Here is a 51166-nt window from a genome sequence, read left to right as displayed (position 1 = left end):
CTGCCAGAATTTTGCATGTACCTACATATTTATACATACATATCTGAGACAGAGATTGAAAAGACGGTAAGGAAGAGACAGAGAGACGGACACAAGAGACAGAGGTAAAATGACACGAGGTGATTCTTTTCCTCTCTTTGGCCCAGAGCTCAAGCACCTACTGGGTCCCCAATAGGCAAGTAGGCACCACTGCTGGGTGTGACCTGCAGTCTCTTAACCAGTCCTTTGATTTCCAGTATCTGCCCTCCCTGCTGCATGACTCCCCCATGTTCATCTCTGGCTACTCAGCACAGGTAAGGAAAGAGACTGCAGGGTGTAAAGAGAGAAGATGTGCTCCCCACTCTGGAGCAGGGATCCTGCCTTTATCCCTGAGCAGCAGGGGAAGGATCTAAAATCATCACAGAATCAAGTAGTAGGTGTGATGTGGCTTTTGTTTATGGCAAAACTGACACATGCATGTCACTCCAAGGTGTAGTGTGTGTGGTTGTGTTTTGATGTTTTCATTACCAGCAGTGTTTCTGTGGGGCAGTGTCCATGGCATGGGGCTCACGTGCATTCTTCACTGACCCCTTAGTGGCCATGCACAGTGGTCATGCTCTGCATTGAGAGGGTCACTCAGGTCACCCCACTGGGCAGGTGTCCCATACTGATGATGGGACATCAGTGCCTGCAGCATGTCCATTGCGGTGCAGTCCTCACTTAGCCCTTAAGTTTGCTCTCTGACATTCAGATCCCGTCTGGAAAAAGAGGGTAACTACTCCCACATGCAGTGCTATCCTGAGGAGTAATGGGACAATGCAAATGGAATACCCAGGAAATCGCCTGGCCCATGATAGGTGTTCAGAAGAGAGAAGGATTTTTATTCTCTTTCCCCAAGCCAGTTCCAGTGTGATGGAGACACCCACTTTGCTGCTGTCTGGGGCAGGGCGAGTAGAAGCCTAAGATCAGCGGCCCCTGCTCACCCTCACACACTGGAGCACACGGCCTGATCCATCCAGGGCTGGGGCCCAGACCCTTCCTCACAAGCCCTGGCCCAGTCAAGGTCCCATTTGGTCCAGTTGGTTCCTGCTTGTTTCCTCTGGTTCTCAGTGAGGCGGAGAACCTTTCCTCTGTTCTCAGGGAGAACCAGAGTGGGCAGCCAGGCCTCCACATGCAGCTCCAGACACTGTCCTGTTGGTGGCTGTGAACCAAGGTAAGCAGAGCCCTCAGCAAGTTCATGGTCCCTGAGTAGACATCACTGTCCTGCTCCCTGCTTGATTGATACAGTGAGGGTCCCTCTTCAGTGTGTGTGTCTTATCTTTTTTTTTTAATAATAAATTTTATTTTTATATTCCCCATACAATTGCAACCCCCCCATTTTGACCCCAACCCCTCCCATCCCGCACCCCACCCACCAAAAAGTGTCTCTGGTTCATAGTTTTTTGTTGATTTTGATTTTCACTTTCTTATAGTTATTCATTTTCCTGGTCCCTTATTTAAGTTTTCTAGATTCCTGCTATGAGTGAGACCATCCATCACTTGTAATCAGGGAAATGCAAATCAAAACTACCATGAGATACCATCTTACACCAGTGAGAATGGCACATATTAAAAAAACTAGCAACAACAAATGTTGGCGAGGGTGTGGAGAAAAAGGAACTCTTCTGCACTGTTGGTGGGAGTGCAAACTGGTCCAACCACTATGGAGAGCTGTGTGGAGATTTCTGGACCTACTAAACATAGAGCTTCCACAGGATCCAGCAATTCCACTCCTAGGTATTTACCCAAAGGACACAGAAACATCCATTCCAAAGAGCACCTGCACCCCTATGTTTATAGCAGCACTATTTACAATAGCTAAGCTTTGGAAACAGCCCAAATGCCCAAAAATAGATGACTGGATCAAGAAGATGTGGTACATATACACCATGGAATATTATTCAGCATTCAAAAAAATTAAACACATGCAATTTGCAGCAACATGGGTGGCGCTGGAAGGGATCATGCTCAGCGAAATAAGCCAGAAAGAAAAAGAAAAATATCGGACGGTGTGTGTCTAATCTTAACTGTAACCTCACTGCAAAAGGAAGGGTGACTCTGGAATCCACCATCAGAGAAGTTATAGATCTTGTTGACCTTTATATCTTTGTCCTGATTGTTTTCCCATCTATGAAATGAAGGGTATAATTACCATATATATCATATAATCTTTAGATTTATTTTTATACTGTAATTGTATTTATTCTATCTACTGGGGAAGTGAGATGTTTGCAGAGAGTTTAATGGTGGATTCTGTCCATAGAGATATATTCTGATTTGGCCTTTTTTGCTGATTATTGATGTATCTTTACACATGTTGATAATGTATATTTTGTTCCTCATTGTTCAAAAATACTATTTATACTATTGCTTTATTAGGGTGATGCCTAGGATTTAGGTAGAAAGCACAGATGAAACCATAGGATAGGATCTGGCATGCTGTAGGTTACAGGCAAAGATTCAAGGTTATCATTAGAGTTTGTTTAAGATCCCGGATGGACTTTTGTTGACAGGGAATAGAAATATCTCTCATCAGTTACATCCTGCCAATTTCTCTCTAGATTGTGAGAAATCACCAGGTATTCTTTTCCAGTTAGAGAGTTTCAAGTGTCTTTAAGAGGAAGTTATGGATTCTCTCCTGCTGCCCATCTCATGACTTTGCCATGCGTGCCAGGTACTGTCATGTGACCTGCAATGATAGAAAGATGGAAACTCCTTGAAGGCAGAGGCTGCATTTCCTACTTCCTGTTATGGACTCAGTGCTTTGTGGGGAGCCTGGGCCAAGGCAGTTGTTCAAGACATGTTTGTGGATTACAGAAAAATGTCCTCTGGTTCCTTGGGAGGAAAACTTTATAAGGTATCATGAGGTCTTATGTACCCTCAGAGCCCGCTGTGACAGACTGGGATTCACGCATCCACAGGTGTGGGCAGTAAATAGATCATGGTTGAAAAATTAAGCCTTCAGGTAAAAAGGATATTGCAATGTTGGTGCAGTTAATACTAGACTTCCTACCTTTCCTTCTCTCCTTCATCGCCAGCAGAGACATGAACAGCATGAGGTGGGAGAACCAGAGCAGCATGTCCGAGTTCATCCTCCTGGGGCTCCCCATCCGTCCAGAGCAGCAGGGCCTGTTCTTCGCCCTGTTCCTGGGCATGTACCTGACCACGGTACTGGGGAACCTGCTCATCATCCTGCTCATCAGGCTGGACTCGCGCCTCCACACCCTCATGTACTTCTTCCTCAGCCACTTGGCCCTCACTGACATCTCCTTCTCATCTGTCACTGTCCCTAAGATGCTCACGAGCATGCACACTCAGAAACTGTCCATCTCCTATAGGGAATGTATTTCCCAGATGTATTTCTTATTGTTCTTTGCCAGTCTTGACAGTTTCCTTCTAGCAGTGATGGCCTTTGACAGGTACGTGGCCATCTGTCAGCCCCTCCACTACACCACCATCATGAGGCAGGAGCTGTGTGTCTCCTTAGTAGCGGGATCCTGGTTTGTTTGCCTCATCCACTCTCTGTTGCACACTCTGCTCTTGATCCAAGTCTCCTTCTGTGGTGACAGTAACATCCCCAACTTCTTCTGTGACCTCCCTGCACTCCTAAAGATGAGCTGCTCAGACGTGTCCCTCAATGAGTTGGTCATCTTCACTGAGGCAGGATTGCTCTTTACCCTGCCTTTGGGTGGCATCCTGGGCTCCTATGTCCGTATAGGGACCACTGTCCTGAGGGTCCCCTCCACTAAAAGTCTCTTTAAGGCCTTCTCTACCTGTGGCTCCCACCTCCACGTCGTGTCTTTATACTATGGGACCTCTGCAGGAGTTTACTTCTCCTCATCCACTTCCAAAGACAGAGACACGATCGCCTCCGTAATGTACACCGTCGTCACCCCCATGCTGAACCCCTTCATCTACAGCCTGAGGAATAGAGATATAAAACAGACCTTAGAGACGTTTGTCAATAAGATTAAGTTCTTCAAGTGACGAGCTATAAACCATCTGATTTTAGTCACGAACACCATGAGATGTGAGAGGGTAGATAACTTATGTGATAAATATTGTGAGAGGGTAGATAACTCCATATAACTTGGAAAGAACATGCATTCTGCTGTCAGAGATGTTAATGCATCAACTAGGTCAGATTTGGTGTCTTGTTTTGTTCAATATTCATTATCCTCATTACATTTTTCTCCTTTTTTTCTTTTTTTTAACAGAATAAAAATCCAGAAATTTATGAATACTTAAATGATGGCAAAGTAACCACAACCATACATTGAAATAAGGAGAGTCAGTTAATTCTGCTGTTGGGAAAACTGGACAGCCACATGTAAAAGAATGAATTTGGATTGCTTTTTAAGTCCATACACAAAAATAAACACAACATGGATTAATGATTTAGATAAAAAACCTGCAACAGTAAAATGCATAGAAGAAAATATTGGCTATATGTCTCATGACATCAATGATAAATATGTTTTTGGAGACTCAACCCTTATGGAAAGGGAAATACAAGCAAAAAATAATTTAAATCGAGGAGCTACCTCAGATAAAAAGCTTTTACACAGTAAAAGAAAATGTAAGATTAAAAAGCTATCCTAAGAGACAGGAGTAAATATTTATATATTACACAAACTATAAGGGGTAAACATCCAAGATACACAAAAATCTTAGTCAATTTAACAACAAAAAACCCCAAAGAGCCCAATCAGGATTCTACACAGTTATCAAAAATGATAAAAGTCAATAGATACATGGAAAAATATTCACCATTGTTTTTAATAATGGAGCTGCAGGTCAAAATCACAATCACAAAATGAGATATCATTTCACACCCATGAGAATGGCACATATTAAAAGACTCCCAACAACAAATCCTGGAAGGAATGCAAAAAATGAGGAACAGTTTGTTGTTAGGGATATAAACTGGTGCAGCCATTTGGAAAGTGCTCTGGGCTCATCCTAAAAAAAAGTAAAAATGTGGGCCTCCCCGGTGGCGCAGCGGTTGAGCGCTGGGTTGCGAAGCTGCCCGCAGCCTCTGCGGCGCTGGTTCAATCCCCGGCTGCTCCCCGGCCAAGGGAGGAGGGTCCCACATGGCGCGCAGACCTCTCCTGCCGCCCGCTGCTACCCTCAGCAGTGTACTTCGTCCTTCTGCCTGCTCTGCTCCCCGCTCTGGCTCTGGTGAATTCTCTCACCCTCCCACGCTTCTGACTGTACCCAGTGCTTGTATAAATAAATAAATAAATCTTAAAAAAAGAAAGTATATTGCCAGTTGTTGTGGATAATTCTAGACTTCCTTCCTCGCCTTTCCTTCATCCCCGGCAGAGACATGAAGAGTTTGAGGTGGGAGAACCAGAGCAGCATGTCCGAGTTCCTCCTCCTGGGGCTCCCCATCCGTCCAGAGCAGCAGGGTCTGTTCTTTGCCCTGTTCCTGGGCATGTACCTGACCACGGTGCTGGGGAACCTGCTCATCATCCTGCTCATCAGGCTGGACTCGTGCCTCCACACCCCCATGTACTTATTCCACAGCCACTTGGCCTTTGCTGATATCTCCTTCTCATCTGTCACTGTCCCAAAGATGCTCACAAACATACACACTCAGCAACTATCCATCTCCTATAGTGGGTGTATTTCCCAGGTGTATTTCTTTGTGTTCTTTGCTGGTCTTGACAGTTTCCTTCTTGCAGTGATGGCCTTTGACAGGTACATGGCCATCTGTCAGCCCCTCCACTACACCACCATCATGAGGCAGGAGCTGTGTGTCTCCTTAGTAGCGGGATCCTGGTTTGTTTGCCTCATCCACTCTCTGTTGCACACTCTGCTCTTGATCCAAGTGTCCTTCTGTGCTGACAATACCATCCCCCACTTCTTCTGTGACCTCTCTGCACTCCTGAAGATGAGCTGCTCAGACGTGTCCCTCAATGAGTTGGTCATCTTAACTGAGGGAGGATTGCTGTTCACCTTGTGTGTGGGTGGCATCCTGGGCTCCTATGTCCGTATAGGGACCACTGTCCTGAGTGTCCCCTCCACTAAAAGTCTCTTTAAAGCTTTCTCTACCTGTGGCTCCCACCTTCTCGTTGTATCTTTATACTATGGGACAGCTGCAGGACTTTACTTCTCCTCATCGTCCACCTCCAGAGACAAAGACATGATCGCCTCTATGATGTACATGGTCGTCACCCCCATGCTGAACCCGTTCATCTACAGCCTGAGGAATAGAGATATAAAACAGGCCTTAGAGGCATTTGTCAATAAGGTGAACTTCTTCAAGTGATGACCTGTAAATCATCTGATTTTAGTCACAAACACCATAAGCTGTATCTCCTAAAATTATGTGAGAAGGTTGATAACTCCATGTAACTTGAAAAGAACATGCATTCTGCTGTCAGAGATGTTAATGCATCATCTAGGTCAGATCTGGTAACTTGGTTTGTTAAATATTCTTTATCCTCATTACTTTGTTGTGCTTTTTTTTCAACTCTTACAAGTTACGTGCAAAATCTTATAAAAATATTTCACAGTTACAAATGTGTGTTGGCTTCTACTTTGAGATATGTCACTGTTCATGCATGTATTTTTTCTGTTATGTTATGAAGACACAGATCTAGCTTCATGATCTGCTGCTAGTGGACTGATGTTACGTGATGGGGGCTGAACAAGCTTGCCTCATCTTCAAGTTGATGGTTCACAGCTCTTCCCACCTCTACAAAGACATGGTGGTAGATTGAAGTCAGCTCTATTGGGAATACCTACACTATGGAATGGGAACATCTGTGATGGGGCTCTTTTTAAGTTAAAAGATACTGTAATTGTCGATGTATATTTTTGCTCCTCCACAGATACCCATATTCCACCACCATCCACCAAACCACCTATGCCAGTGCCCTCGCCCCTCACCGCACTCACTGCTCACACCCCTTGCTTTCTCCCCTAACAAATAATGTTTTTTCCCTAGTTCAAGATCATGTTTTTTGCTATATTTTGCCAGTATATGCTTTTGGTTATTTATATTCCACAGATAAGTAAAACCACCCATACCTGCCTTTCATTTTAGAACCGTCCACCAGGATTGTATTGAATATTATATATATATGTAATATATATATATATATATATTTCTTTGGGTAGCATGTAAATTAATGTAAATTTTTCCAATCCATATATATATATATATATATGTATATGTATATATATTTGGATGGGGAACAACCAGGTATAGACCTGAGGAACAAGGGTGAAAGAATTCTTGAGAGACAATGTGGAGGACAGAGCAGGCAGATTTATTGAAGCACACTGCTAAAGGTAGGAACAGGTAAGGCAGGAGATGTCTGCTATGCCCATTCCATAATTCTCTTAATAATGTCTTATAGTTCTCATTGTATGGATCCTTCATCTCCTTTGTAAAGTTACTGCTAGGTATTCTGTTCTTTCTGTGTACTTGTGAATGGGATTATTTTCTTCGTTTTTTTTCTCTTCTAACCTATTGTTTGCATATAGACAGCAACAGACTTTTCAAATTATAAATCAACGAATTGTCATTCATTCATATCAGTACTGTAGCAACATGAGTAATAATATATTTACATCTCCTTTCTTGGAATATACAGTAAGAACTGACATATATGGTGCTCTCACGTGGTAAGAACTGACATTTATGATGCTCTTACGTGTATTTGCAGGAATGTTCTAATATAACTTTAATAAAAACTTCATACTGATGGTACTCTGATTATCTGCACTTTAAAGTGAAACAAGGTTGAAACAACTTGTGAAACAAGATTGTAGAAGGTACATGTTCAGAGCCACCAAAAATGGCAGGCAGAGCCCAGCATCCAGTGCTGTCCCACCAGGGCATTGGCCACATGGGTGTTAGAAGTTGGGAGTTAGAAGATCCTGCTTCCCAACTAGGTCTCTGGGCAACCCAGAGTGTCCCTGTACCCGAGACACCTCCCAGGTGTTTCCCCAGTTTAGTCTCTTTGGCCTCTGCACAGGCTCCTCCCCAGGGTCTGATAGGAACTGCAGCAATTAACTGCAGACAGTTTATCACCAGTGTATAGGGAATATTTCTTTGTCCTCTCATGGTTTGTAAAATGGCATCCTCCTGCTATTATTTTGAAGTTCAAGGGCAGACACAAAAAGTCAGGAGGTCATAGGCTCAGGGAGATTTGCTTCGTATTTTTTGCCTGGTGTCCACCACAGCAGCTGAGAACACAGACACTAATTAGAAGGTCATAGACTTAGCAAGAATGGCAGGTCAGAGTGTGCTGTAAATTCTAAGAGGAAAAAAAATGTTTCTTCCTATGGATTCCTTATGGGTCTTTGCTTGTAATGTAGATAAAAATATGTCTCCTGCAAGAATTTTGCATGTACCTACATATTTACACATACATATCTGAGACAGAGATTGAAAAGACGGTAAGGAAGAGACAGAGAGACGGACACAAGAGACAGAGGTAAAATGACACGAGGTGATTCTTTGCCTCTCTTTGGCCCAGAGCTCAAGCACCTACTGGGTTCCCAATAGGCAAGTGGGCACCACTGCTGGGTGTGACCTGCAGTCTCTTAACCAGTCCTTTGGTTTCCAGTATCTGCCCTCCCTGCTGCATGACTCCCCCATGTTCATCTCTGGCTACTCAGCACAGGTAAGGAAAGAGACTGCAGGGTGTAAAGAGAGATGTGCTCCCCACTCTGGAGCAGGGATCCTGCCTTTATCCCTGAGCAGCAGGGGAAGGATCTAAAATCGTTACAGAATCAAGTAGTAGGTGTGATGTGGCTTTTGTTTATGGCAAAACTGACATATGCATGTCACTCCAAGGTGTAGTGTGTGTGGTTGTGTTTTGATGTTTTCATTATCAGCAGTGTTTCTGTGGGGCAGTGTCCATGGCATGGGGCTCACGCGCATTCTTCACTGACCCCTTAGTGGCCATGCACAGTGGTCATGCTCTGCATTGAGAGGGTCACTCAGGTCACCCCACTGGGCAGGTGTCACATACTGATGGATGGGACCACAGTGCCTGCAGCATGTCCATTGGGGTGCAGTCCTCATCTAGCCCTTAAGTTTGCTCTCTGTCATTCAGATCCCATCTGGAAAAAGAGGGTAACTACTCCCACATACAGTGCTTTTCTGAGGAGTAATGGGACAATGCAAATGGACTACCCAGGACGTCACCTGGCTCGTGATTGTTGCTCAGAAGAGAGGAGGATTTTTATTCTGTTTCCCCAAACCAGTGCCAGTGTGATGGAGACCCCCACTTTGCTGCTGTCTGGGGCAGGGCAAGTAGAAGCCTAAGAATGGAGGCCCCTGCACACCCCTTACACACTGCAGCACACGGCCTGATCCATCCAGAGTTGGGGACCCAGAACCTTCCTCACAAGCCCTGCCCCAATCAAGGTCCCATTTGGTCCAGTTAGTTCCTGCTTGTTTCCTCTGTTTCTCAGTGAGGCTGAGAACCTTTCCTATGTTCTCAGGGAGAACCAGAGTGGGCAGCCAGGCCTCCACATGCGGCGCCAGACACTGTCCTGTTGGTGGCCGTGAACCATGAGAGCCCTCAGCAAGTTCATGGTCCCTGAGTAGGTCTCGCTGTCCTGCTCCCTGCTTGACAGATTCAGTGAGGATCCCTCTTCAGTGTGTGTGTGTGTGTGTGTGTGTGTGTGTGTGTGTGTGTGTGTGTGTGTCTAATCTTAACTCCAACCTAACTGCAAAAGGAAGGGTGAGTCTGGAATCCACCATCAGAGAACTTAGAGACCTTGTTGACCTTTATATCTTTGTCCTGATTGTTTTCCCAACTATGAAATGAAGGGCATAATTACCATATATGTCATATAATCTCTAGATTTATATTGTATTTATATTTATTCTATCTACTGGGGAAGTGAGATTTTGCAGAGAGTTAATGGTGGATTCCATCCATAGAGATATATTCTGATTTGGCCTTTTTTTGCTGATCATTGATGTATCTTTGCACATGTAGGTAATGTATATTTTGTTCCTCAAGGTTAAAAAATACGATTTATACTATTGCTTTATTAGCGCGATGCCTGTATTTAGGTAGAAAGCACATATGAAACCATAGGATAGGGCCTGGCATGCTGTAGGTTACAGACAAAGATTTGAGGTTATTATTAGAGTTTGTTTAAGATTCCGGATGGACTTTTGTTGACAGGGACTAGAAATATCTCTCATCAGTTACATCCTGCCAATTTCTCTCTAGATTGTGAGAAATCACCAGGTATTCTTTTCCAGTTAGAGAGTTTCAAATCTCTTTAAGAGGAAGTTATGGATTCTCACCTGCTGCCCATCTTATGACTTTGCCATGCGTGCCAGGTACTGTCATGTGACCTGCAATGATAGAAAGGTGGAAACTCCTTGAAAGCAGAGGCTGCATTTCCTGCTTGCTGTTATGGACTCAGTGCTTTGTGGGGAGCCTGGGCCAAGGCAGCTGTTCAAGACATGTTTGTGGAATACAGAAAAATGCCCTCTGGTTCCTTGGGAGGAAAACTACGTAGGGTATCATGAAGTCTTACGTACACTCAGAACCCGCTGTGACAGACTGGGATTCAGGCATCCACAGGTGTGGGCATTAAATAGATCAGTGTTGAAAAATCATGCCTTCAAGTAAAAAGGATATTGCAATGTTGGTGCAGTTATTACTAGACTTCCTACCTCTTCTTCTCTCCTTCATCGCCAACAGAGACATGAGCAGCATGAGATGGGAGAACCAGAGTAGCATGTCCGAGTTCATCCTCCTGGGGCTCCCCATCCATCGAGGGCAGCAGGGTCTGTTCTTCATCCTGTTCCTGGGCATGTACCTGACCACAGTGCTGGGGAACCTGCTCATCATCCTGCTCATCAGGCTGGACTCGCGCCTCCACACCCCCATGTACTTCTTCCTCAGCCACTTGGCCTTCTCTGATGTCTCCTTCTCATCTGTCACTGTCCCAAAGATGCTCACGAACATGCACACTCAGCAACTGTCCATCTCCTATAGAGGATGTATTTCCCAGGTGTATTTCTTTGTGTTCTTTGCCAGTCTTGACAGTTTCCTTCTAGCAGTGATGGCCTTTGACAGGTACGTGGCCATCTGTCAGCCCCTCCACTACACCACCATCATGAGGCAGGAGCTGTGTGTCTCCTTAGTAGCGGGATCCTGGTTTGTTTGCCTCATCCACTCTCTGTTGCACACTCTGCTCTTGATCCAAGTCTCCTTCTGTGGTGACAGTAACATTCCCAACTTCTTCTGTGACCTCCCTGCACTCCTAAAGATGAGCTGCTCAGACGTGTCCCTCAATGAGTTGGTCATCTTCACTGAGGCAGGATTGCTCTTTACCCTGCCTTTGGGTGGCATCCTGGGCTCCTATGTCCGTATAGGGACCACTGTCCTGAGGGTCCCCTCCACTAAAAGTCTCTTTAAGGCCTTCTCTACCTGTGGCTCCCACCTCCTCGTCATGTCTTTATACTATGGGACCTCTGCAGGAGTTTACTTCTCCTCATCCACTTCCAAAGACAGAGACACGATCGCCTCCGTAATGTACACCGTCGTCACCCCCATGCTGAACCCTTCATCTACAGCCTGAGGAATAGAGATATAAAACAGACCTTAGAGACGTTTGTCAATAAGATTAAGTTCTTCAAGTGACGAGCTATAAACCATCTGATTTTAGTCACGAACACCATGAGATGTGAGAGGGTAGATAACTTATGTGATAAATATTGTGAGAGGGTAGATAACTCCATATAACTTGGAAAGAACATGCATTCTGCTGTCAGAGATGTTAATGCATCAACTAGGTCAGATTTGGTAACTTGTTTTGTTCAATATTCATTATCCTCATTGCATTGTTCTCCTTCTTTTCTTTTTTTTTAACAGAATAAAAATCCAGAAATTTATGAATACTTAAATGATGGCAAAGTAACCACAACCATACATTGAAATAAGGAGAGTCAGTTAATTCTGGTGTTGGGAAAACTGGACAGCCACATGTAAAAGAATGAATTTGGATTACTTTCTAAGTCCATACACAAATTTAAACACAACATGGATTAAAGATTTAGATTAAAAACCTGCAACAATAGAATGCATAGAAGAAAATATTGGCTATGTGTCTCATGACATCAATGATAAATATGTTTTTGGAGACTCAACCCTTATGGAAAGGGAAATACAAGGAAAAAATAATTTAAAATGAGGAGCTACCTCAGATAAAAAGCTTTTACACAGTGAAAGAAAATATAAGATTAAAAAGCTATCCTAAGGGACAGGAGTAAATATTTATATATTACAGAAACTACAAGGGGTAAATATCCAAGATACACAAAAATCTTAGTCAATTTAACAACAAAAAACCCCAAAGAGCCCAATCAGGATTCTACACAGTTATCAAAAATGATAAAAGTCAATAGATACATGGAAAAATATTCACCATTGTTTCTAATAATGGAGCTGCAGGTCAAAATCACAATCACAAAATGAGACATCATTTCACACCCATGAGAATGGCACATATTAAAAAGAGTCCCAACAACAAATCCTGGAAGGAATGCAAAAAATGAGGGACAATTTGTTGCTAGGGATATAAACTGGTGCAGCCATTTGGAAAGTGCTCTGGACTCATCCTAAAAAAAAGTAAAAATGTGGGCCTCCCCGGTGGCGCAGCGGTTGAGCGCTGGGTTGCGAAGCAGCCCGCGGCCTCTGCGGTCGCTGGTTCGATCCCTGGCTGCTCCCCGGCCACCAGAGGAGGGTCCCACATGGCGCTCAGACCTCTCCTGCTTCATCCGCTGCTCCCCTCAGCAGTGTACTTCGGTCCTTCTGCCTGCTCTGCTCCCTGCTCTGGCTCTGGTGAATTCTCTCACCCTCCTGCGCTTCTGACTGTACCCGGTACATGTGTAAACAAACAAACAAACAAATAAATGAATGAATAAAATATATGCGTCTTAAAAAAAAAAAAGTAAAAATGAAAATTCCATATAATCCAGCAATTTCACTACCAGGTTACTACCCAAAGAATACAAGAATGCTAATTCAAAGGAATATGCATTTTTATATTAATTACCGTCCTATAGGTGCAAGTGCACCTAAATGCCCAGTAGAAAGGAGTACATGAAGAAGATGTGGTGTATGTACACAATAGAATACTGCTCAGCTATAAAAGATGAAATTTTGACATATGCAACAACATAGAGGGAACTGGAGGGGATTATGCTAAATTAGTCAGAAAGATTAAAACTGGATGGTTTTGTTTACATGTGGAAAATAGGAAAACAAAACGAAGGAACTGTTAATACCAAACCAAACACAAACAATAGAAATATGACCATACAATTGAAGCTGCTAGAGGGGGAGGGAGAACCAGAGAGGGAGGAGCTGTGAACAATCAACTTGAAGATGAGGCAGAGCTGGTCACCCCCCACCAAATAAATCCAGTCCACTGGGAGCAGATCACGAAGCTAGATCTGTGTCTTCATAACATAACAGAAAAAATACACACGTGAACAGTGACAGATCTCCAAAGTAGAAGGCCACACACATTTGCAATTGTGTGAAATATTTTTAAAAGATTTTGCACATAACTTTCAAGAGATGAAAAAAAGCAGAACCAGATTTACCTCAATAAAAATAAGCAAACAAATAAATAAATGCAAACATCATGGGGGAAAAAAGAGGGAAGGATAAGGGAGTAAAGGGCCTAGACCCAGGTAAATCTGGTTCTCCTTTTTTTCATCTCCTGCTAAGGGGAGCAGCGGACGAGGCAGGAGAGGTTTGCCATGCCATGTGGGAATCTCCCTGGCTGGGCAGGAATCAAACCTGCGCTGCAGAGAGGGCGGACAGCTTCACAGCAGGCTGCTAAACCCACCTGGCACCGAGAAGGCCCTGTTTTGGGTTTTTGTTGGCAGGTCAAATGGGTTCTTGTATACCTTACATATGATCCCTTATTAGTTGTGTAATATGTAAATATATTCTCCCACTTAGTAGACTGTCTTTTTAATATGCTAGTATTTTCTTTTACTGTATAAATGTTTTTAATTTCCTTTAGTTCTAATTATTTACTTTTGTTGTATTTTCCCTTGTTGTAGGAGTCAATTCCCTGTAGATGTTTGCATGGTCGATGTGATCACGTGTCATCTCTGTTGTCTTCTTTGTATTTTATGGCTTGGGATCTTATATCCAAATATTTCATTGATTTTTAATTTATTGATATGCTGTTTATATGTTCGCTTACATTATTGCATTTGTTTTAGGGATTATCATTTCAAATCTCTACAAATATATGTTTTCACTCCATAACTACCATCAGGATTTTATTCAATCTATATATTTCTTGGGGAGTATGTCTATGTTAGTAATGTAAATTCTTCCAATCAATATCATCTTTTTATGGTGGGGAGAATCGGGTGTATGCCAGACAAGCATGGGTGAAAAATTCATCAGAGACAGAGTGAAAAATTGAACAGGCAGATTTATTGAAACATACTGATAAGAGCAGCAACAGGTGAGACAGGAGAGGTCTGCTGAGCCCCAATCCATAATTCTCTTAATAATGCCTTATGGTTTCATTGTGTGGATCCTTCACCTCCTTTTTTAAGTTTACTCCTAGGAATTCTATTCTGTCTGTGTAATTGTGAATGAGATGATTTTCTTCATTTTTATCTCTTCTAACATATTCTTTGCATATAGAACTGCAACTGACTTTCAAATTATAAATAAACTAACTGACTCATTCATTCATATCAATACTATATCAGCATCAATGATCATATATTTACTTCTTCTTTCTTGGAATAGACATAAAGACCTAGCACTAATGTGTTCTTAACAGGAATGATCTCATATAACTTTAGTAAAAACTTCATACTGACTATACTGTGATTATCTGCCCTTTAAAGTAAAACAAGGTTAAAACAACTTAAGAAACAATCTTGAGGAGAGAAGTTACTTGACATGTTGAGTGCAACAATGAATGACAGGCAGCGCCCAGCATGCCGTGCTGTCTGACCAGGGCATTGGCCACATGGGCATTGAAAGATGATTAAGTTATCCTGCTTCACATCTGGATCTATGGGCAACCCAGAGTGTCCCTGCACCAGAGACACCCTCCCAGGTGGCTCCCAGTGTCCCTTTGGCTTCTGCACAGGCTCCTCCCCACGATCTGACAGGAATTGTGGGCAATTAGACTACGCACATTTTTCCACCAAGAGTTTAGGGACTATTTCTTTGTTCTCTTGTGGTTTATAAAATAGCATCCTCCTGGCTATTGCTCTGGAGTTCAAGGGCAGACACAGAGTCAGGAGGTCAGAGGCTCACAGAGATTTGCTTTGTGCTTTTTGCCTGGTGTCCACAACAGAAGCTGAAGACACAGACGTTGATTAGACGTCATTGACTTAGCAAGAATGGCAGGTCAGACTGTGCTGTGAATTCAAAGAGGAAAAAAAATAATGTTTCTCCTATGGATTCCTTATGGGTCTTTGCTTGTAATGATGTAGGTAAAAATATGTCTCCTGCCAGAATTTTGTATGTACATACATATTTATACATACATAGACTGAGAGACAGAGATTGAAAATGACCGAGGTAGAGACAGAGACAGAGACAGAGCTCTCGGGCCCAGAGCTCAAGCATTAACTGGGTCTGCATTAGCCAAGTGGAGACCACTTCTGGGTGTGATCTGCAGTCTCTTAACCAGTCCTTTGATCTCAAACACTTGCCCTCCCTGCTGCATAACTCCCGCATGTTCATCTGCCTTCTCCTACAGGTAAGTAAAGAGACTGCAGATGGTAGAGAGGGAAGATGTGCTCCCCGCTCTGGAGCAGGGGTTCCTGCATTTATCCATGAGCAGTAGAGGAAGGAGGATGAAATTGCTAGAGTCAAGTGGTAGCTGTGATGTTGCTTTTTGTTTATAACAAAACTAACATATGCATTCACCCAAGTTTTAATGTGTGCGGTTGTGTTTTGATGTTTTCATTACAGGCAGAGTTTCTGGGGGGCACTGTCCACAGCATGGGCCCCGCGTGCCATCCTCACTGACACTTTAGTGGCCGTTCATAAGGGTCATGCTCTGCATTGAGAAGAAGGGTCACTCGGGGCTCCCCCTCTTGGCAGGTGTCACATACTAATGGATGGGAGCTCAGTGCCTGCTCAGTTTCCAATGGAGCCCACTCACAGTCTGGCCCTTATGTTTGCTCTCTGACATTGAGACCCCTCCCTGGGAAAGGAGGATAACTACTCCCACATACTTGCTATTCTGAGGAATAAATGAGCCAGTGCAAACAGGCTATCCAGCATCTCACCTGGCTCATGATTGGTGCTCAGAAGAGATGAGGGTTTTTATTATGATTCCCAAGCTGATGTCTGTGTGATGGAGACCACCACTTCACTGCTGTCTGGGGCAGGACGAGTGTAAGTCTAAGAACAGGGGCCTCTGCACGCCCCTCACACCCTGGAGAACACAGCCTGATTACTCCAGGGCTGGAGACCTAGAACCTTCCTCACAAATGAACCCCCACCACCTCCACCGAATCAAGGACCCAGTTGGTCCAGTTGGTTCCTCCTTGTTTCCTCTGTTTCTCAGTGAGGCTGACACAGCACATGTGAATGGGGAGCCAGGCCTCCACATAGGGGTCCAGACACTGTCCTCTCGGTGACCGTGAACCCAGATAAGCAAAGCCCTCAGCCAGTTCATGGTCCCTGAGTAGGCCTTGCTGTCCTGCACCCCTGCTTGAGAGAGTCAGTGCGGATGCTGCCTCATTGTGTGTGTGTGTGTGTGTGTCTTATCCTAACTAAGCTCTCTGCCAAAGGAAGGGTGCATCTGGAATCCACCGTTAGAGAACTAAGAGACCTCATTGGTCGTGGTATCTTTGTCGTGAGTCTTTTCACATTTCTGAAATGAAGGGTATATTTACCTTATCTATCATAAAATCTCCAGTATACATTAATTATTTGAAAATAAAGTATGTGAAAGCACTTTGTAAATGTGCTTACTGGTGTATGATGCACCAGTAATGACTGTTAACTCTTGGGCAGAGGAATGACAAATGACATCACACCACATGTCTCCTTATTCTAACTGCTAGGAGTGTGACATGTATGCAGAGGGTTAAAAGCTGGAATCCAGACAGAGAGATATATTGTGATTTAGCCTTTTTTGCTGATTATTGATGTATCTTTGCACACTTAGAATATGTTTATTTTGTTCCTCATAGGTAAAATTGTATTTTTTAAAGATTTATTTATATATACAAGAACTGGGGTACAAGCCAGAGGCGTCGGAGGGTGAGAGAATTCACCAGAGACAGAGCAAGGAGCAGAACAGGCAGAGGGACTTATACACTGCCGAGGTGAGCAGCGGGCATGACAGGAGAGGTCTGCTGCACCATGTTGGAATCTCCCTGGCCAGCCGAGAATCCCCACTGCAGAGGCTGCGGACAGCTTCACAGCCTGTGCTCAATCCGCTGCGCCACCGGGGAGGCCTTGAAATAGGATTTATACTGTTGCTTTATTAGGGCTACGCCTAGGATTTAGGTAGAAAGTGCATATGAGGGCCTCCCCGGTGGCGCAGCGGTTGAGCGCTGGGTTGAGAAGCTGCCCGCGGCCTCTGCAGCGCCCGTTTGATCCCCGGCTGCTCCCGGGCCACCGGAGGAGGGTCCCACATGGCGCGCAGACCTCTCCTGCCGCCCACTGCTCCCCTCAGCAGTGTACTTCGGTCCTTCTGTCTGCTCTGCTCCCCGCTCTGGCTCTGGTGAGTTCTCTCACCCTCCCGCGCTTCTGACTGTACCCAGTGCTTGTATAAATAAATAAACAAATCTTTAAAAAAAAAAGAAAGAAAGAAAGAAAGAAAGTGCATATGAAACCACAGGGATTGGTCTGGCATGCTGTAGGTTAAAGACAAAGATTTGACATTATTAGAGTTTGCTTAGGATCCTAGATGGACTTTTGTTGACCTGAATAGCAGTATCTGTGATCAGTTACATCCTGCCAGTTTCACTCTAACTTATGGGAAATCACTAGCTATTAATTTTCAGTTTAGATTGTGTAGGTTTCTTCAAGAGGAAATCTTCTCTCCTGCTGCCCATCTCATGACTTTGCCATGCGTGCCAGGTACTGTCATGTGACCTGCAATGATAGAAAGATGGAAACTCCTTGAAGGCAGAGGCTGCATTTCCTGCTTGCTGTTATGGACTCAGTGCTTTGTGGGCGGCCTGGGCCAGGACAGTTGTTCAAGACATATTTGAGGAATAGAGAAAACTGCCCTCTGGTTCCTGGAAGGAAAACTTTGTAGGGTATCCTGAGGTCTTATGTGCCTTCACAGCCCACTGTGACAGACTGGGATTCACGCATCCACAGGTGTGGGCAGTAAATAGATCATGGTTGAAAAATCATGCCTTCAGGTAAAAAGGATATTGCAATATTGGTGCAGTTAATACTAGACTTCCTACCTCTTCTCTCCTTCATCGCCAACAGAGACATGAGCAGCATGAGGTGGGAGAACCAGAGCAGCGTGTCCGAGTTCCTCCTCCTGGGGCTCCCCATCCATCCAGAGCAGCAGGGCCTGTTCTTCGCCCTGTTCCTGGGCATGTACCTGACCACGGTGCTGGGGAACCTGCTCATCATCCTGCTCATCAGGCTGGACTCGCGCCTCCACACCCCCATGTACTTCTTCCTCAGCCACTTGGCCTTCTCTGATGTCTCCTTCTCATCTGTCACTGTCCCTAAGATGCTCATAAACATGCACACTCAGAAACTGTCCATCTCCTATAGAGGATGTATTTCCCAGATGTATTTCTTTTTGTTCTTTGCTTGTCTTGACACTTTCCTTCTTGCAGTGATGGCCTTTGACAGGTACGTGGCCATCTGTCAGCCCCTCCACTACACCACCATCATGAGGCAGGAGCTGTGTGTCTCCTTAGTAGCGGGATCCTGGTTTGTTTGCCTCATCCACTCTCTGTTGCACACTCTGCTCTTGATCCAAGTGTCCTTCTGTGGTGACAGTAACATCCCCAACTTCTTCTGTGACCTCTCTGCACTCGTAAAGATGAGCTGCTCAGACGTGTCCCTCAATGAGTTGGTCATCTTCACTGAGACAGGATTGCTCTTTACCCTGTCTTTGGGTGGCATCCTGGGCTCCTATGTCCGTATAGGGAGGACTGTCCTGAGGGTCCCCTCCACTAAAAGTCTCTTTAAAGCCTTTTCTACCTGTGGCTCCCACCTTCTTGTTGTGTCTTTATACTATGGGACCGCTGCAGGAGTTTACTTCTCCTCATCATCCACCTCCAGAGAAAAAGACACGATCGCCTCTGTGATGTACATGGTCGTCACCCCCATGCTGAACCCCTTCATCTACAGCCTGAGGAACAGAGATATAAAACAGGCCTTAGAGACATTTGTCAATAAGGTGAACTTCTTCAAGTGACGACATGTAAATCATTTGATTTGGTCATGAATGCCATGAGATGTATCTCCTAAAATTATTTGAGAGGTTAGATAACTTCATGTAACTTGAAAAGAACATACGTTCTGCTGTCAGAGATGTTAATGCATCAACTAGGTCAGATTTGGTAACTTGGTTTGTTAAATATTCATTATCCTCATTGCATTGTTCTCCTTTTCTTATCATCTCTTGCAAGTTATGTGCAAAATCTTTTAAAAATATTTCACACCATTCCAAATGTCTGTTGCCTTCTACTTTGTAGATATGTCACTGTTCATGTGTGTGTTTTCTCTGTTATGTTATGAAGACACAGAACTGGCTTCATGATCTGCTCCCAGTGGACGGATTTATTTGGTGGGGGGTGACCAGGTTTGCCTCATCTTCAAGTTGATTGTTCACAGCTCTTCCCAACTCTAGGATGACATGTTGGTAGATTGCAGTCAGCTGTAATGGGAACACTTACACTATGGAACATCTGTGACAGGGCTCTTTTTAATTTAAAAGTTATTGAAATTGTGGATGTATATTTTTTCTCCTCCCCACGAGCCCATATTCCAGCACCATCCACCAAACCACCCATGCCAATGCCCCAGCCCTACCCCCATTCACTGCTCACACCACCTTGTTGTCTCTGATAACAAATAATGTTTTTTTCCCTTAGTTCAAGATGATTTTTTTTTTTGCTGTATTTTGTCAGTATATGCTGTTTGGTTATTTATATTCCATAGATAATTAAAACCACCCAGTATCTGCCTTTCATCTTATGGCTTATTTCACTTACCATCACCACCTTGAGGCCATACACGTTGCGCTGTGTAGTATTCCACCAAGCACATGTATTCTACAATTTCTTTACCTATTTGTCTGTCAATGGGCACTTAGGTTGGTTCCATGACTGGCACTTGTGGCCAGCACTGCTATGAGTATACGGGTGCATAAGTCTTTTTGTATTAGAGGTTTCATATCTAGGGTAAATGCCTGATGGAGATGTGCAATGATCATATGGGATTTTCATTGTTTGTATTTTCTGAAGAAAGCTCCATATCATTTCTGCAGAGGCTGCACCAACTTGCATTCTGACCATGGATGAGTTCTTTTTTTTTTTTCCAATATCCTCACCATTTTTCCTTCCATTCTTTTAAATATGGCCATTCTCACAAGAGTGAGGCAATATCTCATTGTCGTTTTGATTAGCTTTTCCTTTATTACAGTGAAGATAAGCTTTTTTTCCCATATATCCACTGACCAACTGTATATTTTCTTTGAGAAGTATCTGTTGCAATCATATGCCCATTTTGTAGTTGTGTTGTTTTGGGTTAATATACATAAATATATATATATATATATATACACACACATATACACACACACACAATCACACACGGGGGGGCAGAAAGAGTGAGAGATTTATTTAGTTATACAAGAGCTGGGGTACAGGTCAGAGGTGTGGGAGGGTGAGAGGATTCACCAGAGACAGAGCGGGGAGCAGAACAGGCAGATGGACCAATAACACTGCTGAGGGGAGGAGCGGGCGAGGCAGGAGAGCTCTGCCACGCCATGTGGGAATCTCCCTGGCTGGCCAGGAATCGAACCTGCGCTGCAGAGGGGGCAGACAGCTTCACAGCAGGCTGCTAAACCCACTTGGCACCGAGAAGTCCCTGTTTTGGGTTCTTGTTGTCACCTCGAAAGGGTTCTTGTATACCTTACATATGATCCCTTATTAGTTGTGTAAAGTGTAAATATATTCTCCCACTTAGTAGACTGTCTTTTTGATATGCTAGTATTTTCTTTTTCTGTACAAATCTTTTCAATTTCCTTTAAAAATTAATTTTTGTTGAATAGGTCAATTCCCTGTAGATGTCTGCATGTTTGATGTGATGACATGTCATCGCTGGTGTCTTCTTTATACTTTATGGTTTGGGGTCTTATATCCAAGTCTTTAATTGATTTTTAATTTATTTATATGCTTCTTATATGTTAGCTTACATTATTGCATTTGTTTTAGGGGTTATCATTTCCAATCTCTACAAATACATGTTTTCACATCATAACTACCACCAGGATTAAATTCAATCTATATATTTCTTTGGGGAGTATGTCTATGTTAGTAATGTAAATTCTTCCAATCAATATCATCTTTTTATGGTGGGGAGAATCCGGTGTATGCCAAACAGCATGGGTGAAAAATTCATCAGAGACAGAGTGGAAAATTGAACAGGCAGATTTATTGAACCACACTGCTAAGAGCAACAGCAGGAGAGGCAGGAGAGATCGTCTGTGCCCCAATCTATAATTCTCTTTATAATGCCTTATGGTTTCGTTGTGTGGATCCTTCACCTCCTTTCTTAAGTTTACTCCTAGGAATTCTATTCTTCCTGTGTAATTGTGAATGACATGATTTTCTTCATTTTTCTCTCTTCTAACCTATTGTTTGCATACAGAACTGCAACTGACTTTTCAAATTATAAATCAACTAACTGAGTCATTCATTCATATCAATACTATATCAACATCAATGATCACATGTTTACTTCTCATTCCTTGGAATATACATAAAGAACTAGCACTAATGTGTTCTTAACAGGAATGATCTCATATAACTTTAATAAAAACTTCATACTGACTATACACTGATTATCTGCCCTTTAAAGTAAAACAAGGTTAAAACAACTTATCAAACAAGCTTGAGATAAGTTACTTGACATGTTCAGTGCAACAATGAATGACAGGCACAGCCCAGCATTCCGTGCTATCTGACCAGGGCTTTGGCCACATGGGCATTGGAAGATGATTAAGTCATCTTGCCTCCTAGCTGGACCTGTGGGCAACCCAGAGTGCCCCTGCACCTGAGACACCCCCCCCTGGTGGCTCCCAGTGTCCCTTTGGCCTCTGCACAGGCTCCTCCCCATGGTCTGACAGGAATTGTGGGCAATTAGACTACGCGCATTTTTCCACCAAGAGTTTAGGGACTGTTTCTTTGTTCTCTCATGGTTTATAAAATAGCACCCTCCTGGCTATTGCACTGAAGTTCAAGGGCAGACACAGAATCAGGAGGTCATAGGCTCACAGAGATTTACTGAGTGCTTTTTGCCTGGTGTCCACAACAGAAGCTGAGGACACAGACGCTGATTAGAGGGTCACTGACTTAGCAAGAATGGCAGGTCAGACTCTGCTGTGAATTCAACGAGGAAAAAAATATGTTTCTTCCTATGGATTCCTTTTGGGTCATTGCTTATAATGTAGGTAAAAATATGTCTCCTGCCAGAATTTTGTATGTACCTACATATTTATATATACATAGACTGAGAGATGGAGATTGAAAAAGACAGAGGTAGAGACAGAGAGAGGAACACAAGAGACAGAGAGGGGTAAATGACACAACGAATTATTTTCCTACTTGACCCAGAGCACAAGCATCAACTGTGTCCCCATTAGGCTAGTGGAGACCACTTCTGGGTGTGACCTGCAGTCTCTTAACCAGTCCTTTGATCTCAAACACCTGCCCTCCCTGCTGCATAACTCCCGCATGTTCATCTGGCTGCTCCTACAGGTAAGTAAGAGATTGCAGATGGTAAAGAGAGAAGATGTGCTCCCCGCTCTGGAAAAGGGTTCCTGCATTTATCCATGAGCAGTAGAGGAAGGAGGATGAAGTTGTTACAGAGTCAAGTGGTAGCTGTGATTTTGCTTTTTGTTTATGACAAAACTGACATATTCCTGTCACTCCAAGGATTGTGTGTGTGGTTGTGTTTTGATGTTTTCATTACAGGCAGTGTTTCTGTGGGGCACCGCCCAGGCATGGCGCCCAGGTGACATCTTCACTGACACTTTAGTGGCCGTTCACAAGGGTCATGCTCTGCACTAGGAAGGGCCACTCAGGGCTCCCCCACTGGGCAGGTGTCACATACTAATGGATGGGAGCTCAGTGCCTGCTCAGTTTCCAATGGGGCCCACTCACAGTCTGGCCCTTATGTTTGCTCTCTGACATTGAGACCCTCCCTGGGAAAGAGGGTAACTACTCCCACATACTTGCTGTTCTGAGGAATAAATGAGCCAATGCAAGCAGTCTATCCAGCATCTCGCCTGGTCCATGATTGGTGCTTAGAAGTGGTGAGGATTTTTATTATCATTCCCCAAACCAGTGTCTGTGTGATGGAGACCCCCACTTCACTGCTGTCTGGGGCAGGACAAGTATAAGTCTAAGAACAGGGGCCCGTGCATGCCCCTCACACACTGGAAAACACAGCCTGATCACTCCAGGGCTCAGACCCAGCACCTTCTTCAAAAATCACCGCACCACCACCTCCACCGAATCAAGGACCCAGTTGATCCAGCTGGTTCCTTCTTGTGTCCTCTGTTTCTCAGTGAGGTGACACCACAGGTCCGTGGACAGCCAGGCCTCCACATGGGGGTCCAGACACTGTCCTCTCGGTGACCTTGAACCCAGATAAGCAGAGCCGTCAGCCAGTTCATGGTCCCTGAGGAGGCCTTGCTGTCCTGCTCCCTGCTTGAGAGAGTCAGTGCAGATCCCTCCTCAATGTGTTTGTGTGTGTGTGTGTGTCTAATCCTAACTAAGCTCTCTGCCAAAGGAAGGGTGCATCTGGAATCCACCATCAGAGAACTAAAGGACCTCATTGGTCATGGTATCTTTGTCCTGAGTCTTTTCACATTTCTGAGATGAAGGGTATATTTACCTTATATATCATATAATCTCCGATATACATTAATTATTTGGAATTAAAGTATGTGAAAGCACTTTGTAAATGTGCTTACTGGTGTATGATACAACAGTAATGACTGATAACTGTTGGACAAAGGAATGACAAATGACATCACACAACATGTCTCCTTATTCTAACTACCGGGGTGTGACATGTATGCAGAGGGTTAAAAGCTGGAACCTGCCCAGAGAGATATATTGTGATTTAGCCTTTTTTTGAGATTATTGATGTATCTTTGCACACTTAGATAATGTATATTGTGTTCCTAATAGTTGAAATAGGATTTTTTTAAAAGATTTATTTATATATACAAGCACTGGGGTGCAAGCCAGAGGCGCAGGAGGGTGAGAGAATTCACCAGAGACAGAGCAGGGAGCAAAACAGGCAGAAGGACCAAAATACACTGCTGAGGAGAGCTGCGGGTGTGACAGGAGAGGTCTGCCACACCATGTGGGAATCTCCCTGGATGGCTGGGATTCGAACCCACGCTGCAGAGACTGCGGACTGCTTCACAGCTCTGTGCGCAACCTGCTGCACCACCGGGGAGGCCCTAACATGGGATTTATACTGTTGCTGTGTTAGGGCTATGTCTAGGATTTAGGTAGAAAGTGCATATGGAACCATGGGTGTAGAGTCTGGCATGCTGTAGGTTAAAGACAAATATTCGAATATTATTATTTTAGTTTGGTTAGGATCCTGGATGGACTTTTGTTGACAGGGAATAGCAATATCTCTCATCAGTTACATCCTGCCAGTTTCACTGTAGCTTGTGAGAAATCACTAGCTATTAATTTCCAGTTTAGATTGTGTAGGTCTCTCAAGAGGAAGTTATGGATTCTCTCCTGCTGCCCATCTCATGACTTTGCCATGCGTGCCAGGTACTGTCATGTGACCTGCAATGATAGAAAGTTGGAAACTCCTTGAAGGCAGAGGATGCATTTCCTGCTTGCTGTTATGGACTCAGTGCTTTGTCGGGGGCCTGGGCCAAAGTTGTTCAAGACATATTTCTAAATGAGAAAATTTCTAGTAGAGAAAAATGCCCTCTAGTTCCATTGAAAGAAGCTTTGTAGGGTATCGGGAGGTCTAACATGCCATCGACCCTCTTTGACAGACAGATACACACATCCACAGGTGTGAGCAATAAACAGATCATGCTTAAAAAATGCATTTACATGCCTTCATGTAAAAAGGATATTGCCAAGGGCCTCCCCGGTGGCGCAGCGGTTGAGCGCTGGGTGGCTAAGATGCCCGCAGCCTCTGCAGCGCCAGTTCGATCCCCAGCTGCCAGGCGAGGGTCCCACATGGCCCACAGACCTCTCCTGCCACCCGCTGCTCCCCTCAGCAGTGTACTTCGGTCCTTCTGCCTGCTCTGCTCCCCGCTCTGGCTCTGGTGAATTCTCTCACCCTCCCGCACTTCTGACTGTACCCAGTGCTTGTATAAATAAAGAAAAAAATCTTAAAAAAAAAAAAAAAGGATATTACCAAGTTGTTGCGGATAATTCTAGACTTCCTTCCTCGACTTTCCTTCATCCCCCGCAGAGACATGAACAGCATGAGGTGGGAGAACCAGAGCAACGTGTCTGAGTTCCTCCTCCTGGGGCTCCCCATCCGTCCAGAGCAGCGGGGCCTGTTCTTCGCCCTGTTCCTGGGCATGTACCTGACCACGGTGCTGGGGAACCTGCTCATCATCCTGCTCATCAGGCTGGACTCGCGCCTCCACACCCCCATGTACTTCTTCCTCAGCCACTTGGCCTTCTCTGATGTCTCCTTCTCATCTGTCACTGTCCCTAAGATGCTCACAAACATGCACACTCAGCAACTATCCATCTCCTATAGTGGGTGTGTTAGCCAGGTGTATTTCTTTGTGGTCTTTGCTTGTCTTGATAATTTCCTTCTTGCAGTGATGGCCTTTGACAGGTATGTGGCCATCTGTCAGCCCCTCCACTACACCACCATCATGAGGCAGGAGCTGTGTGTCTCCTTAGTAGCTACATCCTGGTTCTTTTCCCTTATCCACTCTCTGTTGCACACCCTGCTCTTGATCCAAGTGTCCTTCTGTGCTGACAATACCATCCCCAACTTCTTCTGTGACCTCCCTGCACTTCTGAAGATGAGCTGCTCAGACGTGTCCCTCAATGAATTGGTCATCTTCACTGAGGGAGGATTGGTCTTTTCCTTGTGTGTGGGTGGCATCCTGGGCTCCTATGTCCGTATAGGGACGACTGTCCTGAGGGTCCCCTCCACTAAAAGTCTCTTTAAAGCCTTCTCTACTTGTGGCTCCCACCTTCTTGTTGTGTCTTTATACTATGGGACCGCTGCAGGAGTTTACTTCTCCTCATCATCCACCTCCAGAGACAAAGACACAATTGCCTCTGTGATGTACATGGTCGTCACCCCCATGCTGAACCCCTTCATCTACAGCCTGAGGAATAGAGATATAAAACAGGCCTTAGAGGCATTTGTCAATAAGGTGAACTTCTTCAAGTGATGACCTGTAAATCATCTGATTTTAGTCACAAACACCATAAGCTGTATCTCCTAAAATTATGTGAGAAGGTTGATAACTCCATGTAACTTGAAAAGAACATGCATTCTGCTGTCAGAGATGTTAATGCATCATCTAGGTCAGATTTGGTAACTTGGTTTGTTAAATATTCTTTATCCTCATTACTTTGTTGTGCTTTTTTTTCATCTCTTACCAGTTACGTGCAAAATCTTATAAAAATATTTCACACAGTTACAAATGTGTGTTGGCTTCTACTTTGAGATATGTCACTGTTCATGCATGTATTTTTTCTGTTATGTTATGAAGACACAGATCTAGCTTCATGATCTGCTGCTAGTGGACTGATGTTACGTGATGGGGGCTGAACAAGCTTGCCTCATCTTCAAGTTGATGGTTCACAGCTCTTCCCAACTCTACAAAGACATGTTGGTAGATTGAAGTCAGCTCTATTGGGAATACCTACACTATGGAATGGGAACATCTGTGATGGGGCTCTTTTTAAGTTAAAAGATACTGTATTGTGGATGTATATTTTGACTCCTCCACAGATGCCCATATTCCACCACCATCCACCAAACCACCTATGCCAGTGCCCTAGCCCCTCACCACACTCACTGCTCACACCCCTTGCTTTCTCCCCTAACAAATTATGTTTTTTCCCTAGTTCAAGATCATGTTTTTTGCTATATTTTGCCAGTATATGCTTTTGGTTATTTATATTCCACAGATAAGTGAAACCACCCATATCTGCCTTTCACTTTATGACAGTCCTCCAGGATTGTATTGAATATATATATATATATGTAATATATATATGTTATATATATATATATATATATTTCTTTGGGTAGCATGTCCGTGTTAGTAATGTAAATTCTTCCAATACATATATATATACACATATATATACATATATATATATGTATATATATATATACACACACACACATATTTGGATGGGGAACAACCAGGTGTAGGCCTGAGGCATAAGGGTGAAAGAATTCATCAGGGGCAATGTGGAAAACAGAACAGGCAGATTTATTGAAGCACACTGCTAAAAGTAGCAACGGGTAAGGCAGGAGAGGTCTGCTGTGCCCCAGTCCATAATTCTCTTAATAATGTCTTATAGTTCGCATTCTATGGATCCTTCATCTCCTTTGTAAAGTTACTGCTAGGTATTCTGTTCTTTCTGTGTAATTGTGAATGGCATTATTTTCTTCGTTTTTCTCTCTTCTAACCTATTGTTTGCATACAGACTGCAACAGACTTTTCAAATTATAAATCAACTAACTGTCATTCATTCATATCAATACTGTAACAACAGGAGTAATAATATATTTACATCTCCTTTCTTGGAATACACAGTAGCACTGACATTTATGGTGCTCTAACGTGGTAAGAACTGACATTTATGATGCTCTTACGTGTATTTGCAGGAATGTTCTAATATAACTTTAATAAAAACTTCATACTGATGGTACTCTGATTATCTGCACTTTAAAGTGGAACAAGGGGAGCAACATGGCGGCGAGGAGACGCTGCGAGTAAGATCTCCCATTAAAAAAAGTTAATAGGGAGGAAAAGCGGCAGGTCCCAGTGAGAACCGGGACATGGAAGATAAACGGGTGACTCCAGCAAACTACCCGAAGAAGAAAGTGGCCATAAAAGAGGACCAGAAGGGAGGGAAGCGCAGAACCCTGCTCCCCTCCCCCGCCCACAGAGGCGGCACTCTCCCACCGGCAGACAGGAGGGAAACAACAAACCAAAACAACCAACAAGAACAAACGACGCAGCAAGCGGGACCGTGAGTGGAAAGGAACTATTGCAGCCACCACACCCCGTGAACGGGAGCTGAGGCGAACCCTGCAGGATTCGCCATGGCGAGCGAACTGCTCCGGGCGCCATTAGAGAAGAACAAAGACCCCAGGAGACGCGCACACAGCCCGGGCTGCCGGTAAGCTTGCGCGGAAACGCGGCGCGCTCGGGGAGCTTGAAAAGCAAGTGCAGACCTGGATCGCGGCTGCCCAGGTACCCGCGCCTGCGACCTAGGCTTGCGGGGAGACACGCGGAGGTCCTCACTGAGGTGAAGGTCCCTCCCTGAGTGAGCAGGAACCAGGCACCCGGGCACGGGAGGGGTGCAAAAGGCGCCATTCCCGCGCCACTGAACTGGGCTACAGCCCGCGTCCTGGAACTGAGGGCTTTGAACTGAGACCCGGGGCACGAAAATTCGGGGCGTGGGTTCTCCATGATGGTGGGGCACAAGGCAGACACAGCACCCCAAAGCTGTTGAGGTGTACCCTACCATTCCCGCTCTGTTCCCTGTCCCACGGGGTGGGGGGGACGAAAAACAGCCCCCCAAGGACAATAGGAGAGATCTCTGGCGCCACCTAGTGACCAGGAAAAAAAAAGTCACTAACACCCCATAGAACAGGAAATTTCTTAAGACTGCTTGAAAAGGGCAGAAGGCTTCTGCAGTGGCCAGCCGGGAAGTTATTCCACGCCAGGCCCCTTCCGACCAGCAGTCTGAGCCCACAGAGGGAGCAGGCACCCACGTCCGGGGCAGACCGGGTGCACAGAAGAGTGTGCCTGAAACCGGAGGCGCAGGGACTGCATCCCGCTTCGCCATTTGAGAACAGGGACATTTCTTCAGTAAAAACTGCCTAAAACCAGCAGAAAGCTCCCCCAGAAGGCAGAGATGGCTCCTGGAAGAGCCAGAGGGGAGCGAGGAGAAGTTCTCCCAAGATGCCAGTCAGTCCGAGCATCACAGTGTCCCAACGCATACGACAAATTAGAAAACAGACAGTAGGGAGTAGAAGAACCACACACAACCTAACAACTCCTCAGGAAAGAAGCACACCACAAAAGAAAACCACTCCCCAGATTGCAACGACAGCAACTTGGAAGAACTTCTGAGCCTTCCAGAAAGAGAATTTAAAATTGCCATGACTAAAAAAGTGATAGATCAGAAGAAGGAAATTGAGTCCCTAAAGAGGGAAAACAATGGTCAGAAGAATGAAATTGAGTCCCTAAAGAGGGAAGTAAAAGAAATGCAGGAGATCAAAGAATTAATGGAGGAACTAAAGAACTCCGGGAAAAGCAAGGAAAGCAGAATAGATGAAATGGAAGAACGAATAAGTTCTCTTGAAGACACAGAAATAAAAAGAACCAAAACAGAAAAGGAAAGAGAAGTACGAAGGAAAAAGAATGAAGAAAGACTTCGAGAACTATCTGACTCCTTGAGGAAAGGAAATATAAGAATTATAGGAATTCCAGAAGAGAGAGAGGAGAGAGAGGTAGGAACAGAGAAATATTCCAGGAGATAATTGAAGAGAACTTCCCAAATGCAAAGAAGGAGCTGAAAATTGATATACAAGAAGCAAGAAGAACACCAAACTTCCACGACGAAAGGAAAAACACAGCAAGACACATAATAGTAAAGCTCCCAAGAATCCAGGACAAGGAAAAAATAATGAAGCTGACAAGAGGGAAGAAACAGATAACATTCAAAGGAAAACCAATCAGGCTGACATCAGACTTCTCTGAAGAAACACTACGGGCAAGGAGAGAGTGGAGGGACATAGGCAACAGACTCCAAGAAAACAGATGCCAACCAAGAATACTCTATCCCGCAAAGCTCTCTTTCCTCCATGAAGAAAGAATATGGACCTTCCCAGACAAAGAGAAAACTCCGGAATTTCATTACGAATAAACCCCACTACAAAAAAACTACAAGGAATCCTAAAGCCAGAACCTCAGAGGGACGAATAACAACGAAAGAAGACCAAAAAAAAAAAAGTTATTAAAAGAATAAATAAAATCAAAGGAAAGACAAACATAATGGCAAATACAGATGCTAACATATCAATATTAACTTTAAATGTAAATGGACTAAACTCTTCAATAAAAAGACACAGAGTTGCAGCCTGGATTAAGAAACAAAACCCAACCTTTTGCTGTCTCCAGGAAACACATTTAGCTACAAAAGATAAAAATAGGCTCAAAGTCAAAGGATGGAAAAACAATCCTACAAGCAAATGGGCCAAAAAAGAAAGCAGGAACAGCTATACTTATATCAGATAAAACAGACTTCAAACTCAAAAAAATAAAAAGAGACCCCAATGGTCACTACATTATGATTAAGGGGACAATACTTCAAGAAGAAATAACACTCATTAACATATACTCACCAAACGAAAGAGCACCAAAATATATCAGACAACTGTTGTCCTCTCTGAAAACAGACATCAGAGAAAACACATATGTAGGGGGAGACTTCAACACACCACTATCAACAATGGATAGATCAACAAGACAAAAAATAAGTAAAGAAACCAAAGCTCTAAATAAGGACCTAGAGCATTTGGGCTTAACAGACATCTATAGAACACTAAACCCAAAAAAAACGGAGTACACATTTTTCTCAAGCGCACACGGATCATTCTCCAGGATCGATCACATACTGGGGCACAAGACAAACATCAACAGATACACCAAGATTGAAATCATACCAACCATCTTTTCTGACCACGAAGGCATCAAACTAGAAATAAATCATAAAAAGAAGGCAAGGAACTATCCTACCTCATGGAGATTAAAAGCCACACTACTGGAAGACCACTGGACTAACGAGGAGATCAAAGAAGAAATTAAAAAATTCTTTGAATTGAATGACAAGGAGGACACCAATATCCTAAATGTATGGGATGCAGCAAAAGCAGTAATAAGAGGAAAACATATAGCAATAGAAGCTCACATCAAAAAACAAGAAAGAACTCAAAGAAACAACCTAATCTCGAAGCTCAAAGATCTAGAAAAAGAACAACAAAAAAACCCCAAATCCAGTAGAACAAAGAAATAATAAAAACCAAAGCAGAAATAAATGAAATTGAAACTAAAAAAACAATCCAAAAGATCAATGAAACCAAGAGCTGGTTCTTTGAAAAAATAAATAAAATAGACAACCCCTAGCCAGGCTCACAAAGGAAAAAAAGGGAGAAAGCACAAATACACAGGATCATAAATGAAAGAGGAGAAATCACAACGGACACAGCAGAAATCAAAAGAATAATCAGTAACTACTATGAACAGTTATATGGAAACAAGTTCAACAATCTAGAGGAGATGGACAAATTCCTACAACTCTACAATCACCCAAAGCTAGATAAAGAAGAAATAGAACACCTAAACAGACCAATTACAAGCAGCGAAATTGAAATGGTAATCAAAAACCTCCCCAAAAACAAAAGCCCAGGACCTGATGGATTTACAAATGTGTTCTACCAAACATTCAGAGACGAATTAGTGCCTATCCTTCACAAACTCTTCCAAAAAATTGAGAAGGAAGGGACAATACCAAACACGTTCTATGAAGCCAATATTACACTAATACCAAAACCGAACAAGGACAACACAAAAAAGGAAAACTACAGGCCAATCTCCCTAATGAACACTGATGCAAAAATCCTCAAGAAAATTTTAGCTATCAGAATCCAACAATGTATCCATAAGATAATTCACCACGAGCAAGTTGGATTCATTCCAGGGGCACAAGGATGTTTTAACATCCGAAAAATCAATCAACGTTATCCAACACATCAACAAAAAGAAATATAAAACCATATGATAATATCAATAGATGCTGAGAAAGCTTTCGACAAAGTGCAACACCCATTCATGATAAAAGCCCTTGAAATCTGGGATACAAGGAACATACCTCAACATCATAAAGGCCATCTATGACAAGCCAACAGCCAGTATCATTCTCAATGGTGAAAAGCTGAAAGCAATTCCATTAAGATCTGGAACAAGACAAGGATGTCCACTCTCACCATTGCTTTTCAATATAATACTGGAAGTCCTAGCCAGAGCAATAAGACAAGAGAAAGACATCCAAGGAATCCAAATAGGAAAAGAAGAAGTCAAACTATCACTATTTGCAGATGATATGATAATATACATAGAGAACCCCAAAATCTCCACAGAAAAACTAATTCAACTCATCAATCAATTCAGTAAAGTGGCAGGATACAAAATCAACACGCAAAAGTCAGTACTTCCTATACACAAACAATAAATCTGAAGAAGAAGAGAAATCAAAAAAAACCACCCCTTTTATTATTGAAACAAAAAAATCAAATATTTGGGAATAAATCTAACAAAGAGGTAAAGGACCTATACAAAGAAAACTATAAAACACTGTTAAAAGAATAGAAGAAGACACAAAGAAATGGAAAGACATCCCCTGCTCATGGATTGGAAGAAGAAACATTATTAAAATGGCCATCCTACCAAAAGCAATATACAGATTCAATGCTATCCAATCAAAATCTCAATGGCATTCTTCAAGAAATAGAACAATTATTGATGAAATTCATATGGAATCACCAAAAACCCCGAATAGCCAAAGCTCTACTGAAAAAAAAAGAAGGAAATGGAGGCATCACACTCCCAGACTTCAAACTATACTACAAAGCCATAATCATCAAAACTGCATGGTATTGGAACAAGAACAGATATACAGACCAATGGAATCGAATAGAAAATCCAGAAATAAACCCACAGATTTATGGTCAACTAATCTTTGACAAAGGAGCAAAGACTATGCATTGGAGCAAAGAAAGTTTGTTCAATAAATGGTGCTGGGAAAACTGGGTCGCTACATGCAAAAGAATGAAGCTTGACCACTACCTCACACCATACACAAAAATCAACTCAAAATGGATTAAAGAACTAGACATAAGACCTGAAACATAAAATACATAGAAGGAAATATAGGCGAAACACTACGGGATTTGCACATCAAAGACATCTTTACAGACACATCACCCAAAGCAGTGATAGTGAAGGCAAAGATAAACAGCTGGGACTACATCAAATTAAAGAGCTTCTGCACAGCAAAAGAGACAATAACAAAAACAAAGAGAAACCCCACCAACTGGGAGAACATTTTTGCACCCAACACTAATGATAAAGGACTGATCACAAAAATCTGCAAAGAGCTGATGAGACTCAGCAACAACAAAGAAAATAATCCCGTCAAAAAATGGGCAGAAGAGCTAAAAAGAAACTTCTCTGAAGAGGAAATGCAAATGGCCAACAGACATATGAAAAAATGTTCAACATCACTTGCAATCAGGGAAATGCAAATCAAAATTACCATGAGATACCATCTCACACCAGTGAGAATGGCACATATTAAAAAAACTAGCAACAACAAATGTTGGCGAGGATGTGGAGAAAAAGGAACTCTTCTGCACTGTTGGTGGGAGTGCAAACTAGTCCAACCACTATAGAGAGCTGTGTGGAGATTTCTGGACCTACTAAACATAGAGCTCCCATATGATCCAGCAATTCCACTCCTAGGTATTTACCCAAAGGACACAGAAACATCAATTCCAAAGAGCACCTGCACCCCTATGTTTATAGCAGCACTGTTTACAATAGCTAAGCTTTGGAAACAACCCAAATGCCCCAAAGTAGATGACTGGATCAAGAAGATGTGGTACATATATACCATGGAATATTACTCAGCATTCAAAAAAGATAAACACATGCAATTTGCAACAACATGGATGGCGCTGGAAGGGATCATGCTCAGCGAAATAAGCCAAAAAGAAAAAAAAAAATACCGGATGGTCTCACTCATAGCAGGAATCTAGAAAACTTAAATAAGGGACCAGGAAAATGAATATAAGAAAGTGAAAATCAAAATCAACAAAAAACTATGAACCAGAGACACTTTTTGGGGGGTGGGGGGCGGGAGGGGAAGTATTGGGGTCAGAATGGGCGTTTGCAATCGTATGGGGGAATATAAAAATAAAATTTAAGATTAAAAAAAAAAAATTTCAAGGAAAGAAAAAAAAAAAATAAAGTGGAACAAGGTTGAAACAACTTGTGAAACAAGGTTGTAGAAGTTACATGTTCAGAGCCACCAAAAATGTCAGGCAGAGCCCAGCATCAAGTGCTGTCACACCAGGGCATTGGCCACATGGGTGTTAAAAGTTGGGTGTTAGAAGATCCTGCTTCCCTACTGGATCTCTGGGCACCCAGAGTGTCCCTGTACCTGAGACACCCCCCCAGGTGGTTCCCTAGTTCATTCTCTTTGATCTCTGCACGGGCTCCTCCCCAAGGTCTGATAGGAACTGCAGCAATTAACTGCAGGCATTTTCACCTAGTGTTTAGGGACTATTTCTTGTCCTCTCATGGTTTAAAAAATGGCATCTTCCTGGCTATTATTATGAAGTTCAAGGGCAGACACAAAAAGTCAGGAGGTCATAGGCTCAGGGATTTGCTTTGTACTTTTTGCCTGGCGTCCACTACAGCAGCTGAGAACACAGACACTAATTAGAAGGTCATTGACTTAGCAAGAATGGCAGGTCAGAGTGTGCTGTAAATTCTAAGAGTATCAAAAATGTTTCTTCCTATGGATTCCTTATGGGTCTTTGCTTGTCATGTAGATAAAAATATGTCTCCTGCCAGAATTTTGCATGTACCTACATATTTATACATACATATCTGAGACAGAGATTGAAAAGACGGTAGGAAGAGACAGAGAGACGGACACAAGAGACAGAGGTAAAATGACACGAGGTGATTCTTTTCCTCTCTTTGGCCCAGAGCTCAAGCTCCTACTGGGTCCCCAATAGGCAAGTGGGCACCACTGCTGGGTGGGACCTGCAGTCTCTTAACCAGTCCTTTGATTTCAAGTATCTGCCCTCCCTGCTGCATGACTCCCACATGTTCATCTCTGGCTACCCAGCACAGGTAAGGAAAGAGACTGCAGAGTGTAAAGAGAGAAGATGTGCTCCCCACTCTGGAGCAGGGATCCTGCCTTTATCCCTGAGCAGCAGGGGAAGGATCTGAAATTGTTACAGAGTCAAGTAGTAGGTGTGATGTGGCTTTTGTTTATGGCAAAACTGACATATGCATGTCACTCCAAGGTGTAGTGTGTGTGGTTGTGTTTTGATGTTTTCATTACTAGCAGTGTTTCTGTGGGGCAGTGTCGATGGCATGGGGCTCATGTGCATTCTTCACTGACCCCTTAGGGGCCATTCACAGTGGTCATGCTCTGCATTGAGGGTCACTCAGGTCACCCCACTGGGCAGGTGTCACATACTAATGGATGGGACCACAGTGCCTGCAGCATGTCCATTGTGGTGCAGTCCTCACTTAGCCCTTAAGTTTGCTCTCTGACATTCAGATCCCGTCTGTCAAAAGAGGGTAACTACTCCCTCATACAGTGCTATTCTGAGGAGTAATGGGACAATGCAAACAGACTACCCAGGACCTCGCCTGGCTCATGATTGTTGTTCAGAAGAGAGGAGGATTTTTATTCTCTTTCCCCAAGCCAGTTCCAGTGTGATGGAGACCCCCACTTCGCTGCTGTCTGGGGCAGGACAGTAGAAGGCTAAGATCAGGGGCCCCTGCACACCCTCACACACGGGAGCACATGGCCTGATCCATCCAGGGCTCGGGACCCAGTGCCTTCCTCACATGACCTGCCCCAGTCAAGGTCCCATTTGGTCCAGTTGATTTCTGCTTGTTTGCTCTGGTTCTCAGTGAAGCGGAGAAACTTTCCTCTGTTCTCAGGGAGAACCAGAGTGGGCAGCCAGGCCTCCACATGCAGCTCCAGTCACTGTCCTGTTGGTGGCTGTGAACCAAGGTAAGCAGAGCCCTCAGCAAGTTCATGGTCCCTGAGTAGACATCACTGTCCTGCTCCCTGCTTGATTGACACAGTGAGGATCCCTCTTCAGAGTGTGTGTGTGTGTGTGTGTGTGTGTGTGTGTGTGTGTGTGTGTGTGCTTCTAATCTTAACTGTAACTCACTGCAAAAGGAAGGGTGACTCTGGAATCCACCATCAGAGAAGTTATAGACCTTGTTGACCTTTATATCTTTGTCCTGATTGTTTTCCCATCTATGAAATGAAGGGTATAATTACCATATATATCATATAATCTTTAGATGTATTTTTATACTGTATTTATATTTATTCTATCTACTGGGGAAGTGAGATGTTTGCGGAGAGTTTCATGGTGGATTCTGTCCATAGAGATATATTCTGATTTGGCCTTTTTTGCTGATTATTGATGTATCTTTGCACACTTAGATAATGTTTATTTTGTTCCTCTTAGGTAAAATAATATTTTTTTAAAGATTTATTTATATATACAAGAACTGGGGTACAAGCCAGAGGCGCGGGAGGGTGAGAGAATTCACCAGAGACAGAGCGGGGAGCAGAGCAGGCAGAAGGACCGAAGTGCACTGCTGAGGGGAGCAGCGGGCATGACAGGAGAGGTCTGCCACACCATGTGGGAATCTCCCTGGCCAGCCGAGAATCCCCACTGCAGAGGCTGCGGACAGCTTCACAGCCCGCGCTCAATCCGCTGCGCCACCGGGGAGGCCTTGAAATAGGATTTATACTGTTGCTTTATTAGGGCTATGCCTAGGATTTAGGTAGAAAGTGCATATGAGGGCCTCCCCGGTGGCGCAGCGGTTGAGTGCTGGGTTGAGAAGCTGCCCGCGGCCTCTGCAGCGCCGGTTCGATCCTCGGCTGCTCCCTGGACACCGAAGAAGGGTCCTACGTGGCGCGCAGACCTCTCCTGCTGCCCGCTGCTCCCCTCAGCAGTGTACTTCGGTCCCTCTGCCTGCTCTGCTCCCCGCTCTGGCTCTGGTGAATTCTCTCACCCTCCCGTGCTTCTGACTGTACCCAGTGCTTGTACAAATAAATAAATAAATCTTTAAAAAAAAAAGAAAGAAAGAAAGTGCATATGAAACCATAGGTGTAGAGTCTGGCATGCTATAGGTTAAAGACAAAGATTTGACATTATTAGAGTTTGCTTAGGATCCTAGATGGACTTTTGTTGACCTGAACAGCAGTATCTGTGATCAGTTACATCCTGCCAGCTTCACTCTAACTTCTGAGAAATCACTAGCTATTAATTTTCAGTTTAGATTGTGTAGATTTCTTCAAGAGGAAATTTTCTCTCCTGCTGCCCATCTCATGACATTGCCATGCGTGCCAGGTACTGTCATGTGACCTGCAATGACAGAAAGATGGAAACTCCTTGAAGGCAGAGGCTGCATTTCCTGCTTGCTGTTATGGACTCAGTGCTTTGTGGGGAGACTGGGCCAAGGCAGTTGTTCGAGACATGTTTGTGGAATAGAGAAAACTGCCCTCTGGTTCCTTGGAACGAAAACTTTGTAGGGTATCGTGAGGTCTTATGTACCCTCACAGCCCGCTGTGACAGACTGGGATTCACGCATCCACAGTTGTGGGCAGTAAATAGATGATGGTTGAAAAATCATGCCTTCAGGTAAAAAGGATATTGCAATGTTGGTGCAGTTAATACTAGACTTCCTACCTCTTCTTCTCTCCTTCATCACCAACAGAGACATGAACAGCATGAGGTGGGAGAACCAGAGCAGTATGTCCGAGTTCCTCTCCTGGGGCTCCCCATCCATCCAGGGCAGCGGGGTCTGTTCTTCGCCCTGTTCCTGGGCATGTACCTGACCACGGTGCTGGGGAACCTGCTCATCATCCTGCTCATCAGGCTGGACTCGCGCCTCCACACCCCCATGTACTTCTTCCTCAGCCACTTGGCCTTCTCTGATGTCTCCTTCTCATCTGTCACTGTCCCAAATATGCTCACGAACATGCACACTCAGCAACTGTCCATCTCCTATAGAGGATGTATTTCCCAGATGTATTTCTTTTTGTTCTTTGCTTGTCTTGACACTTTCCTTCTTGCAGTGATGGCCTTTGACAGATACGTGGCCATTTCTGTCAGCCCCTCCACTACACCACCATCATGAGGCAGGAGCTGTGTGTCTCCTTAGTAGCGGGATCCTGGTTTGTTTCCCTCATCCACTCTCTGTTGCACACTCTGCTCTTGATCCAAGTCTCCTTCTGTGGTGACAGTAACATCCCCAACTTCTTCTGTGACCTCTCTGCACTCCTGAAGATGAGCTGCTCAGATGTGTCCCTCAATGAGTTGGTCATCTTCACTGAGGCAGGATTGCTCTTTACCCTGTCTTTGGGTGGCATCCTCGGCTCCTATGTCCGTATAGGGAGGACTGTCCTGAGAGTCCCCTCCACTAAAAGTCTCTTTAAAGCCTTGTCTACCTGTGGCTCCCACCTTCTTGTTGTGTCTTTATACTATGGGACAGCTGCAGGAGTTTACTTCTCTTTTTCATCCACCTCCAGAGACAAAGACATGATCACCTCTGTGATGTACATGGTCGTCACCCCCATGCTGAACCCCTTCATCTACAGCCTGAGGAATAGAGATATAGAACAGGCCTTAGTGACATTTGTCAATAAGGTGAACTTCTTCAAGTGACGACCTGTAAATCATCTGATTTGGTCACGAATGCCATGAGATGTATCTCCTAAAATTATGTGAGAGGTTAGATAACTCCATGTAACTTGAAAAGAACATGCATTCTGCTGTCAGAGATCTTAATGTATCATCTAGATTAGATTTGGTAACTTGGTTTGTTAAATATTCATTATCCTCATTGCATTGTTCTCCTTTTTTTATCATCTCTTGAAAGTTATATGCAAAATCTTTTGAAAATATTTCACACAATTGCAAATGTCTGTTGCCTTCTACTTTGGAGATATGTCACTGTTCATGTGTGTGTTTTCTCTGTTATGTTATGAAGGCACTGACCTGGCTTCATGATCTGCTCCCAGGGGACTGGATTTATTTGGTGGGGGGGGTGACCAGGTTTGCCTCATCTTCAAGTTGATTGTTCACAGCTCTTCCCAACTGTAGGATGACATGTCGGTTGATTGCAGTCAGCTGTAATGGGAACACTTACACTCTGGAACATCTGTGACAGGGCTCTTTCTAATTTAAAACTTATTAAAATTGTGGATGTATATTTTTTCTCCTCCACATGTGCCCATATTCCAGCACCATCCACCAAACCACCCATGCCAGTGCCTCAGCCACCCCCCTCTCACTGAGCACACCACCTTGTTCTCTGTGATAACAAATAATGTTTTTTTCCCTTTGTTCAAGATGATTTTTTTTGCTGTATTTTGTCAGTATATGCTGTTTGGTTATTTATATTCCATAGATAAGTAAAACCACCCAGTATCTGCCTTTCATTTTATGACTTATTTCACTTAACATCACCACCTTGAGGCCATCCACGTTGCAGTGTGTAGTATTCCACCAAGCACATGTATTCTACAATTTCTTTACCTATTTGTCTGTTGATGGGCACTTAGGTTGGTCCATGACTGGCACTTGTGGCCAGCACTGCTATGAATATACAGTTGCATAAGTCTTTTTGTATTAGAGATTTCATATCTAGGGTAAATGCCTGATGGAGATGTGCAATGATCATATGGGATTTTCATTGTTTGTATTTTCTGAAAAAAGCTCCATACCATTTCTGCAGAGGCTGCACCAACTTGCATTCTGACCATGGATGAGTTCTTTTTTTTTTTTCCAATATCCTCACCATTTTTTCCTTCCGTTCTTTTTAATATGTCCATTCTCACAAGAGCGAGGCGATTGTTTTTTTGTTGTTTTGATTTGTTGTTTTCATTGTTGTTTTGATTTGCTTTTCTTTTATTAGAGTGAAGATAAGCTTTTTTTCCATATATCCATTAACCAACTGTATATTTTCTTTGGAGAAGTATCTATTGCAATCATATGCCCATTTTGTAGTTGGGTTTTTGGGTTTATATACATACACACACACACACACATATATATATACACACACACACACACAGAGGGGACGGGAGAGAGAGAGATATATATTTATTTAATTATAAAAGAGCTGGGGTACAGGTCAGAGGCGTGGAGGTTGAGAGAATTCACCAGAGACAGAGCGGGGAGCAGAACAAGCAGATGGACCAATAACACTGAGGAGGGGAGCAGCAGGCGAGGCAGGAGAGGTCGGCCACGCCATGTGGGAATCTCCCTGGCCGGCCAGGAATCGAAACTGCACTGCAGAGGGTGCAGACAGCTTCACAGCAGGCTGCTAAACCCACCTGGCACCGAGAAGGCCCTGTTTTGGGTTTTTGTTGGCAGGTCGAATGGGTTCTTGTACACCTTACATATGATCCCTTATTAGTTGTCTAAAGTGTAAATATATTCTCCCACTTAGTAGACTGTCTTTTTAATATGCTAGTATTTTCTTTTACTGTACAAATGTTTTTAATTTCCTTTAGTTCTAATTATTTATTTTTGTTGTATTTTCCCTTGTTGTAGGAGTCAATTCCCTGTAGATGCCTGCATGGTCGATGTGATAATGTGTCATCTCTGGTGTTTTCTTTGTATTTTATGGTTTGGGGTCTTATGTCCAAGTATTTAATTGATTTTTAATTTATTTATATGCTATTTATATGTTGGATCACATTATTGCATTTGTTTTAGGAATTATCATTTCAGATCTCTACAAATATATGTTTTCACTCCATAACTACCATCAGGATTGTATTCAATCTATATACTTCTTTGGGGAGTATGTCCATGTTAGTAATGTAAATTCTTCCAATCAATATCATCTTGTTATGGTGGGGGAGAATCGGGTGTATGCCAAACAAGCATGGGTGAAAGAATTCATCAGACAGAGGGGCAGAGCAACATGGCGGTGAGGAGACGCTGAGAGTAAGATCTCCCATTAAAAAAAAGTTAATTGGGAGGTAAAGCGGCAGGTCCCAGTGAGAACTGGGACAGAAAAGATAAACGGGTGACTCCAGCAAACTACCCGAAGAAGAAAGTTGCCATAAAAGAGGACTAGAAGGGAGGAAAGCGCAGAACCCTGCTCCCCTCCCCCACCCACAGAGTCAGCACTCTCCGAACAGCAGAGAGGAGGAAAAAAACTAACTAAAACGACCAACAAGAACAAACTACGCAGCAAGCGGGACTGTGAGTGGAAAGGAACTATTTCAGCCACCACACCCCGTGAACGGGAGCTGCGGAGAACCCTGCAGGATTCGCCGCGGAGGTGAGCTCCAGGCGCCATTAAACAGAGACACCCCCCCCCCAGGAGACCAGCACCAGCACACAGCCCTGGGCCGCCTGGTAAGCTTGCGCGGAAAAGCAGCGTGCTGGAAAAGCAAACGCGGATCAGGATCGGGATCGCGCGGAAAAGCAGTGCGGTTGAAAAGCAAACGCGGATCGGGATCCCGGCTGCCCAGGTCCCCGCGCCTGTGACCTAGGCGTGCGGGGAGACGCGCGCGAAGATCCTCACTGAGGTGAAAGTCCCTCACTGAGTAAACAGGAACCAGGCACCCAGGCACGGGAGCGGGGTGCAAAAGACTCCATTCTGTGGACACTGAACTGGGCTACAGCCCACGTCCTGGACCTGAGGGCTTTGGAACTGAGACCGGGGCATGAAATTTGGGGCGTGGGTTCTCCACAACAGTGGGGCACAAGGCAGACACAGCACCCCAAAGCCATTGAGGTTTACCCTACCATTCCCGCTCTGTTCCCTGTCCCACGGGGTGGAAAAATCAGCTCCCCAAGGGCTCTAGGAGAGATCTCTGGCGCCACCTAGCGACTTGAAACCAGCAGAGGCTCCTGGAGGAGCCAGTGGCCAGCTGGGGAGTTAGCCCACGCCGGGCCCCTTCCGACCAGTAGTCTGAGCCCACAGCGGGAGCGAGCACCCACAGCCGGAGCAGACCGGGGCGCAGAAGAGTGTGCCTGAGACCGGAAGCGCAGGGAGTGTGTCCCGCATCACCATTTTAGAACAGGGACATTTCTTCAGTAAAGACTACCTGCAGAAGGCTACCTCAGGAGCCAGAGGTGAGCGGGGGAAGTTCACCCATGCCAGACCCCCTCTGGCCCGCGGTCCAAGCCCAGAGGGGGAGCAGGAACCCACCACTGGGGCAGAACAGACACACAGGGGAGTGTGTCCCCACATCGGCATTTTAGAACAGGGACCTTTCTCCAGTAAAGACTGCTTGAAACTGACAGATGGCTCCCGGAGGAGCCAGAGGGGAGCAGAGAAGCTCACCCAAGATGCCGGCCAGTCCCAGCAACCCAGTGTCCCAACGCATACGGCAAATTAGAAAACAGACAGTAGGGAGTAGAAGAACCACATGCAACCTAGCAACTCCTCAGGGAAAAGGCACACCACAAAAAGAAAACCAGCCCCCAGACTGCAACGAGAGTAACTTGGAAGAACTTCTGAGCCTTCCAGAAAGAGAATTTAAAATTGCCGTGATTAAAAAACTGACAGAAGTCATAAAGGAAAACAATGATAAGGGAAAAATAATCAACGATCTGAAGAATGAAATTGAGTTCCTAAAGAGGGAAGTAAAAGAAATGCAGGAGATCAAAGAATTAATGGAAGAACTAAAGAATTCTGGGAAAAGCAATGAGAGCAGAATAGATGAAATGGAAGAACGAATAAGTTCTCTTGAAGATACAGAAATAGAAAGAACCAAAACAGAAAAGGAAAGAGAAGTATGAAGGAAAAAGAACGAAGAAAAACTTCGGGAACTATCTGACTCCATGAGGAAAGGAAATATAAGAGTTATAGGAATACCAGAAGGAGAGGAGAAAGATATAGGAACAGAGAAAATATTCAAAGAGATAATTGAAGAGAACTTCCCAAATGTGAAGAAGAAGCTGAAAATTGAGATACAAGAAGCAAGAAGAACACCAAACTTCCACAATGAAAGGAAAAATACAGCAAGACACATAATAGTAAAGCTCCCAAGAATCCAGGACAAGGAAAAAATAATGAAGCTGGCAAGAGGGAAGAAACAGATAACATTCAAAGGAAAACCAATCAGGCTGACATCAGACTTCTCCGAAGAAACACTACGGGCAAGGAGAGAGTGGAAGGACATAGTCAACAGACTCCAAGAAAACAGATGCCAACCAAGAATACTCTATCCCGCAAAGCTCTCCTTCCTCTATGAAGAAAGAATAAGGACCTTCCCAGACAAAGAGAAACTCCGGAATTTCATTGCGACTAAACCCCCACTCCAAAAAATACTACAAGGAATCCTAAAACCAGAACCTCAGAGGGACGAATAACAACGAAAGAAGGCCAAAAAAAAAAAAGTTATTAAAAGAATAAATAAATAAAATCAAAGGAAAGACAAACACAATGGCAAATACAGATGCTAACATATCAATATTAACTTTAAATGTAAATGGACTAAACTCTTCAATAAAAAGACACAGAGTTGCAGCCTGGATTAAGAAACAAAACCCAACCTTTTGCTGTCTCCAGGAAACACATTTAGCTACAAAAGATAAAAATAGACTCAAAGTTAAAGGATGGAAAACAATCCTACAAGCAAATGGACCAAAAAAGAAAGCAGGAACAGCTATACTTATATCAGATAAAACAGATTTCAAACTCAAAAAGATAAAAAGAGACCCCAATGGTCACTACATTATGATCAAGGGGACAATACTCCAAGAAGAAATAACACTCATTAATATATACTCACCAAACGAAAGAGCACCAAAATATATCAGACAACTGTTGTCCTCTCTGAAAATAGACATCAGAGAAAACACATACATAGTGGGAGACTTCAACACACCACTATCAACAATGGATAGATCAACAAGACAAAAAATAAGTAAAGAAACTAAAGCTCTAAATAAGGACATAGAGTATTTGGGTTTAACAGACATCTATAGAACACTAAACCCCAAAAAAACAGAGTGCACATTTTTCTCAAGTGCACACGGATCATTCTCCAGGATCGATCACATACTGGGGCACACGACAAACATCAACAGATACACCAAGATTGAAATCATACCAACCATCTTTTCCGATGAAGGCATCAAACTAGAAATAAACCATAAAAAGAAGGCAAGGAACTTTCCTACCGCATGGAGATTAAAAACCACACTGCTGGAAGACCACTGGACTAACGAGGAGATCAAAGAAGAAATTAAAAAATTCTTTGAATTGAATGACAAGGAGGACACCAATATCCTAAATGTATGGGATGCAGCAAAAGCAGTAATAAGAGGAAAATATATAGCAATAGAAGCTCACATCAAAAAACAAGAAAGAACTCAAAGAAACAACCTAATCTCGAAGCTCAAAGATCTAGAAAAAGAACAACAAAAAAACCCCAAAACCAGTAGAAGAAAAGAAATAATAAAAACCAAAGCAGAAATAAATGAAATTGAAACTAAAAAAACAATCCAAAAGATCAATGAAACCAAGAGCTGGTTCTTTGAAAAAATCAATAAAATAGACAAACCCCTAGCCAGGCTCACTAAGGAAAAAAGGGAGAAAGCACAAATAAACAGGATCATCAATGAAAGAGGAGAAATCAGAATGGACACAGCAGAAATCAAAAGAATAATCAGTAACTACTATGAACAGTTATATGGAAACAAGTTCAACAATCGAGAGGAGATGGACAAATTCCTACAACTCTACAATCACCCAAAGCTAGATAAAGAAGAAATAGAACACCTAAACAGACCAATTACAATTAGCGAAATTGAAATGGTAATCAAAAACCTCCCCAAAAACAAAAGCCCAGGACCTGATGGATTTACAAATGAATTCTACCAAACATTCAGAGACGAATTAGTGCCTATCCTTCACAAACTCTTCCAAAAAATTGAGAAGGAAGGGACAATACCAAACACGTTCTATGAAGCCAACATTACACTAATACCAAGGACAACACAAAAAAGGAAAACTACAGGCCAATCTCCCTAATGAACACTGATGCAAAAATCCTCAATAAAATTTTAGCTATCAGAATCCAACAATGTATCCATAAGATAATTCACCACGACCAAGTAGGATTCATTCCAGGGACACAAGGATGGTTTAACATCCGAAAATCAATCAACATTATCCAACACATCAAGAAAAAGAAATATAAAAACCATATGATAATATCAATAGATGCTGAGAAAGCTTTCGACAAAGTGCAACACCCATTCATGATAAAAGCCCTTGAAATTCTTGGGATACAAGGAACATACCTCAACATCATAAAGGCCATCTATGACAAGCCAACAGCCAGTATCATTCTCAATGGTGAAAAGCTGAAAGCATTTCCATTAAGATCTGGAACAAGACAAGGATGTCCACTCTCACCACTGCTTTTCAATATAATACTGGAAGTCCTAGCCAGGGCAATAAAACAAGAGAAAGACATCCAAGGAATCCAAATAGGAAAAGAAGAAGTCAAACTATCACTATTTGCAGACGATATGATATTATACATAGAGAACCCCAAAAACTCCACAGAAAAACTAATTCAACTCATCAATCAGTTCAGTAAAGTGGCAGGATACAAAATCAACACTCAAAAGTCAGTAGCCTTCCTATACACAAACAATAAATCTGAAGAAGAAGAAATCAAAAAAAAAACATCCCTTTTATTATTGAAACAAAAAAATCGAATATTTGGGAATAAATCTAACAAAAGAGGTAAAGGACCTATACAAAGAAAACTATAAAACACTGTTAAAAGAAATAGAAGAAGACACAAAGAAATGGAAAGACATCCCCTGCTCATGGATTGGAAGAATAAGCATTATTAAAATGGCCATCCTACCAAAAGCAATATACAGATTCAATGCTATTCCAATCAAAATTTCAATGTCATTCTTCAAAGAAATAGAACAATTACTGATGAAATTCATATGGAATCACAAAAAACCCCGAATAGCCAAAGCTCTCCTGAAAAAAAAAGAAGGGAATGGAGGCATCACACTCCCAGACTTCAAACTATACTACAAAGCCATAATCATCAAAACTGCATGGTATTGGAACAAGAACAGACATACAGACCAATGGAATCGAATAGAAAATCCAGAAATAAACCCACAGATTTTTGGTCAACTAATCTTTGACAAAGGAGCAAATACTATGCATTGGAGCAAAGAAAGTTTGTTCAATAAATGGTGCTGGGAAAACTGGGTCGCTACATGCAAAAGAATGAAGCTTGACCACTACCTCACACCATACACAAAAATCAACTCAAAATGGATTAAAGAACTAGACATAAGACCTGAAACCATAAAATATATAGAAGGAAATATAGGCGAAACACTACGTGATTTGCACATCAAAGACATCTTTACAGACACATCACCCAAAGCAGTGATAGTGAAGGCGAAGATAAACAGCTGGGACTACATCAAATTAAAGAGCTTCTGCACAGCAAAAGAGACAATAACAAAAACAAAGAAAAACCCCACCAACTGGGAGAACATTTTTGCACCCAACACTAATGATAATGGACTGATGACAAAAATCTGCAAAGAGCTGATGAGACTCAACAACAACAAAGAAAATAATCCAGTGAAAAAATGGGCAGAAGAGCTAAAAAGAAACTTCTCTGAAGAGGAAATGCAAATGGCCAACAGGCATATGAAAAAATGTTCAACATCACTTGTCATCAGGGAAATGCAAATCAAAACTACCATGAGGTACCATCTTACACCAGTGAGAATGGCACATATTAAAAAAACTAGCAACAACAAATGTTGGCGAGGGTGTGGAGAAAAAGGAACTCTTCTGCACTTTTGGTGGGAGTGCAAACTGGTCCAACCACTATGGAGAGCTGTGTGGAGATTTCTTGACTTACTAAACATAGAGCTTCCATATGATCCAGCAATTCCACTCCTAGGTATTTACCCAAAGGACACAGAAACATCAATTCCAAAGAACACCTGCACCCCTATGTTTATAGCAGCACTATTTACAACAGCTAAGCTTTGGAAAAAACCCAAATGCCCAAAAATAGATGACTGGATCAAGAAGATGTGGTACATATATACCATGGAATATTACTCAGCATTCAAAAAAGATAAACACATGCAATTTGCAGCAACATGGATGGCGCTGGAAGGGATCATGCTCAGCGAAATAAGCCAAAAAGAAAAAGAAAAATACCGGATGGTCTCACTCATAGCAGGAATCTAGAAAACTTAAATAAGGACCAGGAAAATGAATAACTATAAGAAAGTGAAAATTAAAATCAACAAAAAACTATGAACCAGAGACACTTTTAGGGGGGTGGGGGGCGGGAGGGGAGTGATTGGGGTCAGAATGGGGGGGCTGCAATTGTATGGGGAATATAAAAATAAAATTTATTATTTAAAAAAAAAAAAGAATTCATCAGACAGAGGGGAAAATTGAACAGGCAGATTTATTGAAACACACTGCTAAGAGCAGCAGCAGGTGAGGCAGGAGAGATCTGCTGTGCCCCAATCCGTAATTCTCTTAATAGTGCCTTATAGTTTTCATTGTGTGGATCCTTCACCTCCTTTCTTAAGTTTACTCCTAGGAATTCTATTCTTTCTGTGTAATTGTGAATGAGATGATTTTCTTCATTTTTCTCTCTTCTAACCTATTGTTTGGATATAGAACTGCAATTGACTTTTCAAATTATAAATAAACTAACTGAATCATTCATTCATATCAATACTATATCAACATCAATGATCATATATTTACTTCTTCTTTCTTGGAATATACATAAAGAACTAGCACTAATGTGTTCTTAACAGGAATGATCTCATATAACTTTAATAAAAACTTCATACTGACTATAATGTGATTATCTGCCCTTTAAAGTAAAGCAAGGTTAAAACAACTTCAGAAACAAGCTTGAGGAGAGAAGTTGCTTGACATGTTCAGTGCAACAATGAATGACAGGCAGCGCCCAGCATCCAGTGCTGTCTGACCAGAGCATTGGCCACAAGGGCATTGGATGATGGTTAAGTTATCCTGCTTCACATCTGGATCTATGGGCAACCCAGAGTGTCCCTGCACCTGAGACACCCTCCCAGGTGGCTCCTAGTGTCTCTTTGGCCTCTGCACAGGCTCCTCCGCAAGGTCTGACAGGAATTGTGGGCAATTAGACTACGCGCATTTTTCCACCAAGAGTTTAGGGACTATTTCTTTGTCCTCTCATGGTTTATAAAATAACATCCTCCTGGCTATTGCTCTGAAGTTCAAGGGCAGACACAAAATGTCAGGAGGTCAGAGGCTCACAGGGATTTGCTTTGTGCGTTTTGCCTGGTGCCCACAACAAAAGCTGAAGACACAGACGTTGATTAGACGGTCATTGACTTATCAAGAATGGCAGGTCTGACTGTGCTTTAATTCAAAGAGGAAAAAAAATAATGTTTCTTCCTATGGATTCCTTATGGGTCTTTGCTTGTAATGTAGGTAAAAATGTCTCCTGCCAGAATTTTGTATGTACATACATATTTATACATACATAGACTGAGAGATGGAGATTGAAAAAGACAAGAGGTAGAGACAGAGACAGAGAAAGAGCTCTCTAGCCCAGAGCACAAGCATCAACTGTGTCCCTATTAGGCAAGTGGAGATCACTGCTGGTGTGATCTGCAGTCTCTTAACCAGTCCTTTGATCTCAAACACCTGCCCTCCCTGCTGCATAACTCCCACATGTTCATTTGGCTTCTCCTACAGGTAAGTAAAGAGATTGCAGAGTGTGCAGAGAGAAGATGTGATCCCCGGTCTGGAGCAGGGGTTCCTGCATTTATCCATGAGCAGTAGAGGAAGGAGGATGAAATTGTTACAGAGTCAAGTGGTAGCTGTGATGTTGTGTTTTGTTTATAACAAAACTGACATATGCCTGTCACTCCAAGGATAGTGTGTGTGGTTGTGTTTTGATGTTTTCATTATAGGCAGTGTCTCTGTGGGGCACCGTCCACGGCCTGGGGCCCACGTGCCATCCTCACTGACACTTTAGTGGCCGTTCACAAGGGTCATGCTCTGCACTGAGAGGAAGGGTCACTCAGGGCTCCCCCACTGGGCAGGTGTCACATACTAATGGATGGGAGCTCAGTGCCTGCTCAGTTTCCAATGGGGCCCACTCACAGTCTGGCCCTTATGTTTGCTCTCTGACATTGAGACCCTCCCTGGGAAAGGAGGGTAACTACTCCCACATACTTGCTGTTCTGAGGAATAAATGAGCCAAGGCAAGCAGTCTATCCAGCATCTCGCCTGGTCCATGATTGGTGCTTAGAAGTGGTGAGGATTTTTATTATCATTCCCCAAGCCAGTGTCTGTGTGATGGAGACCCCCACTTCACTGCTGTCTGGGGCAGGACGAGTATAAGTCTAAGAACAGGGACCTCTACACACCCCTCCCACCCTGGAGAACACGGCCTGATCACTCCAGCGCTGGAGACCCAGCACCTTCCTCACAAATCACCCCCCACCACCTCCACCGAATCAAGGACCCAGTTGGTCCAGCTGGTTCCTGCTTGTTTCCTCTGTTTCTCAGTGAGGCTGACACAGCCCATGTGAGTGGACAGCCAGGCCTCCACATGGGGGTCCAGACACTGTCCTCTCGGTGGCCGTGAACCCAGATAAGCAGAGTCCTCAGCCAGTTCATGGTCCCTGAGAAGCCTTGCTGTCCTGCACCCGCACTGAGAGTGTCAGTGCAGATGCACCTCATTGTGTGTGTGTGTGTGTGTGTGTGTGTGTGTCTTATCCTAACTAAGCTCTCTGCCAAAGGAGGTTGCATCTGGAATCCACCGTTAGAGAACTAAGAGACCACATTGGCCATGATATCTTCGTCCTGAGTCTTTTCACATTTCTGAAATGAAGGGTATATTTACCTTATCTATCATATAATTTCCAATATACATTAATTATTTGAAATTAAAGTATGTGAAAGCTCTTTGTAAATGTGCTTACTGGTGTGTGATGCACCAGAAATGACTGATAACTCTTGGACAGAGGAATGACAAATGACATCACACAACATGTCTCCTTATGCTAACTGCTAGGAGTGTGACACGTATGCAGAGAGTTAGAAGCTGGAATCCGGCCAGAGAGAGGTATTTTGATTTAACCTTTTCTGCTGATTATTGATATATCTTTGCACATATAGAAAAATGTATATTTTGTTTGTTTTTTTTTCCTAGAAAAAATATTTTTTTATTTATTTTTTTATTAGATAATAAATTTTATTGTTATATTCCCCATACAATTGCAGCCCCCCCATTCTGACCCCAATCCCTCCCCTCCCGCCCCTGCCCCCCTAAAAGTGTCTCTGGTTCATAGTTTTTGTTGATTTTGATTTTCACTTTCTTATAGTTATTCATTTTCCTGGTCCCTTATTTAAGTTTTCTAGATTCCTGCTATGAGTGAGACCATCCGGTATTTTTCTTTTTCTTTTTGGCTTATTTCGCTGAGCATGATCCCTTCCAGTGCCATCCATGTTGCTGCAAATTGCATGTGTTTATCTTTTTTGAATGCTGAGTAATATTCCATGGTATATATGTACCACATCTTCTTGATCCAGTCATCTATTTTTGGGCATTTGGGTTGTTTCCAAAGCTTAGCTATTGTAAACAGTGCTGCTATAAACATAGGGGTGCAGGTGTTCTTTGGAATTGATGTTTCTGTGCCCTTTGGGTAAATACCTAGGAGTGGAATTGCTGGATCATATGGAAGCTCTATGTTTAGTAGGTCCAGAAATCTCCACACAGCTTTCCACAGTGGTTGGACCAGTTTGCACTCCCACCAACAGTGCAGAAGAGTTC

The 51166-nt window shown here is 43.3% G+C and overlaps 4 protein-coding genes across 5 annotated transcripts; all 4 read left to right on the top strand.

Moving 5' to 3' along the window:
• Positions 1 to 3072: 3072 nt before the first annotated feature.
• On the top strand, positions 3073 to 6292 carry LOC119231025 (olfactory receptor 1J4-like). Its single transcript, XM_037492643.2, has 2 exons — positions 3073 to 3567; positions 5354 to 6292. Exons 1-2 carry the CDS (start codon positions 3073 to 3075, stop codon positions 6290 to 6292), a joined length of 1434 nt encoding a protein of 477 aa, XP_037348540.1.
• A 4430-nt stretch (positions 6293 to 10722) lies between these two features.
• On the top strand, positions 10723 to 19419 carry LOC119230964 (olfactory receptor 1J4-like). 2 transcript variants are annotated; one of them, XM_037492554.1, is made up of 3 exons: positions 10723 to 11217; positions 13380 to 13381; positions 18483 to 19419. In XM_037492554.1, exons 1-3 carry the CDS (start codon positions 10723 to 10725, stop codon positions 19417 to 19419), a joined length of 1434 nt encoding a protein of 477 aa, XP_037348451.1. The 2 variants fall into 2 exon arrangements, with proteins under 2 accessions (XP_037348451.1, XP_037348452.1); XM_037492555.1 differs by lacking the exons at positions 10723 to 11217; positions 13380 to 13381 and having other exon boundaries at positions 18475 to 19419.
• A 6279-nt stretch (positions 19420 to 25698) lies between these two features.
• Positions 25699 to 26677, top strand: LOC119230830 (olfactory receptor 1J4-like). Its single transcript, XM_037492350.2, has one exon. The coding sequence runs from the start codon at positions 25699 to 25701 to the stop codon at positions 26641 to 26643; it is 945 nt and encodes a 314-aa protein (XP_037348247.1). The 3' UTR covers positions 26644 to 26677.
• A 338-nt stretch (positions 26678 to 27015) lies between these two features.
• Positions 27016 to 38999, top strand: LOC119231372 (olfactory receptor 1J4-like). Its single transcript, XM_037493147.1, is given in 4 exon segments — positions 27016 to 27090; positions 34565 to 34587; positions 38253 to 38439; positions 38442 to 38999. Coding segments are annotated over 4 exon segments (843 nt in total).
• Positions 39000 to 51166: the final 12167 nt, after the last annotated feature.

The sequence above is a fragment of the Talpa occidentalis genome, unplaced genomic scaffold (genome assembly GCF_014898055.3).
Source record: "Talpa occidentalis isolate TD23 unplaced genomic scaffold, MPIMG_talOcc4v2.1 talOcc4.7, whole genome shotgun sequence".
Taxonomy (NCBI): domain Eukaryota; kingdom Metazoa; phylum Chordata; class Mammalia; order Eulipotyphla; family Talpidae; genus Talpa; species Talpa occidentalis.
Note: the sequence above shows the minus strand (reverse complement) of the source record. Positions and strands in the feature narration are given on the sequence as shown.

What these genes read in the sequence shown, in the direction of transcription:
- LOC119231025 (XM_037492643.2), top strand. Translation starts at nt 3,073, where the DNA reads ATGAGGTGGGAGAACCAGAGCAGCATGTCCGAGTTCATCCTCCTGGGG. An exon ending in ACACTCTGCTCTTGATCCAA is followed by an intron (nt 3,568 to 5,353) that starts GTCTCCTTCTGT and finishes AGAGACATGAAG; the next exon opens with AGTTTGAGGTGGGAGAACCA.
- LOC119230964 (XM_037492554.1), top strand. Translation starts at nt 10,723, where the DNA reads ATGAGATGGGAGAACCAGAGTAGCATGTCCGAGTTCATCCTCCTGGGG.
- LOC119230830 (XM_037492350.2), top strand. Translation starts at nt 25,699, where the DNA reads ATGAACAGCATGAGGTGGGAGAACCAGAGCAACGTGTCTGAGTTCCTC.